The sequence below is a fragment of the Ochotona curzoniae genome, unplaced genomic scaffold, assembly GCF_017591425.1.
Source record: "Ochotona curzoniae isolate NIBS_2020 unplaced genomic scaffold, NIBS_Ocur_1.0 contig_430, whole genome shotgun sequence".
NCBI lineage: Eukaryota > Metazoa > Chordata > Mammalia > Lagomorpha > Ochotonidae > Ochotona > Ochotona curzoniae.
In genome coordinates, this window is record NW_024466219.1 from 9,632,023 (window position 1) to 9,702,972 (window position 70,950).

The window sequence follows — 70,950 nt, forward strand, 5'->3', positions numbered from 1 at the left end:
GCCCGGGAAAGCAGTCGAGGCCTGCCCAACGCTTTGGGACCCTGCACCCGCGTGGGAGACCCTGAAGAGGCTCCTGGCTTCAGATTGGCTCAGCTCCAGCCGTGGCGGCCACCTGGGGAGCGAATCATCGGACGGAAGATCTTCCTCTCTGTCTCTCCTCTCTGTATATCCGCCTTTCCAATAAAATAATAATAATAATAAAAATAAATCTTAAAAAAGAATAAGTAAGTCTTGAAAAAAAGTTCAGCAAAAATCAATGTCATTTTTTTCACTGTGTGTGCTTGCTTTTGTGTCTACTTCTCAAGAAAAAAAAGAAGAAAAAGCTTATTTTAAAAGAGAACATGTAGCAGTTGTCCTGAAAACTTCCTTGCACTCTTCTCATTGCTCATTTCTCAGTGCATCCATCACTTTTTCAATGAAAGATGCCAATCCCATCGCACGTTGCTGTCAAGCACTAAACTGATTCAGAACTAAATGTTAAGCACACCTCCCTAAGCCTAACTTCAAAACTAATGAATAGTTTTTTTGATGATTATGTTTTTGGGTTTTTTCCCATTTCTTATTTTCAATAAGAAATTTTATTCAGCATTTACAAAAATTTTATTCTACATTTTAAAGTAGCAAACTGTTAATTAATCATTTCAAAAACCCTGTCATTGGTTTGCTCTGAACTTGACTGCAATTATTAACTGAAGAAATGGAAGAAAATTCAGTCAGATACTATCATTTTGGAAGTTTTATATTTAATGTTCTAAATTTATGTGAATTAGATGAGCTTTTTTAAAATATGGGCTTTAACAAAAATTAATACATATGTTTGAAACTTCTTGACAACTATACTACAGATAATTATTGAAGTACATATTTCTTTTTTTTGAAGTACATATTTCATAATAATGAATTTTCCTATAACATATTTGGACAACTGCTAGCTTGAGACATCTTAAATATACCTATAAAATGACTTCTTCCCTCTTTCAATTAGAATTTTTAGTTAGAGACACTTAACACTTTCAGAAGTTGCTCTGTGCATATTGATTATCTGATACATTTTGTGAAGGGATCTGTCCTTTTGACTGTTTTTTAAGTGGCATCTCATTTAATGCTTTGTAGGAGGTTTTTTATTGGAAAGTGAGATATACAGAGAGGAGGACAGATAGAGAGGAAGATCTTTCGCCCTCTGTTCACTCCCCAAGCGGCTGCAATAGCTGGAGCTGCACCTATCTGAAGTCAGGAGCCAGGAGCTTCTTCCAGGTCTCCCATGTGGATGCAGGATCCCAAGGCTTTGAGCTGTCTTTGACTGCTTTCCCAGACCACAAGTGGGGAACTAGATATGTGAGGCATCAGGGATAGAACTGTTGCCCATATGGGATTCACCCTGCATGTGCAAGGTGAGGACTTTAGCCGCTAGGCTACCATGCCGGGTCCAAAATGATCCCATATTGTTTTTTTAAAGATTTATTTTTATTATTTTCTCATTGGAAAGGCGGATATACAGAGAGGAGAGACAGAGAGGAAGATCTTGCATCCGATGATTCACTCCCCAAGTGAGTGCAACGGGCCGATGCTATGTCGCTCCGAAGCCAGGAGCCTCTTCCGGGTCTCCCACGCGGGTGCAGGGTCCCAAAGCCTTTGGGCCGTCCTCGACTGCTTTCCCAGGCCACAGGCAGGGAGCTGGAAGGGAAGCGGGGCTGCTGGGATTAGAACCGGCGCCCATATGGGATCCCGGGCGTGCAAGGTGAGGACCTTAACCACTTGCGCCACTGCTCTGGGCCCCAAAATGATCCCATCTTAACAAGCTTTTCAAGTTCAGTAAAGTTGGTTTTTAATGTTAACTGTGAACTCCATTATCACTGCAAACGTTCTTATTATTTCTAACAAAATAACTAAATTGTGTGTTCATGCCATATATTTGTGACATATTATATCTATAGTTCCAAAGCATATACTTTTTTTTTTTTAAAGATTTTTATTTTATTTTTATTGGAAAGGCGGATATACAGAGAGGAGAGACAGAGAGGAAGATCTTCCGTCCGTCCAATGATTCACTCCCCAAGTGAGCGCAACGGCCGATACTATGCCGATCCGAACCCAGGAGCCTCTTCCGGGTCTCCCACGTGGGTGCAGGGTCCCAAAGCTTTGGGCCGTCCTCGACTGCTTTCCCGGGCCACAGGCAGGGAGCTGGAAGGGAAGCGGGGCTGCCGGGATTAGAACCAGCGCCCATATTGGATCCCGGGCGTAGGACCTTAACCACTTGCGCCACCGTGCTGGGCCCCAAAGCATATACTTTTAAATTTATCTTTCATGTCATATTGCTGGTGAGGGCTTTGGTATATTGCTGAGTTTAAAATAGATGCCATCTTACTACTGCACATTTTAAGGGAATGAATCCTAAAATCCCACCACCTAGTAAGATGACTATTACAGATGTTTTATATCTAACTAGTCTGAGCCCAGCAGAGTAGCCTAGTGGCTAAAGTCCTCGCCTTGCACACCCAAGATCCCATATGGGCGCCAGCACATGTCCTGGTGGCCCCGCTTCCCATCCAGCTCTCTGCTTGTGGCCTGAGAAAACAGTTGAGGACGGTCCAAAGCCTGGGACCCTGCCCCCACGTAGGAAACCCAGAAGAAGCTCGTAGCTCTTGGCATCAGATTGGCTCAGCACAGACCATTGCCACTACTTGGGAGTGAACCAGCAAATGGAAAATCTTCCTCTCTGTCTCTCTTTCACTCTGTAAACCTGACTTTCCAATAAAAATAAATAAATCTTAAAAAAAAAAAAAAAGAAAAATGTGATAGCTTGAAAATATTTTTAAAAACACAAAATACATATAATTTTAAGAAGTTTCTTTTTTACGTTATTTTCCAGTTTTTAACAGACTCAATAGTTCCTATGTACAATTCTAAGACTATAAAGATGCCCCCTCCTACTTTCTTCCCTTTCTCTCTTTTGCTTTTGAAATAACATATTTTTTTCACTTCCAAACAACATAAGTTCTTTTTTATCAATACTACTCATCTCTCTGTAGGCTGATATTCTAGTTTGATCGTTACTTTAGCTCTATTTAATGGTGGTTTTTTTTTTGGGGGGGCACTAGTAATTAGACATTAGGACCATAATTTCAAATTATCAGTCTTTGTTTAGTTATACTCAAAGACGTTTGGTTATCCTTGCTTATCTTTCCTTCTCACATCTCAGCCCTTTTTGCAGTGTATTTTTAGAAGTTCTATTACTTTCTGCTAATGGTACATATGTTTATATCTGAAAAAATATTTTCTCACCCTTATTCTCAAAAGGTAGCATACCTTGATATCCAACTCAAGGTTGACTTCAATTTTAGTCACACCATTTTGAGAATATTGTACTATTATTGCCTTTTATCTTCTGTTGCTTCTGCTTTCAAGTTGGCTGTGTGTTTAATGCAATTTCTGAGTAATCAGAATTTGCTTCTTCTCTATGGGTTTTTTTTCCCTAAGATTTCTTTGTTTTCATGTTCTGCACACTCAGTACAAGGATCTATTTCTTTCAATTTATCCTGATATTTTTCTGGATCTGAGATTCTGTTTTTTCTGTCAGTTGCAGAGAAGTTTTCTTACTTCTCATTCCAGCTACTTCTGTTACATCCTGTGGGACTCTATTCTATATCCAACAGCCTTATAATTCTGCCTGCCATGTGTCTTTTGTGTCTCCTTGCCCTTATTTCATATCTCTCACCTTTGGTTCAATCTGAGTTTCACTCTGAATTTCTTTATGTTTTTGATATTTTCTAATTTTAAAATTCTAAGTTTTGCATCAACTGTGTTTAATGCGCTCTTAAACCAACTCTTAATTTAAAATGCTAGTTACTCTGTTTTTCACTTGAGAATGTTCACTTGGTTTTCATTTAAATCTAGCCTTTTAATTGAAAGAAAATTATTATTCTTATTAATACAATGTTATGTACGCAGACTATAGATGTTAGGTACTATCCATTTGCCTCAATTAAGGAGCCCAGCCTAAGAAGCAAACATGAACACAGCAGCAACTTTAAACCGAAACCCATATCCACAGCAAGTCTCCTGTACACCTACTTGATGACTCACCTGTGAAATCCTTCACCTTGTTTCTTTCCCATATTTTCAATTCTTACTTTATTTTCTCTAAAATTTCAAGGAATTATTTTTATAATTTCAACCCATCTGTTTCATTATTAGAAGTTTAAGTTGCAAATTCTACTGTTTGGTATTAATGTCTGCTGTTGCCATGACACCTGGAGTCTTCCTGTGTTTTGTAATTTTGGGTCACAAGATCATGTCCATCAATGCTCTACCTCTAGGAATCTTATGGGGCAAAAATTGAAGCTTATTTGTTTATAAACTCTTCAGGAAGAACCTATTTCTCTCTTTTTTGCTTCTATTAGGCAGTCAGCATTCTACCAAACTAGGATGAGTTCATATAATCATCCTGAGTTGTATTGTACCAGATTAGGCACCAAATATATAGCATTTAACCCAAAACTCATGTGTAACCAGATTGCTGTTGATAGATCTTCATGAGAGTTTAGGTGAATACAGATATGTATTGTGCTTGCTTTCTGTACTAATAGGTAGATACACATTTTATGGTCCACCTACCCACTTAGGGCAATGCTACATAAAGAAAGGGTATGTACCTTCCTCACTTCACCCTAATCTCAGCCCTATGGGAGGAGAGAGCCCTTTTGGGGCCTAAGCATTATGCTGGGATCATGGCCCATACTGCTCGTCTGAAAACAAGCTAAAGCTCTATCTTCTGGCTGCACCAGACACTAACCCCCTAAAATCATTGTTTATCAAGATTGACAAATTCCTCCAGGGCAATATTAGTGCCAGACACAAATGACCAGTCTGCTACTTAACACGGTTTTCAGGCTGTAGTACCTAGACCTCCCCTTCTTTTGGAAGGCTCAGCTATGCATTTAACAAGTACAGTTCCACTTCCCTACTGCAGATCTTTCCTGAGAGGACATTTTAAGTCCCTCTACTATATCATACTCTGGGAAACAGCAATTCCCATTTTCTCATTATGAAGAATAAGATTTCTGCAAGATTTTTCCCTTGGGTGCCATCGGCAACACACTTGCATTGAATCAATCAATAGCAAGAAAAGTGGAATTTCCAAAACTGAATTAAGACTGGTTAGGATTTACCCCAGGGACACATGGGGGAGTACTGGACAGTGAAACAAAACTGAGACGTAAGGAGATCTGTTGAGGAGACAGAGTAGCAAGTCTGCCATATGGATAATTTAGGAGAGACTAGGCAGATTAGTTTGACTAGAACAGAGTGCTTGAACCAGCAAGTAACAGGACACAAGATGGAGAAGGTATTTTACGGGTCAAAGCATGGGAGTACTACAGATGCCTAGCTTATGAGTTCATATTATACTCTGCATGCAAAGTTGTGACAATGAGAAGTTTTATACTGGAAAAACACAATAAAAATGGTGCAGACTATTATTTCGAAAAAAAACTGTGAAAAATTAATTAAGGGGAAGAAACTAAAAGCAGTAATTATAATTTGAGAAGCGTTTGTAGTATATTAGTCATGAAATGAGAAAATGAACTAAATCGCTTTGGACTACAGCAGAATTCAAAGGGAGGGAGACATGAGAAAAGAAGAAATTGTAATTTGATGACTCAATTGGATATGTTCAGCAAAAAAACATTTGATAGTATAATCAACAACAGAGCAGCCAGATTCAGTCATAGAAAAATTAAATTCCGTCTGCAACAAAATGGTTGCAACTGGAAACCACTTAGCTTAGGAAATAAGCCAGTCCCAAAGAGACAAATACCATGTTATCTTTGATATGCGATCATTAATACAGAACTTTTAAAATATGTAATAATGAAACTGGCATCTTTTGATTGTTGTTTTTAATCCTTTCCTTCACTATTCTGGAACAGTGATTGTTCTTCCTTTTATTTGTTCTCACTTTCACAATGCAGATAAAAGTGTATTCACTGCCTATCTCAACATGTTACTACATTATACGATATAGAGCTTTTGAGCCTAATATTTATTGGGACATCTCTACCACATACAAGGATTTTGTTTGGGTATGGCAGCAGAATAAGTGGATTTGGCTCTGTTGTTTAAGGCTGATGTAATTCAGTGAAGCGTTGTTGCTGACAAAGGGACATAACAGTTGTTCATGTCTTTAGACAGGTATGAAGAACAAAGGGTAACAAGAGTAGAACAGGTATGGAGAGTAAGAGTTAGGATACATTCCCCGGCTACCTTGCATGAGAGGTGAAGGAATGTGATACCTTGCAAGCTGTCGTTAAGTATCTTTCAGTAAACTTAGATGTTACAGGCCAAAAAAGAGCTGCACAGAAAAATTAGAGGAGCCTAAATACACTTATCCCTATTCAAAAGACAACCGACAAGGAGAGTCCACTTACTCCAAACATCCCTTCATCACAACCTTCAACAATGATTTTGTATGAGTGAAAAAAGCTCCTACCTGTAGGAGACCCAGCTGGAGTCCTGGCCTCAATCTGGCCATGCCTTGGTTGCTGTAGGTCTTTATATTAAACCAGCTGACAGAATATCTCGCTTTGTCCTCTACCTTTCAAATAAATAAAAATAAATCTTTTTAAAAAGCTTTGTTTCCAACCCTATATTTAATAAGGTAAAATTGACAAATATCACTTCATACATTATGGTGTGCAGTGTGATGTTTTCATCTATATACGCAAACAGAGACGATTAAATAAGCCCAATTCACATAGCCATCACTTTGTATCCTGTCTTTCTGTGGTAAAAATATTTAAAATCTACTCTTTTAGCAGTTTTTAAGCATACAAGACGTTAGTGCCAACACGCACCATGCTGTGCAGGAAGTCTCCAGCACTTGGACTCATCTTTCACCCCAGAGAACATACCTCTCCACAGGCCCCTTCTTTCAGTTCCTGGAAGTCACAATTCTACTTTGCTCAGAGGAGTTGGATAACTTGTATCTTCCTGCATTTGCCTTCCTGTGGCAGGTTTTGCTTAGCATGTAGTTCATCCATGTAGTCATGTGATGGAGGAATGTACAATGCCCTTCTTATCGTGGTCTTTGTGTAAATGCACCACATTTTCTTTCTTCCTCTGCAGATGGACATGTGGGCTGTTTTCATTTCTTGACTGTTGTGAATAATGCTGCAATGAGTATGGGAATTAAGTTGCCTCTTCCAGACTCTAACTTCAAGTACTTTGGATAAATATTCAGTAATATAATTTCTGTATTATATAGAAACTCTATCACTCATTTAGAGGGTTATCTAAACTATTTCCCATAGAAGTTACCCTATTAAATAATTCCCAAAACTACTGTAAGAGTTCTTTTTCTTCAGTTTCTCATCAATATTTAAACTTTTACTATTTTTAATTTTTTTTTTTTTTGGAAAGTCAGATATACAGAGGAGGAGGAGAAACAGAGAGGAAGATCTTCTCTCTACTGGTTCACTCCCTAAGTGACCACAATGGCCAGAGCTGAGCCAATCCAAAGCCAGGAGTCAGGAGCTTCTTCTGGGTCTCCCATGTGGGTACAGGGTTCCAAGACTTTGGACCATTCTCGACTGTTTTCCTAGGCCACAAGCAGGGAGCTGGATGGGAAGTAGGGCCACCAGGACACGAACTGGTGCCCATAGGGGATCCTGGCATGTGCAAGGGGAGGACTTTAGCCACTAGGCTACCACTCTGGGCCTTAACCTTTTATTTTATACACTAGCTATCCACATAATATGGGGTGATAGATACGTCATTATAGTTTAGATTTGTACTTCCTTAATGAGTAGTGATACTGCTTTCTTTGAAGAACAGTTATAAAACAGAATCCTCCATGTAATGTAAATGAGTGTTCTACAGTTACTAGAATTAATGTAGATGTCTCCCAAAATGTTAGTGGATAAAAACAACTTGTGTACTATTTTAACAGAGAATGTGACATATTATTGAGAGAGATATATATAGTGAATATCTAAAGGCATACATGAGTGTTGGTTGTTTCTGAAGCTAGAACAAAATACCTGAGACTGAGTAATTTATAAAGAGCATTGAACATTCTGTCTTTTCACAGTTGAGGCAATGAGAGGGCAAAATATCCTAGCTAGAAGTATATTAACCGCACGAATGAGGGTCGAGCTTTCCTAAGCATTTCCCAGAGGCCAACTTTTTATACTGTCTCCTTGTTGATTATTTTTCAATACATTAATTTTGAAAGGACACATACATTTGAAACATAACACATGGAAACAGTAACTACAGACACGGGTATGGTGGGGGTTGAGGGGTCCCTAGTCTCAGTCCTAGCTACTCGGCTTCTAATTCATATCCCACATAACATGTTCCCGGAAAGGAGGCAGAGGATGGCTCAACTATGTGGGTTCTGGCCACCCATGTGGGAGGCCCAGATGCTTAGCCCTGGTTGTTGCAAAAACTGGAGGAGTGAACCAGCAGAAGGAAGCTCTCTCACCCCCTCTCTCTTTCTCTTATTTACAAGTGAAATGAAAATACATAAATTTAAAATTTTTTTTTTTAATTTTCAAAAACCGTGTTAAGGCAATGGAGTTAGCATTTGCAGTCCTTTCCAGCCAACAGCATACAAACATCAGCCACAAAAGTTTTCTTTCAATTTTCCTGATGCCAGGAATAAGAGTTCATTCGTGGCTCTTATTGAAGTTTGATAAAATATTCTCTATTTTGATTCTGTCATGAAAATTTTCCTCACCAAGAAGTTTACAAAGTTATCTCCATGTTTTGAGTATATTTTATCACTTACTACCTATTTACGGAAATTCAATAAGCACATATTTAAACTTTTACAGTCAAATTGCATTGAAAATATGGTTACTGAAATGTTAAACTGTAGTTTTGGCTCACTGCGTAAAAGTTTTCAAGTAAAGGAAAATGCACCAATTACATACATATCATACCTATCTAGCTAGATCTTGTCTTGCCATTTACTAAAAATCAGTATCATTCAACCAAACTAAATAATTCAGCATGAAGGAAACAAAAGCTGACTTCCTAGTTCAGTAACAACACTCATTGTAAGTGCCAGGGATTAGGAAAGATGTTTTGTATGTAACTATTTAACTTTCATAGTAATTAAGCCCTGAAATACTACTTATATTCCACAAAGGAGGAAACCCAGGCTTAGAAATCTCAAAAATCTTAATGTCACAGAACGGGAGAGTGGATAGGTTAAGAGTCAATTCCATACTTCAAATCTGACACTCTTCCCACCTGGTAAGCTCCCATTCTGGAATTTATTTGTTCACTGAGTTATGGAGCAGTCACTGTACTTAACAGTGAGAGGAAATGGTGGATACAGCACACATGTTTCCGGTATCCTGAACCTTAGACAGGTAGCTGAATTACTCGATACACCCCAAAGGAATCACTGCCCATTTCAGAAATCACAATATGAGCATAAAACTTATATTTGTCAACACTTCATCAAGTGTGCATCTTTGTTCTGTTACTATCAGTCTTATGATGTAAAGCAAGCAAATTAAGCTCACAATAAGGTTGCCTGAAATGTGTTATCAAAAATATCATCAGACAGAACAACTGTTGATGAATTCTTGCCAGAATTATATGAATACGACAACTCGCACAGCAATAACACAATCTAACTGCACGTAGAAGAACTGCATTGCACTGGATTTCCAGACGCATCAATTTTACACCTGTAGAAAGCCTAGAGGGGTTGTGCGTCCCGTGGCAATCACCGAGGCGTATCAGGCGTACCCGCCACTGGGAAGACATTAACATGCATCATACTCAGTGGACTAGTCAAACACGTCAATGTCATGGATATTTGACCTAACACTCAGTGTGCCTTTCACTCCAGTCATGGAACAGTGGACATGATTTTCTCCCAGCAGCGTCAAGAGTGCGGCAAACAACATTCTCGTTGTATGTTGTATTTATGGCCTTAACCAAGTTCTGTTACAAATGTCTGCAATCCTACAAAAAAAGTGGCTGCCCATGTAAGCTTAAAATGTATAATACATTTATTTTAATAATAGAAAAATTCTTGCTGTTTCTGGAGTCTGCATTGTTAATACTGAATGTGCACAAGAGTAGGCTTCATTTCCAGTGCTTGCATAACAAAAGGCTTAGAAGCAATTAGCCTAGATATTTTATGTGACAGTGATTGTGCGTATGTAGTTCATAATTGGAATGATTGTTCAGGGTTAACAGGGCTGCACTTCACTGTCAACATATACTTGCTTCATTTGGACTGCGGCCCATACACTGTACTTACCATTAATTCAATCACTGTTTCGGGGAACTTACTAGATAGATTGCCAGATAAAATCACAATTACCTTGTTATGTTAGTTTAGTGTATCTCAGAACAATAGCTTGAAAACAACATATATTGGTTAAACCCAATGCTGCTTTTTAACCATAAACTATCAGGGAAAAAAGTGAGTTTGTATCATCTCTTAAGTTTCTATGCAATTTAAATACAGGATTTTTGCTCCCATTATTCATTCATCCATTTAAATAAGCTTTAAAATCTTGTTTAGGATTTCCATTGCAATTGTGCTACTGTCTATTGCAATATCTCTGTGGCAAAGGTACACAAGACAATTCTTATTCTTGAAAACCTCAAGCTTTGGGCTAGCACTAGGTGTGATGCATTACACTACTGTCTTCCATGCGGTATCCCACACCAGTTCAAGTCCCAACTGTTCCACTTCCTGTCCAACTCCCTGATAATGCGCCTGGGACAGCAGTGGGAGACGGCCAAAGCTCCTAGCTCCTGGCTTCAGCTGGGCCTAGTCCCAGTGCTGTGGCCATTGGGGAGCGAACCAACAGAGAGAAGATATCTAGTTATCTCTGTATCTCCCTCTCTGTCTGTAGCCCTTCCTTTCAAATAAAATAAATATTAATATCTTAAAACAGATCTCATACTTTAGCAGGAACAAAAAGGCCATAAACCTAAAATTATATCATAAGAAAGTGCTACTGTGGAGTCGTGCTGTGGAGATGGTGGGAGGAGGTGTGAACAGCCTGGAAACAGAACACTGAGCCTAGCAAACAGAGCAAGCTCGAGGTGTCCCAGGAGCTGAGGCTGCAAAGACAGAAGCAACTCCCCCCACTCAAGTAAATGGGCCAAGTGGCTGCAGCAGAAGGGACAGGATATTTTCTGTCACAATAGACAGTATATGCTCAGCGTGAACAGTAGATCTCAGGCTCTAAGCAGAGGGTCCTGAATCATAACTAGAGCATCATGTAGCTTTGACACTAATGGGCAGTAGTGGGGTGGACAAAGGATAATGGACTGCGCTAGAATAACACTTCTAGCAAAAGAGAGGATCAGGTTGAGGTATGTGGAAAAGGCTGACACTTTGTCTACAAGTAAGCCTGGCAGGATCTGATGACGACCTAGGAGGGGAACACAGAAAAGAGTTCAGAATCTCTCCAAGATCTTCAGACTAGAGGAACAGCTGGGCACATGTGCCTCCAAAACAAAATATACAGGGAAGGAAAAGTCTAAAGATAATGACTCCAGCCATGATGAGCTTCAGAGCATTGCATTCATTTTTAATTTTTTTTAGACTTCTATTTATTTTAATTGGAAAGGCAGACATATAGAGAGAAGAAGATAAAAAAGGGAAAGATTTTTTATCCTCTGGTTCATTCCCCAAGTGGCTGCAACAGCCAGAGCTGAGTTGATTCAAAGCCAGGAGCCAGGAGCTTCTTCTAGGTCTCCTATGTGGGTGCAGAGGCCCAAGGCTCTGGGCCATCCTCGACTGCTTTCCCAGGCCACAAGCAGGGAGCTGGATGGGAAGTAGGGCTGCCGAGGTTAGATACCGATGGGATCCCAATGTGTGTAAGGTGAGGACTTTAGCCACTAGGCTACTGCGCCAAGCCCCAGAGGCATTTTAAAACATGAATGTCTTAGAGGCAGATAGAGCAGTGTCTGGGATCCCAATGTGTGTAAGGTGAGGACTTTAGCCACTAGGCTACTGCGCCAAGCCCCAGAGGCATTTTAAAACATGAATGTCTTAGAGGCAGATAGAGCAGTGTCTGGCAGCCCTTGATCTTGATCCAGAGATCTGCAAGTCATCAACATACAGTAACTGATTAAAAAACTTAGATGAAGTCATTCAGGGACCTATCAGTACAGTAACCAATGGCCTGAAGACTGCAGGACTCTGAGAACAATTAATAGTTAAGAAAGTTGAAGGAGAAGCTGTTAAAGAAGTCAGAAAAAAATAGTCGTACATATAACAAGTGAATTTGGGAGTGCAAGAAGTCCAGAGCACAGCTTCGAAGGGCAGATGATCAACACTTCAACAGCAGCACACAGCTATAGTCTGCTGAGTACCGCATGAGCGCACTGGCTGTAGCAAGCACATCATCTCTGATGCTTTACGTTGACAGTGGGTGTTGAAGGCAGACTAGGGTTCATTAAAGAATGAGAGAGTGGATGAGGCCGACACATGGCTACACTGCTACAGGTTACACAGCCCTTCCACACTTGCCCAAGACAACAAAAACAAAAAAGAAAGAGCCAAACACAACAGCCCTGTTGGCCTGTAACACTGGCAAGGTAACACCGTGAAGTCAGCAGAGATTTGCTAGGCTTGCAAACAGAAGGGCTAAAATTCCCAAAAGAATTTCCTAAGACCAAGTCTGTGAAACAAAGTATGCTCTCGGATGTCCGATGAAATGAAACAAAGATTCCCCATAGGCAACCTTAAGGGCATGTAACATTTGCTCTCAATCATAAGAATTGAGAGTGAAAATGCACTCTTCATGGAGCATGGCATGTCAGAACACACCATTCAGCGATTTGAAAAACATCAAATAGCTAGAGTCTAAAAGCCACTGTAGAAAACGGGCAGTCTGTGAACATATAATCTGTTGGTGTCGCAGTGGCTCCAGCACGAACAGCTCAATATGTCCCTAAGTCATTAAAAGATAGCACATAAAGTCAATTAGAGGCAGCACTCCGAGGGCTCAGACCACAGCATCTGACAATGCATGTATGTGTCTTGTTTGTCAGTTAAATAGCCCACTGTTTTTCAGTAACTCAACATTTCAGCTGTAATATCTTTTCCCCTTATTTATCTGCACTGTTTTCAGATACACATTGTATACTGGAAATTATTTTTTAAACTTCACGTGGCATGTCTTACCAGTTGTTAAGAGTATCTGTATTTGAGAATGAAGAACCACTGATTAATGCATCCACTCAAAATTGCTATCCTCATGTACCTACAGGCCTACGTACAGAACGAGGAGTGTGGGTACACAGATGAAAACCAAAAGGTCCCTGCTGCCAGTTTTATAGTTTGTGCGGGAAAAACAAGGGGGAAAAAGTACATTTAAAAATTAAAATGACACAAATGATTATGGAAGATGAAAGTAGCACTTCCGGGAACAGGTGTTAGCACAGTGGGTTAAGCCACCATGTGGGAATGCTCACATCTCTGCTCCCTGCTGCTCTGCTTCCAGCCAACGCCCCTGCGAAGGCAGCACAGGGCCAAGTGCTTACTCCCGTGCCACCAAAGGTGGAGACCAGAATGCAATTCCAGTTGACTGGCTCAGGCAAAAGCTAGACCTGGCAGTTGCTGCTTTTTCTGGAGGAAACTGCAGATACAAGGTCTGTATTTCACCTTGTATCGTTTCAAGAAAATAAACTTTTAAAAACATATAAATAAGTAACACTCACCCTAGTTACCAAATGGCTCTAACTGGGACTGGTGGTGTGGCTCAGTAAGCTAAGACTGTGCCTTTAGCCAGCATCTCATATGGTCACTGGCTCAAGTTCCAGCTACTCCACTTTTTTTTTTAAGATTTATTTTATTATTTTAATTGGAAAGTCAGATTTACAGAGAAGGAGATACAGAGAGAAAGATCTTCAGCTGGTTCAATCCCCCAATGTCCGTAATGGCCAGAGCTGAGATAATCCAAAGCCAGGAGCCAGGAGCCAGGAGCCTCTTCCAGGTCTCCCACACGGGTGCAGGGTCCCAAGGCTTTGGGCCGTTCTCGACTGCTTTCCCAGGCCACAAGCAGGGAGCTGGGTGGAAAGTGAGGCAGCTGGGATATGAACCAGACTCATACAGGACGTGTGCAAAGTGATGATTTAGCCACTAGGCTACTGCAATGGGTCCCACTGCTCCACTTCTGATCCAGCTTCCTACCTATTGAAGGTGTGGAAAAGCAGCAGAGGATGGCTCATGCCCATGGTTCCCCAGTACCCACAGGAGAACTCAGAGAGAGAGCTTCTGGCTCTTGGCTTGGGATCTGCTCAGCTCTGGTCATTGGGGGAGTGAACTAGCGGGCAAAGATCTGTCTTCCTCCTGTGTGACTCTGCTTTTCAAATAAAAAGAATAATTTAAAACATGGCCCTATTGTTTTCTATTTTTAGCTTGTCTTATATGTTTCATTTCTGTAAAACACTGTCCACAATATTAGAATCAATGCCATGACCAATTAGTAGGTCCTAATCCTCAAATTTAAAAACAACACAATAAAATTTAACTTCCAGTTATTTGAGATCTTGATGGAAAAGTGGGGAGTGATCCTGACTGCGGGCAAATTCTTTTTTCAATTGTACTTGCTCCTGTTTTGTAATTTCAAGTTTGGTCCGTCTTTGCACAGCTTTCCCTAGGGTCCTTCCTTGGTCTTCCAGGTTGTACAGACCCTAACTGATGTACTATTCCAACACAGAGTCGACAGACTTACAAAATAGGATGCCAAGCTCTAATTTACTGGGCTTTATCACAGACCAATAAAGTTGTTCAGATCCTTCTAAGAAACTCAACATGAATACAGGGCTACACGTTAAATGTTGGTGCTCTATAGTTGCTTAGACCAGTTTAACTAAGAGGGCTTGCTTTTTCTTTCAAGGTCCAACTCTTGCACTTATTTCCTCAGCACCAAAGAACACAAACAAAACTCTCTCTTTACCTCTCCTTAAAAATGTACTTATTTGGGTCTGATGCTATGGCTCAGTAGCTTAATTCTCGCCTTGTACGCACCAGGATCCAACATGGACGCTGGTTTGTATGCCGCTTCTCCACTTCCCATTCAGTTCCGTTTGTGGCCTGGGAAAGCAGTCGAGGACGGCCCAAAGCCTTTGGACCCTGCACCCACGTTGGAGACCCAGAAGAAGCTCCTGGCTCCTGCGTTAGGATCACCTGAGCTCTGGCCGTGGTAGCCACTTAGGGAGTGAACCAGTGGATGGAAGATCTTTATCTATTTCCTATTTGTAAATCTGTCTTTCCAATAAATATAAATTAAGATGTATTTATTCTAAAGTCAGAATTAGGAAGAGGGAGCAACAAGCGTAAGAGATTGTCAACCTGCTGCTTCACTCCCCAAGTAGCAGCAATTGCCAGTGCTGAGGTAAGCGAGGCGGCACTTCCACAATGTCTCCCAGCTGGGTGCGAGGGCCCTTCCACAGGGTCTCCCAGCTGGGTGCGAGGGCCCTTCCACAGGGTCTCCCAGCTGGGTGCGAGGGCCCTTCCACAGGGTCTCCCAGCTGGGTGCGAGGGGCCGAGCTCTGCTGCTCTCCCTGGACCACCAGCGGGGAGCTGCATCGGCAATGATGCTTCCAGCGGGATGCTGGTATAGCAGGCAGTGGTCCCACTTGCTCTGCCGCTCTGCCGGCCAATTCTTCCCTTGAATGCAAGGCTGGAGGTAAGGGGTACCTGCAGTGCTAAGTTCATTCTAACACCTGAAATGACCTCCTGGGCTTGCGCTAATTTTCTCAAATACAATTCTGTGGTTCTATCAGGATAACTTTCATCTCTCAGACAGGAAATATAATTTTACTTTAGATTTTGCAATCCCCGCCCAGATGAAAACCATACCTCACGCTGGGCATGCCTTGGGTGCTCCAAAGAACTCCTGCCCTAGATGGGCCTGCCAGTAGGCCCATGGCGGATGCCGAACACTTCCGAGGACTGACTATGCTCTCCAACCGAGCTTTCACATGAGGAAGAAAGTACACACTTTCCCTCAGGAGAAACCGAAACGGTGTGGGATTTAAGTGCAGAGGTGTGCGGCACGCCCGGAGCCTCCAGCTCCCTGCCAAGCCCTTTTCCCTGTCTTCCGCGGGGCCGGGCCCGCGTTCCCCTTCCTTCACCTCCTGCGCCAGCCCCTCCAGGCCCGACACCCCGGGGCCGGCCGTCAGGAGAGCGGGCCCCGCACGCCCCGCACGCCCCGCACGCCCCGCGCTCCGCCTCCCTCAGGCCGCCGGCGGCCATGGCGGCCAGGCAGCTCCGCGCGCTGGCGGGCGCCGCGCTCGGCCCGCCACGTCCGACGTCCCTGCGGGCCGGAGCCGGGGTCCCGCGGCCGCTCGGCCTCGCCCTCTGCTCCGCGGCCGGCCGCCCCCCGCCGGGCGGGCCTGAGGGAGCCCCGCGGCGCCCGGCCGGCCGAGAGCTAACCCCGGCGGAGCGGCGGATCGCCCAGCTGCACGCGGCCGCCTGCGCGGTGAGCCCCTCGTCCCCGGCCCGGGTCCTGAGGCGCGCCCGCGCCCCCCGGCTTCCCGCGCTTCGCCCCTAGCCCGGCCCCGGCTTGGAGGCCAAGGACAAAGGATTTGCGGGGTGCCGTCCTGGCTGGGAGGCCAGCTCGCGCCTCCGCGGGGGACACACCGGCCCCTTTGCGCGCGCGCGGCCGGCTGTGCGTGCGCGCGGCTGGCGGGCTGCGCGCGCTCGGGTGCGGGAACGGGGTGTCTAGGCCTGAGAGGAGGCGGTGGTGGGGAATCAGGAAGTCTCAACGTAAATACAGATGCGCTGTACTCACTTAACGCTTCACCGGTCAGGCGTTTTAATACCGACAAGGATGGATAATGTGGTTTCTGTTTTTGCTTTCACTGCTGCTCTCTTGTCCTCTCCCTGCTCCTCACTAAAGGGGTCCACGCTCCCTCCATAGACTCTGTTGGGGTGTTTTCTTTGAGTTTCAGGATCACAAGGCCGCTCCTTAAGCAAATCTAAATTTAGCCCAGTTTCTGACACCTGAGACTGCGTGTGTTTAATGGTAACATTGTTTCTTGATTATTCATTTTCATTATTAGTATTTTTGTTACCTTGACCAAAGAAATTATGCGGTTTGAACACCCTTGAGTGTTCCGGGAGGCACTCTGTGGTGACCGCATCACATTTAGGAGCGCCACGGGAGTCCCTGCTACTCGGCCTCCCACTCAGCTGCCGGCCAGTGTACCCCGCGTGGATGGACAGGATGGTGTCCTGGCCCAGCCCGGGTCTCCTCCCCATTAGGGAGTGAATCCCCGATGGATGGTCTGCCCGCCCTCCCTCTGTCACACAGCCGTGGCCTCAGGCCCACTTTCCCGCGTGCCCAGTCAGGTGCCCTCGTAAAGGGCTGGCAGTGTTAAATGGAAACTCCAAGCCCAGTTCTAAGTTGCTGCTGCTTTTTTGGAACAAATCACCACACCTCAAGGCAGATGGTCCTCCCTGCGCCGAGGGCGGCCACTGTCCATCCTGCTCAGCTACTCCAGACACAGGCTTTGTACGAGAAGTTCTGACTCTGGTTTTGGAGCGGTGTTTAGGGCCCCCAGATGTGTGTGATGGGCTTCTGGATGGGGCCCCGAAGCCTGGCCTAGCTTTGCTGGAGTGCCCTGAACTTCTACTTCCTGTGTCATGGAAAAACTTCAATCACAGTAAAATATTCTATTGCTAAATAAGACATTGAGGAAGATGGCCGAGGCTCATTCAAAAGTGATGCTAGAAGACAGGCAAGTTCTGCATGTGTTTCAATGAAAAGGGTTTCTAGAGAGTCACCGCAATGTAAAAAGGTTATAAAAAGTCCATGAGGAAGTTCTACTGCAAACTCAGGTGTGAGAAATATCACCCAGAAGACCCATATCGTCAGAGGAGACTGTGCTATTTGTACCTTCACCAAAAGTAAACTGTGTGTGTGCCTTGCTCAGATGTAGCCGTAGAGTATGCTTCCTTGGAATATTTCAAAGGATATAATAAAAAGTTGCTTTTGATCAAACCTGTGCAAGCAGCGAGTGCCAATATGTTGAAATAATACTTTTTTCATTTAAAAATAGAACATTCTAAAAAAAAAAAAAAAAGGCCGTAGTATAAAATGTGCAATAGAATAACACGTCATGAAAGCAAAGAAGTGTTCCATAATAGCAAAGGTAGTACTTCTCCGTAAGCACGGTTGGTTTTCATTAGCACCCTTTCTGTACATTTAAATCATTATCCACATATTTTAAGTACTGAAATTACAACTGCAACTTCTGAGTTCATTTTCAGCCTCTTAAAATCTTAAAATCATTTAAATCACCTGTTATTAAGCTTGTTACCTAGAAACCAAATGAAAAATATCAGAGGAGTGGCTGCACAGTTATTGGGTATAAGGGACTTCTTGTTTTTCCATCAACTTCTCATTTTTCTCAAACTGTATATTTTCTCCTTTAGTCACATAAAGTTGGATTGTGTACAATGTCAGATTGCATTCAGGCTTTAATTGCGAGTGCCACTATAATTGTGGGGAAGAAGGTTAATATTGCTTAAAATATTCTTTTACGGTATTTTATGAGCAGACATTATAGTGAGGAGATATGATGAATACAGAAATGAATGAATTGTTTTATTGCTCTTTAGGCTGGCCAGCTAAATTATGTGGATCCAGCTACTGGCTATGTGGTGCTCACAGAGCTCGCCCACTTGCAGAGAGGTGAATGCTGTGGCTCTGCGTGCAGACACGTGAGTACCAATTCTCGCATTACAGCTGCAGTCTGTGGTGCTTCTGAAACTTCATAAATACCTATTATTTGAACAACAAGTCAAATAAAAAAGCAAAATAGACCTGGAGTGCAGTTTTCACAAGCTGCTTTAGCCAAGGGTGATGAAGTCCTTAATGCCAACACAGGACCTTTAAAGTTAATGGAATTTTGTAACGTTTCGCTGTGAACATCAGTTCCTTAAACTCTATGATTTAAACTTCATGGGAGCTCTTTATTAGAAGGAAACTTTTCATGAGGTTTACAATACGTTGTGTTCACTAGGCAGATGCAGAGGGGCAGGGCAAGAAATCTAGAAGGTTGCAGACTGGATCCTAGAGAGAATTTTCTTCATTATTAGCTGAAAGCATTGAAACTTGCCCAGGACTAACAGATAGTGACCTGTTTCCTCCCTCCCTCTTTCCCTTCCTTCATCCTTTCATTCCTTTCTTCCCACTCAGTCTCTTCCCTCCCTCCTTCTGTCCTTTCCTCCCTGTCACTTCTTCCTCTCTATCCCTTTTCTTTCTCTGTCTCCTTCTGTGATTCTTCTCAAGTTTCTGTTTAAAATTATGGGGAAGCTGAATGACCCAAATTTAGTTAATGCTGAATATTTCTTACAGGGTTCCTTTCAGTGGATACTCTGCTTGTTAATGTAAATGCTATTTGCTCCTTCCTTTATTTGAACAAAGAATAAATGGAAATGCATTCTTCCCTATTTTTATTCTATTTTCAATGGAATGGTAGTAAGGTAAATGCTATGAAGTTAAGATCATAAGCACAAGTAAGTTCTGTTTACAAAACACCTTGTATGTGTGATGAAATAAGTTGCTACACTACACTAACTACATGTAAGTTTTAGCCATTGTTGAAAAATTAAAATCTAATGGCACCAGTACCTGTGCCATTAGCTATTTCTAATCAAACATATAAGCTTTTTGCATAAATTGAGGACTTGAGGGTTTTTAAGAGTGCATTTTTGACAGTAAAATTCTTAAAGTTGGAAGGATGCATTTAGGAAATGGTTCGTGAACCTTAATTAGGACCACTTGCCTGAGGATGCCATTATTCTCTTCTAAATCTGCAGGACCCGATAGATCAAATGTTCTATATAACCTTGTTAACAGTCTCCTTTGTTCATGAGAAGTGTGCTCACACAGAATGATGATTAAATAATTCAATCATAATGTCTTTTTTTTTTCTGCAGTGTCCATATGGTCAAGTCAATGTTAAAGATCCATCTAAAAAGAAGCAATTCAATTCATATTTTTATGTTTGACAACAATTTCATACTCTGTTCTCTATTTAATTGGAGCTGTATTTAAAAAAGAAGAAAGTCCTAATCCAGAATTGCTCCCTGTGCTGCTGGGATTCTAGCACCAAGTTAAACTTAAATACTGACATTAAAAGAGCATCAATAAAATTAGAAAAAAAAAAGCTAACAAATGTTTTTGTGTTTTTAAAGTGACATAGTGATAGTTATTTTCCTTTCTTTTGCTTCATGATCAGACACATATGTTGAAGAAAGAAAATAATGACTGCTCAAGAAAAAAAAGCAGCAGTCAGGTCACGTTGGAAGCTCTGGGCTTCTCTTAGCCTCGGTTGTCCGGTTCTCCTCGTGGGTTGGGGATCCCAGGAAGGTTGCTGGCACGTAGGAGTGCATTGCCCCTTTTATTTCTGCCTTGAGCTTTAAGGGTGTTGATATGATGTTATCATGTGCAGCCTGAGTACACAGGAAGTACCATCGTGCTTCAAGAAACGCTCTCGTCTCCCATCTGTTCCTTTCAATGAAAACTTTACATCATCTTGACTTAGGGTTCAGGCCACTGCAGAAGCCTGGCTGGGACCCTGGTCCTCCCTTCCCTCCCCCACCCGTTCTTATTCCATTCTCTTGGGGCTTCCAGGGCAAAACTAGTTTTGAATGCCTCCTCAGTTTCCCAGCCTTCTCTTGACTGTACTGATGTACTGGGTGTCAGTCTCTTAGCTGTATGAGCCGCTTTTCCTCCACCTCTGCTCCGCAAGGGGGGCAGCCACTGCCCCCTCCCCATGCACCCCACCCTCCCCCCACCCCCAGCCCTTTCTTAGCCAGTGGAAGTTGTTCATAAAAGTGGAAGGCCGGCTTTGTCTGGCTCTGACCTCAGCTTTTCCTGGGGCCTATCAGAAAGCCCCCCTCCCCACCCCCCAGCACCTTAGGGAGCTGCGTCAGACTCCGCCTCTGGCCAGAATAAACTTAAGCCACCAAAGGTTCTGCTTTGTTATTTATTCAGAATAAAAGTCAACTGTGAAACAACTGAAAAGACCAGTAAGGTTCAGGTTTTCGCCTGGGTTATGCCTTCAGCTATTGTTTGTTTAAAGAGGAATACCGAATTGTCTCTAAAAGTTGTTGGCGTTCAGGCACCCCAGTTGTTCTAGTGGGAAAAACTAAGCAACATCCCCAGGGATCTCTTCAGGTGTCAGCAGTGTTCTAGAATGCCAAAGAGCAGTGCTTGTGGCCTAGGACTGTCCAATTCAGAAATTACTTTGAGGGAGGGAGTGAGAGAAGGGGATTGTAACCAGGAAGCAGTAATTCCCAGCAAGAAGAATGGGTGGGGGGCAGGGTTCCGTTTCATTAAGTCAGGGAGTCACCACCTAGGCGGTTGTTTTTCACTAAATTTGGTAATTGACAAGACGACTTTGGGGTGCTGGATGTTAAGTGCTTCCTGGAGGGAGGAGAGAAGGAAAGTGGATCTTAAAAAGAGGTAATTCTGGAGCTACAAAGACAAGGAAAAGAAGTTCATTTGTGGGTTGAAAAAGCTTAGGGCGGGTGGAAGGAACTGGCAGCAGGCGTGCTTGGAGTTTCCTTTACTCCTGACAGGGCATTGCTCGCAGTCGGGAACTGGATCGGCAAGTAAGGAAAACGTCCAAGTCCATCGCTTAGGACCCTTAGGCAAGAGGCTGCGGGTTCCTCGCGGCAAAACCTCAAACCTTACCGGCAACCACGGCAAGGGAGCCAATGGGGGTTTGGGGGTGGGGAGCTGGAGGACAGACAGATCTGGGGGCGCTCTTGTTCCTTACTGTGCCTGGAGCACCAGCGGAGGTGTGCAATCGGCTCTGCGGAGGAACGTGCAAGGCGCAGTCAGGGGTGGCAGCAGGGCGGGTGTTCCCACAAGAAATGCACCGTGGCCACATAAAGGGACCTCGCTGCCAGGGCTTTGACGCACCATTCAGGTTTCTTACTGGGTGTATGTGCACAAACGCCTGTGGCTACTGAAACAAGCAGACATCCCAGCGTGAGTCACCCTGGGGCCGCTCCGTTTTCATGGTTTCTGGAGACCCTCTTCTCCACCAGTGTAAAATCAAGAGAGATTTCTTGATTCTTTCCAACACTGAAGACTCATCCCAAGGGAAACAACGGGACCTAGTTGAGTGGGTTCCCGGGCGCTGGTGCTTCGTGGGGTCCTGAGTCCTCTTGGCAGGTGTATCTCTGCCCACAGTCCTCTCCCACCAGGAGCCACACTGCACCCCCACCCCGTGCCCCCACTGTGCTAAGCAAGGAAAAGAGGGGCTTTCATTCCCCCTCCCCAGTAAAATATAGAGCTCCCAAAAAGGGTGTGTTGGGAACACGGGCCTGGAGAAGCAGACGCACGGCCTGGGTATCAATCATTGTTCGGACCCAGCGACCCTCTGCATGGGGCTCGCAGTCTGTTCCACGCCAGATCCCCAGGGGGCTTAGATCCTGAGGATGGTGGAGAATGAAGTGGCTACCAGCCATGTGGACAAAGGCCGTGTAGCTTCCTCCCTTGAGCACGCTGATCCCACGCACGCACTCACCCCGTCAGCCTGGAATGCGACATTCCCTGCCCACAGCTGCCATTTGGAGCGAGGGTTTGAGTCTGAGGCCTGGACTCGTTATCTTTTGCTGAAGGATTCAAACCCTTCAAACCTCACTGCTATTTTTTTTTTTTTTTTACCTCCTCGAAACAATTAAAAGCGTAGGGCAAACCACCCTCTCCTGGGGAGGGGGAGATAAAAGAAAAAAAAAGATGTTTAAGTGTGTGTTGGGGGTGGGGAGGCATGTCCCTGTGTAGAGTCTAATGGGTTGGGGGAGGCTGTGGAGAAGCCGAAGCTGTCCTTAGGACTGGTGGATTCCTCGACGCCCGGCCTGCCTAGAGACCCTTGGATGCCGCCAGGCTACTCCCAATGCTGACTTGTCCCTTGTCCCCAAACCTGTCAGATGCGCAGCCTTGCTCCCTGGGACCGGGGCGTGAAAGTGTGAACACTGAGAATCGCGGGTTCTTGGAGGAATGGAAGTTCCGTGCCCACCGAGATTGAGGCGGGCGAAAACGCAAGCGCGCCCGGTTGGGTTAGGGTTAGGGTCGCTGTGGTTTTCAAACAACCGGCACAGCCAGTGGCACCCACCGAAAGGTTAGAACCAGCAGCCTGGAACCTGGATGAGTCAAGGGCACCCACACAAGCGCGCTTTCGGCTGGCTCAGCTGTCTGTCCACGCCGTGTCCTCGCCTAAGAGCTGAACAACTGAAAGCTGGCGCTGTCCGTTTCAGGCTGCGAGAACTGACCCAGAACGGGTGGCGGATGCGGAGTTGGAAGCCTGGGTGGCGGGGAGGGGGCACAGTTGGGAAAGGGTCCTAACAGGTAAACCGGGGGTGGGAGCTGATGGTTGCTGGGACCTGTCGGGGTGGCCGAGTGTGCGACCAGGACGAGGGACTCCCAGTCTGGGTGCCCAAAGAGAATTACCAAAATTGGGATGGAAAGGGAAAGCCAGGGATTTGGGATTCACTGCTCCGGGTTTGTCCCTTATCGCTCCCTCCCCCGACCCCCACGTGTGCTGAGGAGCTGGGGCCGCTGTCAGCGTGGCAGCGGCCACCAGCGCCGGGCCCCACGTGCCGCTGCCAATCCCACGCGCCTTTCGCCGGGCGGGGAGGTGCGCAGGCGCCCCCAGGCCGCCGCTCCCCGGGCCCACGCACGGCGACGAGCCGCGATGGTGGCACAGGGGGAGGGGCGGAGAAGAGGGGAAGGCGGCACCGTGGCAGGGACCCGCATCCCGGTGCGGCCAATCTCGCGGCTCACGCCCCCTCCCCGCCGACTCCGGAGCCTGGCAGGAATCCTCCCCCTCTCGGACTGTGAGGGGCACATTGGGTGGGGGGTGGGTAAAGCACCGACCAGAGGCCCGGCTGCCCGCTTCTCTGTCCACTTTCCAGCGGTCCCTCGGGCACCTGAGACCAGGTAACAGGGCTCTCGCCCCGTCCCGGGTCTGGCTCCGACCCGGCGAGTATGGGTCGGCCAGGGTTGGAGTGCAGGGTTCCTCCCCGAAGGTTAACTGCCACCCCAGCTCCTAGCTCAGGCCAGAAGAGGAGAAACGCCCCGGGCCCCACGCCGCCACCGACCCAGTGGCAAAGGCTTTCCAAAGTGCAGCGCTCCAGCCACCCAGCTCTGGAGCGCAGAGAGCAAGGGCAAGATAAGGAGGAGGAGGTGGGGAGGCAGTGGGTGCGCCATCAATGCCGGGTTTTCCCGCAGCAGCTACAGGCACCAGCTGGCGGCAGCATCTTTCAGGTGCAAGCTCTAGGAAGGTAAAGGCTGGCTGGGGGCCGGCAGCCCAGGGGCGCCGCGGGGCTCCGGCTCCACAGCCTCCCCCACCCTCCCGCCTGCTGCGCCCCAGCCTCCAGAGGCTCCCGGCTTTACGAGGTTCGGTTGCCGCCGAGTCCTCCATTAACACCTCCTCCGCTTGTTGGGAGACTGGAAAGGCTGCTGGCAGCCCGAGAGCCTGTCTGCGGGTACCGACCGGCCCGGGGGGCCTCTGCCCACTGGTTTTTTCTCCCCGACTCCTCCCCCATCAGGAAGCATAAACAGAAAATAAAAGACAGGTGGAGGTAGGTGAGGGGTCAGAGGTGAGGGATTCAGGTCAATGGGGGTGGGTAGAGGATTCATTTTAGTGAAATGGTTTATTTTATTTACTGGGATTAACAGCGGAACCCTCGGCAAGAAAGCGGGGACTGATTGGCCCGAACCCCTGGCCGCTGCCTACAGCCGTCCGTCGCGGAAAACCAAATTCTTGGGACACCTGACATCTGGACCTCAAGGTAAGGTCCCTCTGCGGGGAGGTGGAGGGGAGGGGGACAGAGGATGTGCCTGGTCACAGCAGCCCTGTGCCCTTCCCGTGTGCCAGTACGGTCAGGAGCCCCGGGGGAGTCCCCGAGGAAGGCTCGGTTCTGCCGGAGGAGGTGTCCACGGAACCCCCGAGTTGGACGCTCCGCGTTGGATGGGAGGAGGCGCCTGGGGAGCCCGGCCACACACCCGGCTGACGCGCGCACGGCTTCTCTCCACCAGCGCCACCAGCACCAAGGCGCAAGCGGCCCCTCGGTTCTGAGAATGCTGAACGGCACCGCTCTCGAGGCAGGTGAGTGAGACGCCGACCGCCTTCTCCTTCCCTCTCTGCCTCTTACTGGGGCCGAGGCGCGCGTGTATCTCTACACGCATGTGCCTGCCTCGGTGAGCCGTACTGAAGGGGTGCGTGTGTGTGTCTGTGTTTATCTTAAAAAGGAAGCTGTTCTTCGTAGGCTCGGGAGTACAGTCTCGTTCAGGGTCTCATGACAGGCAGGATTCCTGAACCTTGCGCTTCGCCTGGTTTGACTTTACTCTCCAGAGTCTTTGACTTTGCTCGGGATGTTAGGTCCCCGACGCAGGGCGGAGGTCTCGGTGTCACAGCACCTCGGAGCGTGAGGGGCGCACTCCTGACCGTCGGAGGGAGAACCGGGCTGCCAGCGATGGAAGAGAGCCCGGGAAAACCCCGTTTCTCCTTCTGGCAACCAGGGCTTACCTGGAAACTGGCGTTCCCCGCATTGTTTTGTGGCTGCTATTTAGTCCTATTCCAGTGCAGCCGTTTACGCGTGTGATCTCCAAGAATGCCGCCTGGACCTGTCCCTTGGCTTGGGGGGTGGGGGGCGCATCCCTTCTCGGGCACTGAGCCTTCAGATCTTAGAAGCGCCCAGTTCTCCCATCGGCTGCCCCGAGCTAGAAGAACTCAGGTGCCAAGGAGGACGGGAGTTTGTCCGGGTGAGCAGCCAGCTGGAGGCTTTGCGGGTGCTGACGCCTAAAGCGCGCTTGAGCTTAGGGCCACTGCGGGAGATTACCAGCGGGACTGGTGGGTGGACAGCAGCCAGCCGCTTTTTCCAGGCAATTAATACCCGCCCTACCCCTCCGGCCGCAGCTCCCATCTGTTTTAAAGCAGGCAATGGTACTTGAGAATGGATGGGTCACTCCCCGGCGGCAGCACCAGTCCGACCCGCCAACTTGGGGTTTTGTTCCCGAAGAATGTTCTGTCTCCCTAAACCTCGGTCCTTCCCGACTGGCCAAATTGGCGCCTTCAGCGCAGTGAGGGCATCCGGGGGCCAGGGCTGGGTTCCCAGTGTCAGGGCCACGCCACTGACTTTCCCTGGGTCACAGCGTGCTCCCCAAAGTGCCAAAAGGCCGAACTCCGTTCCAAGAGTTGTGCGTTTGGGTCCAGAGGGGCCCTTGGGCCTGCTTAATAGTGACTAGAGGAAAGGGCAACCTCAGGGCCTCCAGGTGACTCGGCTGTTGCGGGGTGATTTCCCCCGCCCAACTCCAAAAGCTCTGTCACCTTGTGCACTTGGCGAGACACAGCTACCCTCCTCTTCACTCTGGAGATGATACTGGTCTGGGCCCCCTGTCCAAGTGGGCGCTCGTTACAAGGATGACACCTTCTACTGTATCCTCATGGAGCTTCCAGGATCCCAAACCCTCTCCACCCTCCGGTCCTCTGCCCCTTGGGCTTCAGCCCTCAGTTATCCCAAAGCCTGACAGTGCTGGCAGAGCTGATGGGTTTTCTATACTCAGCTGTGAGAGAGGACAGTTCAGAGGAAGGAACCTACCTCCACTGCTCCTAGGAAAAACTCTAGATTCAAGATAGCATGAGGCACTATCCTGGGAGAGACTCCACAGAGCTCAATGCACCTGTCCCAGTGATGGTGTGTGTGTGTGTGTGTGTGTGTGTGTGTGTGCGTGTGTGTGTGTGTGAGAGAGAGAGAGAGAGAGAGAGAGAGAGAGAGAGAAGTTAGTACTCTGACTTTTATGAAACACTTGCTGGCCATTCAGCCAGAGAGCTGGGAGATGGAGGGCTTCCTGTCCCCAGTGCCTGGCCACGGCCCCTCCTGGGGAACTGCCAGGCATCTGTAGAAAGGCAGCTACCAAGATCTCACTTTATTTAAAAATGTTTGTCTCTGGAGAGCAGGGAGGAGTTGGGGCAAAGAGAAACTCCTGGCCCATCTCCCAGGGCTCTGGAACCTCAGTGCTTAGGACACCCATGCCTCTGCTCCTCCAGCTTCCTCCAGCAAAACTGCTGAGAGAGAGGCTGAACAAATGGGAAACTGCTTCCACAGGAGTAACAGCACCTCCCAACCCCAGCAGCCCCCTTCATCCCCACCAGCCCCCCAGCTTTCTGTAAGCTTCCTGCATTTGCTGGGAAGCAGGAATCCTGGCAGTTTGCTTCTTTGGGGGAAGTAGCAAGACTCCCTGGGTGGGGGAAGTTAGAACTAACTTGAGTTTTACAAGAAAGAACAGTCCTGGCTGGGATTCTACTTGGGGAACTGAGTGCCCTGCCGGCACGCACCTGACAGATGGTGAAAGAACTCTGTGTGGGGGCACAGGAAGGAATGAATGAGTGGATGAATGAATGTAGGTCTGTAGGTGCCTCCTGTTCCCACACTCCCGCTTCTTCCTGGACTTTGGTAACTTTTGCTCTACAAAGTCATCTGTTGCAAGAATGGAGAACGTGTGCCTGGGTCCCCCCCCCCCCCCGCCTTTTTAAAAATTTTTCCTGTGGAGCAGTACCCAAATCCAACCACTACCAAACCTGACTGCATTGAAGGGAGAAGGGAGGGTTTGGTTCAGAAACTTAACCATGTGGTATGGAGGTGCGGGGTTTTGAGGTGCCTAAGATTAACCGACTGCGTTTTTCTCCCAGCGCCTCCCAGAGCTCCTGGGCTGGGTGGCTCAGCGGCTGTTCCTCGGGCTGTTCCATTGTGCAGGTGGCTCTGAAGTGGCCCAGCCCGGCTTGGCCGCGCCCTGGCGATGCGCACGTGGGTCTGAGAAGTGCATTCACTTCCATCCAAAATGGGCTAATTACATTACTCTCAGTAAATAGTTGCTCCGCTGTCTGGTGGGGCCGCCCGTGTGGGGAGGGGGCTTTCTTCAGCTTAGTTCACTTGATTGGCTTCATTTTTGTGTGAAATTGTGTTTTATGAGCTGCGTTCTGGCACCCGGAGGACCTTCACAGCGCCCAGTCTGCAAATAACATTACTTTTTTACCCTGAGGGAGGTGGGGGCTGAGGAAGGGAGTGGGTGGAGGACTAGGGTAGGTTTGGACTTGCTGGAAGAGCAGCCAAAGTGGAGCACAGGCCGAGGCTTCGGAACGGAGGCGCCCCGTTGCACCCCGTGCTCCCGCCTGTCCTCGCGGCTCCCCCCTCCCCCTGGCTCTCGCTCCCCTTTTGCTTCCATTCTTTTCCTTCTCTCTCCTCCCCCTCCTTCATCTTTCCAGAGTTTGGCCGCAACTCCTGGTCGGGCTCCCCCGGGTGGAGGCTACCGGGTCTGCGGCCACACTGCCAGGACCTGCCAGGGCCCGCCAGGACCGGCTTCCTGCAGTTCCCCGGGCAGGCGGCGAGGAGCAGCTATAGGCGCGCTGGACCGCGAGCTGGGGTAGAGGCGGGTGGGCTCCGGCCGCCGCATCTCGCTGCAGGGCCCCGCAGGGGTGGGGGAGCACGGCGGGTCGTTTGAATGAATAGACAATATCAGAGTATTGTGGCCACTTTAATGGGGCCGGGGAGTGGCTGCGGCTCGCCGGAATGCACGGCCACTGAACAAGCCAGGCTCTTGTGAGGAGAGGGTCTGCCGTGGGGGGCTCGTCACTTCTCACCTTCCTCTCCTCCTCCTCCTTGCACGCCGCCCGAAGTGCGCCGTGCGCCCAGCTTTACAAGTCCCCACTGGGGCCCGGCCCGAGAACAGCTCCCTGGAGTCCACGCAGGCGAATCTCCAAAGGAGGGAGGGCGGGAGGACAGTAGGACCCCCTGCACTGCCCCACCCCAAGCCTGAACTGGGTCAGAGGGGACAAACCACCAGAGATTAGGGTCCAGGAGTTTGAGAGGCCACGTCCAGTTCCCCACAATGTAACTTTTAAAAAGAAAGTCTTTTCTTTCTTTCTTCTTCTTTTTTTTCCTCGCAAAACCAACCTCCCAACACACGGGCTCTGCCAACGGGCCCTTTTGGCTTTGGGGAACGCTGCAGCTCCTGGTAGGGTCCTGAGTCCCGGAGGGGTGCGGGGGAGGGGGAGGGAGGGAAATGGACTGTCAGACATCCGCTTTTGACAACCGACTTGGGAAGGCTGGGAGGACTGGCACGGCAGTATCCCCAGAGCAGCACGGAGCTTCGCTGCCTGCCCCGGCGGGTGGATTTTGGGTAGTGGTCTGCACGAGGACTGGGGCTGAAGAGGTCGACCCGGGGCTGAGGCTGGGCGGGGCGGGGATGGGGGTAGGACGGGAACACGAAGTTTGCGCTGGTTGTTCTGCGTGCCTCAACTGGGGTCCAATCTAGAACTGGGATCAAACAGGCCTCCTTAGCTGGGCGGGGACAATAGGGGTTCTTTCCCCCCACCCACCCTTTTCAGACGCGAAGACTGAGAACTCTTGGAAGCGTGGTGTTGTGTGTACGAGTGCGCGCTCGCGATGCCGGGAAGTAGATGCCCCCTCCCCCCTCTATCCCCCACCCCTTTGTAATGTTTGTCCCCGCTTGCCCATCACCAGGGGGTTGAGAGGAGTATGACAGGTCTTTGTTGTCTGAATAAAAATCCGTGGCAGCTCCAGGGAGAGAACTCCTCCTACTAAATTATCAAAAATGGGCTGGCTTTAGTCTCTTAACAAATTGGACACAGCTCCGGTAGGAGCAGTCCCCAACCCAACCTACCGTCACCGGGAACTTGCAAGCAGCCGGGAATCCGCTGAAAATAGCTCGCTCAATCTCTCTCTCTCTCTCTCTCTCTCTCTCTCTCTCTCTCTCTCTCTCTCTTTCTCAACTATTTTCTTACTCAACTAGATATTTTGTTTTCCTGCCCCCGCCCCTCAGTTGTTTCCCCATCAGTAACTCGATCTCCACGAGGCGAAAGATTCGCTGTTTTAGCCCGCTTTTCCTCCGCCGCCCGTATTTGTTTGTTTTCTGCACAACTCCTTTTGGGAGCCGCCGGGGCTCCTTCCCCTCCCTCTTTTGGGGGTTCTTTCCCCCACCAATTTCTACTCTGTCTGCCTCTTTTCTTCTTCCCTGTCTCCCTCGAGCCCTCCGTGCCCGGGCACCTCTGCCCTCCTTCAGCGCGCGCGCAGCGCTCTGCGGTCCCGGCCGCTGCTTTCCTTCGGATGAGCTGAGAGCCGCAGGCGTGTGTGTATATGGAAATAGTGGGCTGCCGAGCGGAAGACAACTCGTGTCCCTTTCGCCCCCCAGCCATGCTCTTCCACGGGATCTCCGGAGGTCACATCCAAGGCATCATGGAGGAGATGGAACGCAGATCCAAGACCGAGGCCCGCCTGGCCAAAGGCGCCCAACTCAACGGCCGCGACGCGGTAAGCACCGGTCCGGGGCGCAGCGCAGCGCGCAGCCAAGCGTACAGGTCTGGCCCATGGAGATGGGGACTGCAGGTTGTAGGGTCGTCTGTCCCTTTGGGCTGGCGCGTGAGTTTCCTGCAGCCCGCCTGGGTTTGCAGGGTAAAAAATGGTAGCCTTGCTGACTTGAAAAGTCTCCATTACTGAGACACCCCTCCACTCCCCACCCCGCAGCTCGCTGCCATCTGTCCCGGTGCTTCCTGAGCGTGCGGACAAGTCGGAGGCGGGAACAGGACGGTGGCCTGTGCTACAGACCCCACAGCACAGCCCCGAACTCTAGCTGGGCCCGGGAATACTGCGCGCCATCGAGGCAATCGGGCGAGTGGGGCCGAACTCCAGCGGTTCTTAGTCTCAGAGCCCGTCAGCCCAACCTTTGCAGTGGCCTCGGGCGCGGCTGGGCCACCTCCAGCTCTGCACATACTCGGGACTCTGCACCCCGGAGATTTTTCTTTTCCAGGCTCTTCCGTTTCCTAACGAATTCCCCTGTCAAGGCTGCGTGGGGTGTCCTGTGTACCAGGAAATCAAACAAAAAATGCGGATGAGCGCGGCGTGCGCTCCAAACGCAAAACAGAAAAACAAAACCTTTCTAACCCTGAACCAAGGTAATGAACCCACTAACGCTGCTCCATAGCGCAGCCACAAACGTCACATCCCTTGAAGGAAAATTACTCGATAGTCTTTCATGCGCGCCCCCTAAATGCTTAGGAACTGGAAGGCAAGGACCACTCAGGTCTCCGCACAAGATTCGGCCAGACGGAGCTGAGTAGATTTTTTTTTTTTTTTTTTTTTTTTTTGGTCGCTCGGCGGGGAACTGAAGCTCTTACTACGCCTGGAGCCTATTCTATCCTGGTGAACCCTGTGCTGGGTCCCGCCAAGTACGCGTAGGCGGTGGAAGCACATTTATGCTGGCAATAAAGATTTAGGGTCCTTGGTCTGGAGTAAGAGGCAAAACTCGATTTTTCTCGGTCTATCTGAGTTTCCTGCTCAGCACATCATTGTTAGTCTCCCCACCTTCCCCCGGAGGAAGGGCCAGAGAATAAATTTGGTTTCCCTGTGGTGGTCATCCTGTTTACAAACAACAACAAAAACCAAAAGGGCGCCAACCCAACCAAACCCGAATTTCTCGGAGGGCCTGGCTTTCAAGATGAGTTTACCATCCTTGATTTGTCAGTGAGGAACCAGGTGTAAGTTCAACTGAAGGGATTTTCTAAGCCAAAGATATCCCAGCATGCTGATGCCAAGGAACAGAGCAGTCAGGCAAAGGGGATGCGACCATGGCACTTGGCTAGAAGCAGTTATTTTGCCCCTTAACTGTGAACAGAACCGAGGGTTTTGAAAGTTCGGGAGCGCCCAGATATACTTGATGCCGCTCTATCTCAGCCAGAACAGCAAACAACGTCTTCCTTTGCTTTTGAGTTCAGGGTTGCCCATAGGAATTTGGAAAAATGTAATTGTGATACTGTGTTTGGTTCTGGGTAAAAGACAATCTGAGCTAGTCCAAATTTATTTTTTTTCTCTCTCCAATCACATTTTTCCAGCAGTGGAAAGCTACTTTACTATTATTTTTTAAGCTTGTAATTATTCAAATCCGAGAACATCCACCAAACTGTGGACAATTCGCCGCAGATCTTCTGTAAACGATATTCAGGATGGCATGTATGTCTTTGGGTGCCTAGTCTGCGCAGACAGCGAGGAACAGGCCCAACCGGGAGAGAAGGCCAGCGTCTTCGCTGACACCAGTCTCTGCTCTGTGGCACAGGACCCCGCGGCGGGCGCTCCGAGTGCGCCGGGCCTGGCGACCCCGGGTGGAGGAATCCCGCGTGCTGCACCCGCGCGCCCCGAGGCTCAGTCTTGAGCCTCAGTCTTGAGCTCAGTCTTGAGCAAGACTCTGTGCTTGCCTTACAGGGCATGCCCCCGCTCAGCCCGGAGAAACCCGCTCTGTGCGCCGGTTGTGGGGGCAAGATCTCCGACAGGTACTATCTGCTGGCAGTGGACAAACAGTGGCACCTGCGGTGCCTGAAGTGCTGCGAATGTAAGCTGGCCCTGGAGTCGGAGCTCACCTGCTTCGCCAAGGATGGCAGCATTTATTGCAAGGAGGATTACTACAGGTACCCCCTCCCGCCAACCCCATGCGCCCTCCCCCCGCCCCTTTTTTGGCACACCTGGAGAGGGCCACGTGCCTGAGCACGGATTACCTGCTCCATCCTCCATCTTCGTCCCTTCGAGTTGTGATTGCCAGCCCCAAGTCTGGGGAAAGCCGCTGTGCCGCTGTGTCTCCGGGAAGAGGGTGGGGAGCAGCGGGAGAGGGGAATCTCCCGCTCTCGAGACGGGTGCTTGTGCTGCGGACGCTACGGCGCGCGGCTGCAGGCATCTGTAAAAAAGGAAGTGGACTTGTCTGCGTCCGCCCAGTCCAGAGCGTCTTTTTGTTTGATTTTTTTTTTCCGCTTACTACGAACTGAGAAAGTTGTGCGCCTTGGGTTTGAACCTGGGTCGCGGGCAGAGGCGCCGATGTTAGGTTTTAACTCCGGTGGCAGCTGGCAGCAACCTCAGCCGCGGGCGAGTCGGTGGCTTCTCCCTTTTGGCAAAGGCCAGATCATCCGCAGGCGACCCAGTTCCACTCCTGGCTGAGACACCAGAGGTGGTTTAAATCAAAATTGAAGGTTCCTCTGCCAAACCTTGCGTCTGCGTAGGCACAAGGCGAAGTGAAGGCACTACTTTACTTTACCCTGGCAATATTTTGCAATTGATGTGGCGTGTTCATGTGGCATTGTAACTTAATATTCTTTCGGTAGGGCCATGGGGAAGATTGCTCGGGCTTTTGTTTTAAGCATACACACACAGAGAGGCACAAAATCTCCACTTTACACGAAAGGAAGATGGGGCTGCAGCCCAATTATTCTTCTGATCTTAATGTAAGGATTCTTTGGCTTATTCTTATTCTTTGTCTTACTCACCAGGAAATTGAGCTAAACCAAGTGGCCCGCCAGACACCCACCTGCCTTCCAAGTCTCGGGCTTGGATCACTCCATGAACCCAGGCATCCAGGGCGGGAGACACCTGCCTCTAGTCACCCAGATCCCTGACTTATTTGTTTCCTTCCAGAAGGTTCTCTGTGCAGAGATGTGCCCGCTGCCACCTTGGCATCTCTGCTTCTGAGATGGTCATGCGCGCCCGAGATTCTGTCTACCACCTGAGCTGTTTCACCTGCTCCACCTGCAACAAGACTCTGACCACGGGCGACCATTTCGGCATGAAGGACAGCCTGGTATACTGCCGCGCCCACTTCGAGACCCTCTTACAAGGGGAGTACCCGCCGCAGCTGAGCTACACGGAGCTGGCGGCCAAGAGTGGTGGCTTGGCCCTGCCCTACTTCAATGGCACTGGTACGGTGCAGAAGGGGCGACCCCGGAAGCGGAAGAGCCCGGCGCTGGGAGTGGACATTGTCAGTTACAACTCAGGTGAGCCCAAACCAGAGCCCCGGGCACCCCTGTCCCCTCACCACTTCAGCTGCCCAGGCCCGAAGGAGAGCTCCTTCCAGGCCAAGGTCTGGTTACCTCCTAGGCCACGCGCTGTTGCACCCTCTCCTTCTGTGAAAGGTAGAGGAGGAAAGGGGAGAAGTGTGGGGGGTCGGGCCAGCACGGGCAGCGCACTCACTGGGGGTTGTGGTGATTTCCCCCAAAGACGCAGAGCCAAATCCTGGTTGCCCATTAGTTAATGAGCCCATTAGTTTCTGGCTCCCAGTTGGAGCAAAACAGCCTCAGGGCAATTCCTTTGTGGGAGCCAAATTATAGATCCTGGAGGAGGTTTCCTAAATCCTCAAGGGGAACAAAAAACCTTCAGAACCCAATCCCGGTCTGTGAAAGGGGGCAGAGGCTGTGGTCCCCAGCCCAAACTTAATCAGGAACGCAGTTGGCAAAGAGTGTTGAACCATCCAAGCCCTGGTCTTGGAAAACAACAGCTGCAGGGGAGGGAGTACTGGTCCCTCTCCACCGTCTTCCTAGTCATCCGGAGTGGAGCTTGGCTGGCTGAACGGTCCCAGGTCAGGCCCGCTGGGGACCTGAGCCTAGCTGCTCCTTTGTCTCTGGTCATTGAAAACAAACACAGGGAATGGAATGAGAGTACACTTTTCCACTTATTTCCAGAACATGCCCAGCATTTGACAGTCAGTTTCTCCCAGGTGAGGATGCTGAAGAACCTCCTTGACTGTACTCTTCTTGTGAGTCTTGGCTACTGTGAATGTGGGGACCCCAGAAAGTCCTGGCTGGCTTTTGACAGTCAGGTGGACCTTAGCTGCATTCAGAAAACAAGAGACTCAGGTCAGGGAAGATCTCCCTGGTGGATGGGATCTGGGAAAACTTGTGTGGTCAGGCTTGTTTCTCAAGAAGCACCCAGACTACCCAGCCAAAGCACGCTCACTCTCAGCAGATGTAGCTTCCTTCCACTTGCAGTCCCTGCTGAATGGTGTCTGGCATTACTACTAACAGAGAGGCACAAGTCAAGTGATTTGCCCAGGGTCACAAAGCTGGTGGTGGGAATAAGGAATCAAGAGTCCTGGATTTCAACTGAAAGCTAAGCAGGATGAGGGGTTCTGTCTTGGGTTTCTGCTTCTTGTTCTACCTGCAGAGGACAGATCATTGCTAAATAACTTTATCCCATGATTGTAGAGAGAATGGGTGCTAGGATGCTCAGCAGTGTCTACAGTTGCACCCAGGGAATTCCCGCCAGGGTTGCTGGAGAAAGGTAAAGGGTTGGGCTTCACCGCTTACACTCCACCAGGGTTGACTTGTGTGAGCACAGCAGTGCAGTCCAGGGCTTTGCCAGCCCTGAGCAGCCGCCAGTCCTCTTGCTTGCTCCTGCTGTGCTGGGCCAGGGCTGTGGTTAGGGGCCACTGTGCCCAGCAGGCTTACTTCATCTCCTTTGATGCATGGTCCCCTGGCAGGGCAAGACAGGACACTAATTGTTCTTTATTAATAGAAGATGACATTGGAATCTTGAACCACTCACCAAGGATCTAATGCTCTAATTAGAGAGGAAAGGAGAGGAGAGGAGAGGAAAGGAGAGGAGAGGAGAGGAGAGGAGAGGAGAGGAGAGGAGAGCAGAGGAGAGGAGGAAGAGGAGACCAGAAAGGAAGCAACGAGAGCACCTTAAGATCTACTTGGATTCAAGTGTAAAGTCCTTCCTTTGGGGAAATGGAGTCTCAGGCCCAGTAAAGTGCAGAAAGGTGAGGTTTTTCTAACCAAACAGCAGGGAGCCTGGTTTTCACTTGTTTACTTAATCTAATTAGCAAGATTTGTCTTTGCCTGGGATTTCACTTTATGTTGGAGAGGCGAGAGAACCTTTAGGAACAGTAAAATTTAGCTCCTCTTCTCTGAAGAAAACTATAGATTTATTTCTTACCAAGAATGACAATTTCCTGCTGAGCCATTTAGGTCTTAAATTTGCAAACTAGTACTACTACAGATTGTTGAGAAAGTCGGTGTCCTGCTCAGGATAGAAAGAACATTTGCTGAGACGTTTCTTCTGTGAGTTTCTACATCACCTCACCACAGACAGGAGGAGACTCTGCCCCCTTAATTAAAATCCACAACTTCCTTTGTGGACTTGTCCTCCAAGTCTGAGTAAGTGTTTGGTAGATCGTCAAGATCAGAGGAAATAATCTAGAGGAAGTGGATTCAAGGTGCCCAAGAAGAAATCAACCCAGGGTTTTTAAAGAGAAGGACTTAACTGGAATGCCAGCTTGTGATGAAATCAGGAAAAGAAATCCTTTGGCCAATTAAAAACATGTGGAATGTAGAAAATAAAATGGATCCAGAGTTTTAAGTCATTGTTTTAGCTTTCTTTGGCTTGTGCATTGCCATTTCTGCTTAAATGTCAACCAGTCTCCTAAAGGCTAATGTTGACACTAGACAAGATGTAGTTTGCACGGGTGATGTGTTTTCAGAAACATACACATGAAGCATGTTTATGGATTCGAGACTCAGAGAAGATGTGAAACTTGGCAAATGTTGGTTAGTGCTTGACGTAAAGCAAACGCTCTTTAATGAAAATGTTTCTAATTTAGCTTATTCCTTTGTTCACATTAATTGGGCAGATGTTTTAAAAAGAGACATGGGGAATTTCCTCTGGAATGCTGGATTGAACTAAAACCCTTCGGGGTGAGAAGATATTAGTGAAGGCTAGGCACTGCCCACTTGGATAACTTAGCATTTGCAGAGGAATTGAATTTTGGGAACTTGTCAAAATCTTGCCTTAGGTTGCTTTTTCCTTTGCAAACTTCTAGGGTTCCTGATGGTTGTTAAGTTAGCCTGGTACTGACCCCTAGTGGTCTCCCATGGATCGGTTAATTCTCACAAAGTTACACACGTTCACCACACACTCTCCTTTTAGGAGAGAAGACTGGGAAGAATACAGTGTTATCAAAACAGCAACAACAAAGAAGCTATTCAGATAGTCTCATTAATTTCATAGCATAGGCTAGGCAGTGCCCTTAGAAGTGTGTGTCTAAAGTGGCTTTAAGGCAGTTGTCGTCTCTTATTTGAGGTGATGAGAGGAAGCTGTGACGTTTTAGAAATAATTCATGGGGAAACACAATTATTTGTAAACTTCCATAATGCATTTGTGGCTACATAAGGTACATAATTTAAGATAATGGGTTATTCCATTGAAGAAGTCTATTTCTGTCATAAGTTGCATGACATCAATAACAATAGTCACAGGAAAGTCATGTAGAGTAATATCTGCTCAATAAAGACCTGATTACATCTTAACTCAATTATACATTTTATTTTGAGACAGCTCTTTAAAAGTATCCAATGCACTACATTTCTTGACTGAATTTTAAAATCAGCAATAAAATAAGAGTGCATATTCAGGAAGGTAATTTCATCAACTCTTGCTACAGTTATTTTCACAAACTTCATCTCAAAGATGCATGCTTTTATGGTTACGTTGAGGGTCATATTCATTTCTGACTCTTAGAAGAGGGTGGGAATTCTGAGGGCATTGTTTAAACACTATGTTAAATCTTTTATCCCATTGTAGTACTCAATTTGATGTAGTGTTCAAGAAAAGTTGTGTGTTACTCACAATGGGAATGGAATCTGATTTGAAGTTTCCAGAATCTAGCAAGTACCTCTTTGGTCATTCTATTGTGGGGAAGTTTATTACCTAGGTGTGAAATGTGGCTGAGCTTACTGGAGATAAGCACAGTGTGATAGTAGGTCCAGGGATGATGCTTTCATCCATTTGAGGATAGGAAAGCACAGTTCTGCAGAGTATTTGAGCTTGATGGGGCTGGGTACAGGTGTCACCATTTCTGCTGGATGTGCGAGGCCTGTGTTCAACATCTGGATGCATATGTCTGACTTGGCTTCTCCTTAGAGATGATTTGCTTTGTATCAATAGTCATCTGTGATTTTGCTGATGAGTAAATGTTTCACAGTCGTGATTGAAGGCTGTGGAGATCCTGGTTCCATGTTTGGCTCAGGTGAGTAGCATCTAGGCATTTCCTGAGCAAACTCACCTGCTCCCTTCTCAGGTGTCTTCCAACTTGTGTATCCCATAGAAACACAAAACAAGGAGACCTTCATTTGTGCTTAGTGTTGTTACACTGGGCAGAGTTTACTGTTAAGTGAGTTTTGTATGCAGCTGACCTCTGGTCTCATCAAACTTCTGGGTTCTGTATACGTGCTGACTTACTGAATACATATGCATATTTGCTGATACTATTAAAATGATCATTCTATTAAGAGAATGGAAGAAGACATGATAAGACATGCTTAATTTTTCTCAAAATTCAGGTTTCTTTTCCCACTGAGTAGGCATAATCAGGCTAGTTTTAGATAATGCACTGTAATACTGGGTGATTGGATATGAATAAACATCAGCTTTATATCTGAAGTAAGGATTTAATTGGAGAGGTTGTCTGAATCTGTAAATAGTGAGCAAAATATTTCCACTTTGTAACCATATTTCCTATGCAGAGCCAGTAGTTTGTTGGAAATGCCCTTTTGAATGCACAGCTTTGCATCCTGGGGAGAAGGGCTTTCCAGTGAATTCTGAAGGCTGACTTGTTTCCCTGTTGGTGCAGAGTAGGGCTCTGCCAGGAAGAAGCAGAAGTTGTCCGTGGTCTCTAACATACCCAGAGCAACAGGAACCAAGAGCTGAGCCTGCAAGTCAGCACTGTCAGTGTCTCTCAGCTGGGAGCAAGACGGTGGGAAGGGAGCTAGAGGTGGGAGGTGGTAGCTGGAAGTTGGGAGTAGAGAAGTGGGAGTAGGGAGCAGAGAAATGGGAGTAAGGAGGTGGGAGATGGGAGCAGGAAGGTGGAAAATGGGGACAGGGAGCACAGGGAAGTGGGAGGTGGGAGCTGGAAGTTGGGAGGTGGGAGCAAGGAGGTGGGGGCAGACAGTCACAGTCCAAGCAAAGCCAAGCGTATGTGCAATCTCTCAGAAACATTTATGAGAATAACTCCACGGAGGGATGTCTACTTCATGGTACACCTTTACGTTAACCAATGATAGTTATGGGCCCTCAGAAATATTCCTGTGATTATACAAGATACTTGCACAGTTTTAGTTTCTGACTTGGTCCCTCTTCCAGCCACATTGTAACTTCTTTCCTGACTGACAGACCTTTGGGAATATGTGGAAAGTCAAGAAACTCGAATGGATTTCCCCCAACCCTCTTAGTTGGTGATCTCTCAGAAACTTCTAGACTTGGGTAAGCCTGCCATATGGCTCCTGACAGGAAGTTGCGTCTTCAGCAGATAGTAGATCTGTTCTCAGAAGTACAAGGCAAAATGTGGGGGTCTCAGGATATTCTGCAGAGCTGGCAGGGTTGCTGAGAGAGGGCTTCTTCATCTCATTCTTAGGGATCTCTGCCAGGTTCATTTCCACCATTTAGGGTTCAGTTCATTTCCCCAAGTGTTTTTCTGGAATAAGAGAGGCTTTATTCAATAATGCTTCCATTACATAAACTTCAGTTATATGCACAGTAACAGCCTTGCTCCACTGGCTTTGGCCATGAACTTCCTTCTTTTCATCTGTGTACCAACCAAGATTGGGTCCACAGCCTTTGTCATGGTCACTCTGTTGTAGCAATCTCAGTTTCCTCTGAGCTCTGGTTTCTTGGCTGTTCCCATGACAGGTTGTAATGAGAACGAGGCTGACCACTTGGACCGGGATCAGCAGCCTTATCCGCCCTCCCAGAAGACCAAGCGCATGCGGACTTCCTTCAAGCACCACCAGCTCCGGACCATGAAATCCTACTTTGCCATCAACCACAACCCAGATGCCAAGGACCTCAAACAGCTTGCTCAGAAAACAGGCCTCACCAAAAGAGTTTTGCAGGTAAGATTCCTCCATCACTGGCTGATTTCGTAGAGCCATCTCCCTCACATGAATAGTTCACTTCCCTGTTTAGTGGAAGGCAGAGGTTTCCTGCACTGCTTCTTGCTAGTTTGTATTAGTTATCTCCCTCTAACCTGCTCAGGGATCTTGAAGGAGTTCCTGGAGGGTTCTCAAAGAGAGACCCAGGGTTGCTTTTTCTTTTTTAAAAATGTAGCCACATTCTGTATACACAGATGGGGAGGTGGGTCCCCCACAGCCAGCACAGCTTACTCCACTGCTGTGCAAGTGCAACTGGTGGTCTTTGCACAGCCGTGGCTCCAGAAATTTCCATTTGCTTTAAGCTCAGTGCACACGCTTGTGAGGGACCTGCTAGTCCTGTCTTCAGCAAAATCTTGGCAGTCTCACTCACATGCTGTGGTCTTCCAGATTCAGGCAGACTTTTTATTTTCCCCCTTCATATATCTAAAAGTTAAGAGTTGATCAGTGTCTCTGACTCCAATGAGAGTAAGTGTTTTCACACACTGTGATTAGAAAATAATGCTGGGAGTGAGTTCTGCTGTTTGGTTGCTTCGCTGAGCTCATTATGCTAGGGAAATACAACCTAAGGGAGTTACACAGCATATTGCAGTGAGTCAGCTATGACCTCCCTTACTGTTTGGTGGCAATCAGCAGGTATGTCTGCCTGCCCTGGCTGTTTGGGACAGGGGTATTCATTCCATATGAGGGATTTGTACTCCGTGGTACTTTAAGGGCTTTGCCCCTCCCAGTTCTTAAAGAGAACAGGTAAAGAATCAGGGCTATTTTCTCCCCCTTTCTCCCCATACCTCCTTCTCCATGCTATCTCCACTTAAAGCCAAATGAACCAAGTAGCACCCGTTAATGCTTGGGTGGGGGGACAGGAGAGTAAAAAAATCGATTTGTAGTTTTCCTTGACTTTGTCTTAAGAAAAAGGGAAAAAAATATTCCTTTCAGTCCCCAGAAAAAGAAACGTTTCTATTTAAATGGAAACACATATTTAAAAGAATTTTTTTTAAAGCGAAAGAAGGGAGAAAGAGAAAAATAAATAAATAAACATCGGTAAAGAAATCAATTGGGATTGGTTTGCAGGTTTGGTTCCAAAACGCAAGAGCCAAATTCAGAAGGAACCTTTTGCGGCAGGAGAATGGGGGTGTTGATAAAGCTGATGGCCCATCGCTTCCGGCCCCGCCCTCAGCAGACAGCGGCGCTCTCAGTCCACCCGGCACTGCGACCACTTTAACAGACCTGACCAATCCCACAATCACTGTAGTGACATCCGTGACCTCTAACTTGGACAGCCACGAGTCTGGAAGCCCCTCACAAACTACCTTAACGAACCTTTTCTAACATTGGTTTTTTTTTTCTTCAATTCTTCTTTTTTTTAATTATTATTCTAATTATTATTTTATTATTTACAAGAATTTTTGTTTTCCTTCTTCTAACCCACAAGATATTTGGGTAATAAAAACAACAGCTTGGCGTGTAGCATCTGTAGCCGCTTGGCAAATGAGTTTACAGTATTGTCTCCGTTAAGTGAACATATTTTGTCTACAAAGTGTATTTGGATATATTTTTTTTCTCTGATTAATTAGGTCTTTCAGTCGGTAAGGAGAGTTTTTGAATCATTCTAAGAAGTGCCTCTTAAAATTGTATGTTACTTATTTCCAGAATCTCAAAGAAAAAAAAATGAAAATGGTATTATGATGAGCAAATTATTGTCTTGCTACTTGAATGGTTATGGTCATAGTGACTTAGAGAATGAAATCTTATTTCGAAATTTTGCAGTTGTGTATATGATTGTGGAGTTTTGAAAACTTTACATTTAAAAAAATTTCAACCGAAAAATTATGTCGGATTTTCTACTTCCTGTCTGAATTGGTTCAAGTCAGGACTATGTTTAAACAAAAACATCACCTATACAATTTTAAATAGTAATTAGGTGAGAAAATCATCCAGAGTGATTTTTCTTTTCAGGAGTATATAACCCAAAATATCTGTTACCTCGTTATTTGTTTTCAACATGTGAAAAGTACTTCAACACCCTAGAAGTCTGTGGAAATTCTGCATTAAAGTTGAAATTCTATACTTTTATCTTCCTAAATTAAACAAACAAAAACCTGTGAAACCTCTACTTCTAAATTATTTTTTTTCTGTGAGAAATGGAAATAAGCAAAATATAATTTAAGAAGTCAAAAATTGGTGAACTTAATCAAAAGCTCTATTAGTTGGCTTCAGCTGTACCGTGATATTGTCTCTTGCATTCTCTATGAATTATGTTTCTTTTTTTCTAAAAAACAAAAAACCCCAAAAAATCTTAGTGGACTAACATCAACAATGAGAATTTTTTGGTTTTGTTTTGCTTTATTTCATTTAGGCATAGGTTGACTTATATGTTGAGAACAACTCTTCTGACATTAGAGATTTAAAGTTATGTGTCTTAAAGAAGATAAACTCAGAAGCCTAGTGGATGCTGATCTGAATAGATTTCCTAGTTTACAGTAACATTTTATTTTCTTTTAATTTAAACTAAAATCTTAATGGTCTGGGCAGTGGTGAATGTTCATCCATATGCGTCTGTTCTAGTTAAATACCAATTAGATGTGGATTTCCTAAAAAATATATATATAAAATAAAATAAAAAAGAAGTCAAGATACATGTGTTGCTTTAGTGGATTGTTCAGAATAACTTTGCACATGTTGTCCACTCCTTGGACCCCTTAAACCTTCTCTGGCGGTCTAAGTGGCTATTTATTAGACTTTCAAGGTGTCCTTCTGGCTGTATAAATGTGTGGTTACATATTGACAGTTCACTGCCCACATTAAAGTGCATTATTGTAACTTTTGCTCAGGGTCTTTAGAAAATTAGCACAGAAAGTAGCTTATTTTTTAAAAAATAAAAGATGATGGAAGAGAAGTTAACACTGTAACAGAAGAGAAGGTGTGATTGCCATTATATATTTAGCAAGTGTGGTTATCATCTTCTATGGAGCTTAAATCTTGACTTTTCATATTTCTATTACATTTTGGGCATTTACCACTAACCAGACCAAACAACCTTGGTAAAGCTGAGATCTTATTGATACACTTTTACAGGTAAAATATTGATACTTATAAATTTTGTTCTTTGACAGAACAATAAATGGTACTATAGATCTACTTTATTAAGTAGACTAATTATAACTCAGTTCTCCTATGTGCCTTATGATATAACTTTGGAAGTAAGTTTGTGGAAAATCAGGATATATGTGTTGTTTGTTAAATTAACTGTTTTAAGCCCTTTTGACACCTCACTAGTTTTGTACTGTTTTACCTCTTATTTCTGAAACTCTTTTTATGGTGTATCCTGTTAGAGGGGGCAAACATGTCATAGAAAGCAGTTGTGCACTCTTTCAAATATAGTGGATAAATTCAGTAATCTTATATATTGACCTTCGTGTTTATAGTACAGTAAGTGGTCTAGCAAAATTGTCCATGTTTCTTTGTTTATTGATAAATGCATTGTATAGAAACTATTTCCCCTAAATATTTATGGACCAAACAATTGTGATATATCCTATTAAATTTGTGTGAATAAACCATTTTGAATCTAAGGAGTTTTATTTCCCATCAGTTTTGAGTTTTACCTGTACTAGCGTGTGTCCAGTCTGTGTATGTGAAAGCTATAAAAATGGTGGAGCAAAAATTATTTCAAATATTCAAACATACGAGCAGGTTTTAGATGTCCAAGCTTCTAATTCATACTAAATGCACACACTGTTGCATATACAGTATAATTCAACCTGGAATTACCTTGAGATATATTTGATAAAAGTAATGCCCCACTGATTTGATTCAGTTCCATCTTTAGATTAAAAAAAATAAATTAGAGAAAGTAATTGCATGAAAAGAAAACTTAAATATGATTAATATTCAATGCTAGGTCTATTCAGCACAAATGGATATTTGTAAATCTAAATAGAATTGCAGACCCCTAAAAGCCAAGTTGCTCTGTAGTTAATAAATTGTCACTATGATTTTTTTCAGGGAGAACAAATCTTGGGGCATTACAGCCAAACATCCCGACGTTTGAAAATTCCCTAAAGTATAAAAAGAAGGGGAAAGTTTGATCGGAAATCCACTGCAGTGAAGACAAAGACACTATTAGGTTATGATAATCATACATTTAAAAATTTATTGAGCCAAAACCAGAGAGAGACAGAGACTTAAATGTCATTTGCTGAATGTTAACAAAACTTTTGTTCTTTATGGTATCTTAACACAATGAAGGCTTAAAATTAAGTGGTTTAAAATGAAACCAGATAAGCCAGGTGCAAACCAGAACAACCTGGCAGGAATATGTCCACCCCATATTTGGAGAAAACTATTACTGAAAAAAAAAACCCCCACACATTTGTCAAGCATAAATAGTTGTAAAATAAAGTCCCCCAAACATTCATTTCACTTGCTTGCTAATGTGTACCGGTACTAACTGTTCATGGCATTTAACAATTGTAAATTCAAAGAAGAGCTTCCACTCATTTGAGAGTATAGGGATCAGACCCCAGTAATTTTAGTCTTATTGTTTATCACTTCCTTTTGAAACAGAAATCTCTGCATGCACTTTTACATCTGTCACCTCTAGTGTACATCTCTGTATGATGACTTATCTTTGCTGTTTCTTGTATGATAAATAGCTCTCATTAATAAACATTTTATTTGATGCAAACATAGTTAACTTTATGTTAAATATACACTGTTGAAGTTAATTTTGAACACTGTCCTATAGAGGCAGCACAGCACACATACAACTTGTTATATATTTAGGAAAAAATCCAAACAGTATAATGAGGTTCAGTCCTGGTAGTTTAGAGTAATATTGTTACTTAATTCTTATCTTTTCATGACTTACTTTCTTTTGTTTTATTCAGTTAACATATTAAAAATGAAGATGAAGTAAACTTAAATTGTAGCAAAAATAAATCTCAGAATAAGATACTGTGTAGAATTTCAACAACCTTTTCAGACTATTAGGGTAATATTCATGGGTTTTCTGAGTTTTCATGTTTGCTATGCAATGAGCAAGGTTATTGAAGTGTACAAATATAGGCTGAGCTATGAAGAATCCAGTCTGTGTAGTTCGTAGTTACATACTACGAACAAAAGAGAAATAAGGTTTTTAATTATTAAAGGGAATATTTGAAGAAAGAATTTTTAAACTATTCCTATAAGCTGTTTATCCAAAACATATTAAACAGATTAACATAAAATACTTTCCAGAGAAATTTTCGTATCAATGAATTCTTTTTTGTTATGAACAAATGAACCGTATGTAAATTATGTAACTTTTATGAGTGGCAGACATTAAATATTTCACTTCTTCATAGTCTCACAAGGTTGAATGTTTTCTTAAATTCTTTTATAGCCTAAATACTAAAATGGAAAAAATTTAAAAGAGGTAACAGCTTACTAAGAGTAGTAACAACGACAATAAGAAGCAATACACACGACAAACGGGCTGTTCTGATAGGTGAGACGTGTTGATTTTGCCAGTAACTTGAATGTTTATGCCTCTTAAAAACTCCACGGTCATTGCAATCTAAGTAGGTTTTTCAATACATTCCAAGCCAGTTGATTGAATCTGTATCGTCCGGCCTTGTCCCCTTTTTCCTATTCTGTCACTTATGGCAATTTCATTTAGAAATACTTTGAGACCTTGCCTGGTTTTTCAGACTTTTAAACAGTTGTCTGGTATGTGAAATGTGGGAAGAGACCAAAGAGGGCAAGAACATAACTGAAATTAGATACCTGAAAAAAATATACAAATTTGAAACAGGCACTTAAAAAAAAAAGAAAAAAAGAAAGCAGTACTAATTATGTGAGTGGAGAGAGAAAAAAGCGTGTGGTGGGGTTCGAGGTTTCATCAGGCTTCTGGTGCTGTGTTGCAGGCTCAGCTGGTGTAACTGCACATGTACTGTTGAGCATGGACTAGAAGGATGCAAGGAGCAGGGCGCCAGGCTTCTGTAGCTGCTACCTCTCTATGCCTAGGTTAGTTTAACTCGTGGCAGATCAATTTGGGGGCACAAAAACTTTTCTCAGAGTGCCTATGAGCTGTGGTTCAGTGGCCATCCTCATGTTGCTTCCATAGTGGGCAGGTTTCTGATTGCTCAAAGAAGGATGCAACTCTTTAGATAAAAAGACCCAAAGCAAACACTTATAAAATCATGGTGATTTTTCATTGCCTGGAAAATAAATTGCTTTATTTAACAAAATTCCAGTGGAATCTATTGTGTATAATTTAAAGTCAAAGCATTTTTTTTTTTTGGTTATCCACATATCTAAATATGCATTCGTGGGAAGTTCAAGGTGGTGGAAAGCCTTAGAAATTAGAAGCTTTGGAATGGATATTTGGTCCTTAAAGAGAACATTAAGGATAGTCCTGCTGGTCTCAAAAAGAAATACAAACACATAATTTTGTATAGAGCTTTGCTGTTTACTTCTTAACTGTTGTAAACAAGACCAAGTTTACTTATAGAGAGACTGTACCTTTTACATTTTATGGTCTTTAGACATCACAGTAAAATAAAGACACTAGGGCTTGGTAGAAATTGAGGAATTGTCATTGTATTTCTTTAAAGCCATACATACAGACAAACTCTGGAATGGCCTTTTGGATTTGTTGTCTATTTCTAGTGGTTGGGAACTAACTCTGAATGTTGAAATAAATGCAAATCCTCCAGGTAAAGCCTCAGGCCTTCGCTTTACAGCCAATGCCAAAAATACAAAGTTATTTTCTTTATGATTTGCTTTATTGATTTTAAGCACTTTCAAGATCTTTATTCTGCATTTACAACATTCTTTCAGAACATTATTATGATTTACTTTATCTCTAAAACAAATTATTAACCTAATGTATTATTTTGAAGATCCTCTGGGAAGATTCCTGCTTTATTTTAGCTGGTTCCAAAGCAAAAACAAAACAAGAGGTCAGAACTGTCCATGATATGCAAGGAAAAGTCTCAGAAGATGCTATTAATGCAATATTATTGCCACAACTAAATTTCTTTTTAACTATGTTGCAAAATACATATCATTGCATACCATTCTTCACATACAACATAGCCCTGTGAATATTAATATAGTTAGTCCCTTCTTATAATGCATAATACATCCACAAGTTTATCTTCCCTTGGATTAGTCTTTGCTTCTTTGCGTTGCATTCTATCTTGTGATGAAAAGACTGAAAGCAGGCAAGAACGAAGATCCAGGTCCTAGCCATACGTAGAAGGCTGCTGGTGAGCATTACTGTGTATGTTGCCCGCAAACCTTAGAACTGTCAGGAACATTTTCCTCCCCTTTGGAATTCCTGTTTACATCGTGCATGATCTTATAAATTATATCTAAAGAGTAACTGGATACCTTTTATGGTTATTTGAAAATAAAATTTGCTACAAATAAGACCTTCCAGTCTCTGTTGCCTCGTCTTATGCATGAATATATTAGCTTTTTCTACACTTTCACATTGAACCAGAAAATATTAACCTCAGAGGATATTTAAGTTATTTATGACAAATGCACAGGGATTATTCAAAGGTGGGATTGCCTTTATAATCACCCTCATTCTGCTGCTTTTCTAAGCGTCATAAAAGACAACCAGTCTTAACTTTGACATTCAAGGATTTTGACAGCTTGCATCATTTTTAGTACTGTTTATTATTCAGTAAACTTTAATTCTATGGAATAAAGTGCCCTTTAGAACATTGGATGTTATTCAGAAGCACAAAGGTATTTCAGGATTTCAAGCAGCTGAAGCTGTTTGGATTTTGCAAGCAAATAGTTTTTCACATAAAATAGGGTGGACAATTATTTAAACATAATATTTATAGCATTTGGCCTGATGACCTAGATGCTGTATAGGAGTTTTCAAGAACTATAGAAACCTCCTGAATGTTATGGTATCGATAATGTCGTGGTGGCATTTTCTGTAATATAATTGAGACAGCTTATTTAAGAGATACACTGGTTACTTTATTGCTTGATTGGAATCAAGCAATTGTGGTGTCCTCTTGGCTATTTTGATTCCAGTCTGATAAAATCAGCATCTTAAAGTTGTGTGCATTGCTTGTACTTTCTCTGATATTTGCAAAATGATTTAAACTGTTAGAAACGAAGACCTTTGTCTTCTAAAATTAGTTTTAAATTAAAAGCAAAACAGACAAAATAATGGTCACTTGTCCTCAGTTGAGATGTTGTCACAGGTCTGTTTCCCCATGAGGCTGTGTTCCCCAAAGCTTCCCTATATATGTGTAACCTTCCTCGACTCCAGGTTGCTGTCATCATGCAACTTGTCCATAACAACGTCTCTACTTGCCAACACACATACACACACACTGGAATTTTGCCATTTAGAACTTTTCTGTTTGACAAGGACTAAAGCTTACCTTTCAACATAAACAACCACAACCAAAAAGGCACTTTTTGTTGAAATGTGTAGCATGAGATGCATCAACTAGTAGAAGGGGCATATTAGAAAGAAAATATATTTTTTTTTGCATTTGAGTGAGGGGGAAGAGTGAGGGACACAGGAAATGAGAAAGCGAGAAGGAGGAAGGAAGGAAGGAAGGAAGGAAAAAGGAAGGAAGGAAGGAAGGAAGGAAGGGAGGGAGGGAGGAAGGAAGGAAGGAAGGATCTTATCACTGAATCCTTCCTGAGGAACAGAAGTCTCTCACGTGGGCCACAGAACTTAATTATTTGAAGTCTGTGTTTTCTGGACGCCAGAGTTAGGCACTGAAGCTGGGAATTGACATCCTCATTACTAGGATAAAGGTTGGCTTCCTAGGCCTTTTCGTTTCTGTTGGCCTGTGACTCAAGTTTCTCCCAATCACCTGCACAGACTCATCCATTGGTCAGTTATTCTCCTTTAAGAAAAATAGTCTCGTTTCCTTGTGTCACCAGATCCTGTTGATTCCCTGCTTAATCTATGCCTTTGGCCTAGGTCTAAATCCACGTGCCCCCACCTCCCCTCATTTGTTTTCGTGCTTTCCGTTTCGTCTACACTCACTGGAGCTGTTTTCTCAACTTGTGGGAGGATAAACTCTGCAGCAAGAGTGGGAGTTGTTTGAGATTCTGCCCTCCTTCTTCCCTTCTTTCCCTCCCCATCCTCTGCTTCTCCAGAAGGGTAGAAACAATGGTTAGAAATCTTTAAAAGATTCATTCATTCATTTTTACTTGAAAGATTTATTTTTATTTGAAAGGCAGATTTTCAGAGGGAAGGAGAAACCAAAAAAAAAATCATCTTTTGTCTGCTGGTTCACTCCCCAAGCTGAGGATGGTAACAGCTGGAGCTGAGCTGATCTGAGGCCAGGAGCCTCTTCCAGGTCTTCCACGTGGGTGGAGGGTCTCAAGGCTTTTGGCCATCCTCTACTGCTTTCTCAGGCCAAAAGCAGAGAGGTGGATGGGAGGTGGAGCCTCCGGGACACAAACTGGTTCCCATATGGGATCTCAGCACATACAAGTCGAGGATTTAGCCGCTGAGTCATAGTGCCAAGCACACAGATTTAAATAAACAGCGTATGAGGTCGCTTTCCCAGGGAAGCGAAATCATGTGATCGAGTCTGCTCAATATTCTCCATGTGGATTTTAAACAATAAATAATGATGACCACACGGGCAGCGGTCAAGGGTTGTGACACTTTTCCCTGCAGACGAAGACATTTTGGTGTTGCCCTGATCAGCTGGCTGGTTTTCCAGCCTCAGTCTTGGCTTGAGCACGATTGTGGACTGCCCCAGGCTGACTTCTCCATACATGCAGAAGGCACAAGCTCACATTTCAGTAAGTATAAATATTTCTTTGGTGCCAGATTAGTGTTGAGATACATTTTCTTCTCCCGCTGGCAGCAAGTGCAAACTGACTCCATGCAACCTCAAACCAGCAGCATTACTTTTACCAGGATATAATAAACTCAGAGCAAAAATAAATTTGACACGTCGATCAAAATTTGGCATCAAACTACTGAGGTGTTCACAGCCTCACTGTGAAGCATTCGCACAGTGTCTGTAGGAAGCTTCGTCCTGGTTGAGAACCGTTGTGTTGCAGAAGGTACACGCTGTGTTCCCCCTGAGAGGCGATAGCTTGGTGGTGTTTATAGATCCTCTTAGCTCCTGCGCATGGCAGTTGATTTTGTACTCTGCACATTTGAATGATATTAATTTCCTCCAGAATATCATTGCTAATAGTCCTTAATAAGCATACACGGAGATGTATGGTGACCACTAATTGGCCATCTATGCATTCATACAATAGATATAACCTTTAGAGAAACATGTGTAAATGTTGCTAGTGGTGGAAACGAGTCGGCATGACATGAACTTTGAAATAAAAATGCTCTGATGCAATTTTTATTTTTAAAACAGGAACTTGTGTGATATGATTTGGTTTGCAGGTGGGAATGTTTTGCTTCACTTGCTCTTGGTGTCTTCTTTATTTTTAAGGAGGAAATTTATTATTTATTTACTTATTATTTTATCCGAGAAGCAGAGGGACAAGTGGCACACAGAGGAAGTATGCTGTAAGCAGATGGCTCATTCCCGAGATACCTGCCTTGGGCCTGCACCGGCGGCTGAAGCTGGGAAGAAACTATCCATGTCGTGCACGTGGTGGGTGGAGTCCACCTGCTCTAGCCAGGGTGCCAGAGGAAAGCAGACCCCTCATGTGGAATGCGGGCATCTTAACCTGCCATCTTCATTGCTAGGACAACATCGGTCCCTCAGATTCTCATTTTAAATATCTACTTTGATTTGTTCGAAAGACAGCAGCTTTACAGAGAGAGGGAGAGAGGGAGAAGGAAGGTGGGGGAGAGAGAAAAAGAGTGAGAGGGAAATAGGAAGATTTCATTCACTGGTTCACTTTCCACAAGGTTGCAGCCACCAGGAGGTGACCAGAACGTCTGAGTCTGCCATGTGGATGCAGGGCCCAAGGGCCTGAGTCATCTTCTGATCTCCTAGTCACATTACCAGGCAGCTTGGCCACAAATAGAGCAGCTGAAACTTGAACTGGTTCATGTGAGATGCCAGCACGGTAGGCTGCAGTTTAGCCTGTCATGCCACAGTGCCACTCTCCTCTGCCCAAATCTTTCAGGTAACAAGTCTTGCTCCATTTTCAAAAAGCTGAATACAGAAAACAAATGTGAATATGGCTCTTCTGGTTGATAGAAGAGGCTGTGGAGAAAAGAAAGTTGTAACTGTCCTTTACCCGTTGCTTTGGAGTCAGCGGACTTCTGGGTTCTCACTTCGCAAACTTCAACTTTGGATCCCATCCTGAGCTCCTGTTAAGAATTCTGATAAAATGTGGGCCGGCATGGTGGCCTAGTGGCTAAAGTCCTTGCCTTAAATGCACCAGGATCCCATATAGCACTGACTCTAATCCTGGAAACTCCATTTTCCATCCAGCTCCCTGCTTGTGGGCCTGGGAAAGCAGTTGAGGACGGCCCAAAGCCTTGGGACCCTGCACCCACTTGGGAAGCCTGGGAGAGGCTTCTGGCTTCAAATTGGCTCAGCTCTGGCTGTTGTGGCCACATGGGGAGTGAACCATCAGACAGAAGATCTTCCTCTCTGTTTCTCCTCCTCTCTGTTTATCTGGCTTCACAACAATAATAATAATAAAAAAAAACTTGAAAAATTTAAAAAAAGTGACACTCTATAGAGACAGCTGGTTTAATAAGGAGGCTGCTGAAGTGATAACCTGGAGCTGAGAGCTTGAGTGACTCCCATGCATAGTGCTGGTCTTGGCTTCATCCTCTGACAGCCAGCCAGCCACCCTAAACCCGTGAACTTGTAATTGGCCCACAAGGTTTGTCTGGAAGGCTTGTGCTGTGCTTTGGATATGGCTTTCTGATCCCCTGAGACATCATGCGTCAGAATGCAAGCAGAGTGTGCAGTGGAGCTTTAGGAGGTATGAGGCTCAGAGAAAGTCACTAGGGTGGGGATGTTAACAGGAAAAGGGCCACACTGACAGGCACACTCTCTTTTCTACCATGTGAATGCTCTGCCCACCTTGGGACAGAGAAGGTCACCAGCAGGAGGCCCTTCGACCTTCCACCTCTGCGACTGTGAGCCAAAATGACCTCTTTATAAAGTTTTCTGCCTTTGATTTTTTTTTTTTCAGTATGGTGTTGGAAAACTGGCTAATACAGATGGCTAAATTATGGGGTTCTGGTCCTATCCCCTGTGTAAGAAACCCCATTTTTTGGCAATTATATCCCAGTTGCTCAGGAAAGTTTGGGAAAACACTAGTTTAGAAAGACAGAAAGAAAGATCTTCTGTCTGCTGGTTCACTCTCCAAGTGGCCACAACAGCCAGAGCCTAGCTAATCTGAAGCTAAAAGCCAGCAGCTTCTTCCAGGTTTCCCACTCGATACAAGGTCCCCAAGGCTTTGACTCATCCTCTAGTGCTTTCCCAGTAGGGAGCTGGATACAAAGTGGAGCAGCTGGGATATGAACCGGCATCCATACAGGAGCCAAGTGTATGCAAAGTGTGAGTTTAGCCATTGAGCCATTGTGCTGGGTCCAGCGCTAATTTTTTATCATCCATCATTTATCCCCTAATCTCTGGGGTGGGAACTTTCTTCGGATTGGCCAGGGTAGTGCAATTCTGAAAAACAGGAATGTAAATATGAACAGTTATACAATGGGATTTCAACTCATGGGAAATTCATCCAAATGATTATCAGGAAGCTTCTAGAAAGCAGCCAGCACTAGACTTGTACCTTAGAAGATTGTATTTGATCTTCAGCAAGCCAAGTGGGGATTGTATAACATCATCGCGGGGGAAATGTGTGCTGAGTAGAACTCATATCTCTGGTACCCGTCCAGTCGGTAGGTATAGACCACATCACGTGGCTTCAAACATACAAGTCTCTTGTCTCAGCACAGTCCCCCTTTGGGCTTTGAAGAACTTTGCCATTCTCTTACACCTACGAGAATAGTGTTGGGATATCTAGGGGTGTTTCAGACATCCCTCTGCATCCACATATTGGGACCCTCACTGGAGGAGGCCTCCTGTTCTCCATTCAGCTCTGAACTGTCCTGGATATGGGCAGGATCCCCAGCTGAGATGGAAACAGGTGCCACAGGTGGTGAAGTTAATTCTCTCAGAGAAAGAATAACTCCTCCATTGCTCACTGTTGCCCTTTGCAGGTCACCGGGGTCCTGAGCAGCCCTTGTTCCAGAATCCTTGCCTCAACCTTCTTTGCCTGTCCCATCCCATACCTTGATCCCAACTTACGGCACCAGTGTGAGTGCTATGTCCTTTCTACCTCCACTCCCCCAGTAGCTGCATGCAACCCTTGTCTTCCTTCAGCCCCATTCAGGTGTCCTAAGGCAACCAACTCCACCATGTGGTTGGATCTCAGTTTGGATTCAAGGTGGGAGAGCCACTATATGTTATCATATAGATGATATAGATGGAAAACTGTACCCCAGAGGCACTGCTCAACAATTAATATGTCCTGGGTGGGGGTGGGGAGCATCCAGAATCTTGCCCAAACGTATAATGTTCCACCATTTTTACTGCAACATAAGTTGATGACAGAGCTGCCAGCAGATCACGCTTGCAGATGGCACAAAGCTGGGGGGCGAAGGACAGAGAAGGAGGAGGAGTGGGTGGAAAAATCAGAACGGAAACAATTCTAAGAGGCTAGACTACTGGTCTGCTCCAAAGAGATGACGTTTCATAGGAGGCACAGAGCAAGCTGCAGGGAAATCCTAAAGCCATGGTGGTGATATTTAAATTGATTTTACCATTGAGTGCTTTCATCAACTTACCAAGTTTCTTATGGAAGCATAATCTGTTTTGCTTGAAATTGGTGTGGCTTGATTGCAGGCCTCCTCATCACTCCTCTTCACTCCTTTCCTTGATCTCAGAGAAGGTTCTGGGAAATAACTGGAAAACTGCTGGGCTCTGACTCAGCAGAGGGAAGGTGGGCGTGAGAAGGCGGGAGGGCCCGACATGGCCAGGTGGCAGCACCTGTGAATGATGCTCCTTAGGTTCAACGCAAGGCCGACTTGCTGGGAGCCAGCGGCCGCGTGATGTTCTTAGCCCAGACACGCTGATTTACCCAGGCAGGGTTGGAAGAACACAGTTGTAAGATTGGAGACTATGTTTCCGCAGGAGAAACCACACAGGGACATTATTCTTTCTTTTCTTTTAAAATGTATACATATAAGCTCATTTTCTTGGAAGTTTATTTTTATTTGTCTGAAATGCAGAGCAACAGAGAAAGAGAGGAGGCAGAAAAAGATTTTCCACTTGATGGCTGATTCCCCAAATGCCTGCAATAGCTAGACCGAAGCCAGAAGCCAGGCATTGCATCTGGGTCTCTTACATGGGTAGCAGGAACCGAAGTACTTGAGTCATCATCTGCTGTTAGCCAGACAGATTAGCAAGAAGCTGGATCAGAAGTGGAGCACTTGGGACTTAAACCAACACTCTGAGATGAGATGCCAGTGTCATAAGCAGGGATGTAATTGGATGCACCACAACTCTGGGGCCTCAGGGTGTGTTCTTTCAAAGTCAGACAGCAAGTGAATGTGGCTGAAAATTCCTATGAATCAGAAAAAGACTTGTTTGTTCTCCCAGTACTTAAGGAATTCTAGTAGTATTGGGCATGATGTTTTCTCAATGAGGTATGTAGTAAGAATACCTGAGTCAGTAAAAGTACTGCACAGAGTCTAGGTTTCTGGTATTATCTCTACAGTTAACCAATGAGATGAACTGTGAGTTTGACTTTGCCTAACTTGGAGTGTGGCTTCAGGTTTCTCACTTAATAGCTGTGAGTTCAGTTCTCGGTATAGGACCCAGTGTCTTCATGGGAAAAAAATGATCTAGACAGGATAATGTCAGTGTGCCTTCCAATTTCAATGTTTCTCAATTCTATTATAGCTTATAGTCAGATAATAATCTTAGCTCTTATATAGGTAGGGATGATAATATCTAGTGCTTTGTCTTACAATCAAATCCATCCTTCACCTGTCAGAATCCCACAAGCTCTTTATGGAGATTTTATAGCAACTGTGCTCCAGGGGTGGTCCTTTCAGGGTCAGCATTGTGACACACTGGGTTAAGAAGCTGCCTGAGACAGCACCACGTCACTTCTGGTCCAGCACTATGCTAACGCTCCTGGGAAAGGAGCAGGTGGCCCAGTGCATGTGTCCTTGCACCCGTATTGGAGACCTGTATGGAGCTCCTGGCTCCTGAATTCAGCCTGGACCAGTTCGAGCTCTTATGTCCATTTGGGAAGTGAACCAGCAGATGGAAGGTTAATCTCCTGCATCCCATCTTTCTCTCTGTAACTCTGTCTTTCAAAAAATTACACTTTCGAAAAAAAAATTGTGTTCCTCTCTTTTGTAAACGCATAACCATGTGATGTTCAGTTATCTTTAGACATTTGAACCAAGTAATGTAACATGACAGCTTGAAAGCAGAATCAGTTTTAATTTCTGACACAATAAACATGACTATTGACATAAATATCCTGCAAATACTAAGCCCTTTGGAGTCCTTCATAACCATTATGGGCGTCAAGGAATCTTAAGATGACACTGTTTGGGCCCGGTGGCGTAGCCTAGCAGCTAAAGTCCTCGCCTTGAATGCCTCAGGATCCCATATGGGTGCCGGTTCTAATCCCAGCAGCTCCACTTCCACTCTAGCTCTCTGCTTGTGGCCTGGGAAAGCAGGACGGCCCAATCCTGCACCTGTGTGGGAGACCTAGAGGAGGCTCCTGGCTCCTGGCTTTAGATTGGCACAGCACAGGCCGTTGTGCTCACTTGGGGAGTGAATGGACGAAAGATCTTCCTCTCTGTCTCTCCAGCTCTCTGTATATCTGACTTTGTAATAAAAAGAAACAAATCTTTAAACAAAAAGATGACACTGTTTGAGAGCAGGTGTTCACACAAGAAGGTGAGCCGCCATGTGATTCTCTTAGCTGCCTCACTTCTCACTGGTTTATGTGGAGGATGTTGGGAAGAGTCAGTAACTGAATCATGATCATGTCATAACACATTCTGAACTTTTGGGGTTTTATTTATTTGGAGCTGAGACACCATTCCCTTTGTTTGAATTTTGCTTCCATGAAATTCATTCTTTAGGAATGGACACAAGAGCACAGTGCTGGAATAGTTGTTTGACCTCAAGTGAATAATCTCTAGAGAAAGCAGGAGCTAGAGAAGAGAATTGCAGGCTGAGACGATGGTGTCAGGCACAGTGGGAGATTGAAGAAGATTCGGGGGTTGGCATGGTGGCACAGTGAATTAAAGCAACATGCGTGATGCCCACATCCCAGAGTGCCTCTTTGGGTTCCGGGGGCACTATTTCTGATTCAGATCCCTGCTAATGCACCTGAGAAAGTAACGGATGATGGCCCATGTTCCTGGATCCCTGCTACCCATTGTGAAAAATCTGCATAGAGATCCAGGCTCCTGGTGTCAGCCTAGACAAGCCCTGGTCATTGCAACCATTTGGGGAGAGAGCTAGCAGATGGAAGCTCTTTCTCTCTCTGTCACTCTGCCTTTCAAACAGCAAATACAACTGAGAAAGCATATTCAAGCAAAAGGATTACATGTATCATGGTTTCGGATTTCTCAAATGAGGTCTCAAGAAATGTAGGTGTCACACAGTATTTGTGGCTATGAGAATGCCACAGAAAAGAATGGCAGTTTTTCTCGGGGTGACTATAGGATGTGCTGCCTTTGATTCTCAAAAACGAACCAGGAGGGCTGATGCTGATCTGCAAAGATGCCCTCAAATGAAAGATAAGCAGTGCTGGTTGCTGTGGAGCCCAAAATAGGAGGTGAAGGCTGAACATCCCCAGGACCTCAACTTGGCTCTCAACTTGGAAACGATGCAACAGTCAGGCTATCCCTCTCTCCTCTCTCAAAACTCTTTATTTATTTGGATAATCATAATGCAGGAATCAGAAAAGAAGGGAAGGGACAGAAGGACCCAGCATTCAAGGGGTGAGAACTTTTGTTCGCGTTGTAACTTCCTAATGAGCTTTGCAGGGGGATTCCTGATCTGCTATACTCTATACTTCTGTTTGCTTCTTCTCTTAAACTCTTTTCTGGGGTCATATCTGCATTTCTATCTGACTCAGGATGGAGCTACGTATCACCTAAGTAAAACAGAGGCTGGTTTTGGCCCCTTCTAGACAGGAGGCAGCATTAGAAGGGACACGGAAGCTTCTATCAATGCCACAGGCGTAACTCAGGCCCTTTCATTCCCAATCAGGTCACCAGTAATGAGATCCTGGATCTTTCCCCAAGGTCAGCCCCGACATGAGAGTCCAGTTCACTGCAATTTGGGCTCATCAGATGGAATATATGAACAGGGGAGATGACAGCCAAAATTCAAAGCAAATACGGTGATAGTCACGTGAGGGCTGCCTTAAAGCAAGGTTAGAAGTAGAGTAAGGTTGCTGTGGTGTATGATTGTATGTAAAATGGCTTTTGCAAGGATGATTTTCATCCACGAAAAGACATTAAGTAGAATGAACAAAGTAAAACATTAAAGAACCGGTTTCATTCATCATTTCTTCACTCATCTGCATACGTTTGCTATATTCCAAGCTTACTCACTTTATTTTTTCTAACATTTGAATGAGAACAATCCAAACTTGGCTGAGCCAAATTGTGCACCAATAAACACTTGAGCTTTTCCAGAGAATTTGAGCTGCAAGTCAGAAATGTATCATGGTACTATGATATTTGCATCAGTATTTCTATGATTTCTCTAATCAAAGCAATCTCAGACCTTTCCCACAATTCTCAGACTTGCATGCCATTTCTTTCTCAACATCTCCAAGCCTGAAATCCCACTCTTTTTAAAGCAATTGACATCAATTGTTTTTCAGGAACTTTAGTTATTGAAAAAAATGGGATTAAAGGGTGAGCTTATTTAGGTGGACAGGGGACAAACGCTTGAGTCATCTCCTGCTGCTTTTCCCAGGCCATTATCAGGGAACTGGATCAAAAGCAGAGCAGCTGGGACTCAAACTGGTAGCAGTGTGGGAGTAAGTGGCGATTTATCCTTTATGCCTTTTCAAATAAATAATCTATTTATTTGGGTGGGGGGAGAGAGATAAAGAGAGAGACAAAGAGAGACACAAAGAGAGAGAGGGAGAGGTCTCCCATCTACCAATTCACTGTCTCAATGAAAGTAAGGCCAAAACCAGGAGCCAGAAACATCACCCTAGTCTTCTACATGGGAGACAGCAGCTCAAGCATGAGGGCCATTATCTGCTGCTTTCCCAGGCACATCAGCAAAGTTGGATTGGAAGCAGAACAGCTGTGAGTAGAACCGCCAAACCTATAGGGCTTGCTGCCTTGCAGCTGTCTGGTTAGCTTGCTGCAGCACAATGCCAGGCCCTGGAAAGCCTAGAGTTGTCAACTTGGGGTGGAGGGTACATGTTTTGTTATGCTCCTGCTTACTCTCCCTGGTCGAGTCAACCAGGCTCACCTTCTCCCTCAGGGCACACCTTTGCCCATGCTGATCCCTCAGCCAGCGATGCACATTGGTCTCTCTTTACCTACTAAACTTGTTCATCGCTTCTGTCCAGCTTAAGTTGCCCTCTTCTAGAAGTGCATCCCAGATAAGACCAATTCCCCACTGCAAGGTTTCATAGCTTCAAGTGCCTTTCTTTTTGTACAGCTTATGACAGCTGCCGTTTTCCATTTATTCACGAGATTACTTAATCATGTCTGTCCTCCTCACTAGCCCGTGAGCTCAGGGGAGCAGGGACCGTTTCTGTTTTGCACTTTATCCCTAGCATAATGCCAGGCATGGAGCAGGCAATCCATAAATATTTATTGAAAGAATGTGGATTGAATAAATGTTCAGAGAACTGCTTTAAACGCTCGAGGGCATGGGTTCTCAAACTTCAGCATCATAACAACCTGAAAGCTTGTTACAGCACAGACCGCTGGGCCTCAACCCTGGAATTTCTGATTCGGTAGGGCTTGGTTGGCAGGAAAGAATCTATGTTTCTAACCAATTCCAAGGTGAAGCCGATATTGCTGGTCCTTAGACCACACGTGGAGAACCCTTGCTCCAGGGGATTAAATACTTACTTGGAATGTGGTCACTGTCTTCAATAACTGTTCAATTGTGTTCAGGGTAAAAATAGTAGAGAAGAAACATCGGAGTAAAAAAAAAATACATTACATATTTAAATGTTATGGAGACCAGAAATAGAAACGATCTGGTCTATCGCTGATGCATGCAATTGATGGCTATATCAGTTTTATGGCCAGTAATTGGTATCGGTGCTTATGGAAAAAAAAAAGATTATTTCAGATTGAAATGATTATAGGTGTAGTTGAGAAAATGTAAAGTAACTCTTAAAGGAAATTTAAGAAGGACTGAAGGGTTGAATTTTTCAGAGTGGAGTATGAAGAGTAATGTACAAAAGAGGAAAGTTACAGCAACAGCACACAGGGGAGGAAATGAGCACTGTGCATGGAAATGAAGGGAATAAATTAATTCAGCTGCAATGCAGGGACCACATAAAGAAGGTAGAACTAGGAAGGAAGTGGAGAAAAGAGATGGAGATGTTGAGCTGAGTGAGCAGTAATTTAGAAAAGGTGGACACATGTGTGACCAAATCACATCTGTATTGACTTTTTGTTCTCTGTCTTCTCTTTGACCCACCTACAGAGGCACAGTTTTTCTGAAAAGCACCAGCGAAGCTTGCTGTTGGGCAGCAGGCATTCCAAATTAACATGGGCTCCCTTCCACAGCCTTGAGTACAATGTTGAGTGACATCAGAGAGGTGAACTGAGAGTGTCAACATTTTTGTAATGCTTCATTTTGTGGTGATAAAAGCAGGTACTGGTGCAATTTATTACAGCTCATTAAAATTCTACTTGTTATGGAAGGTGCTAAAAGCATCACTCATGTCTGAATAGGTTTAGCTGTCATTGCATGAAGCCATTTTCAGATAAATTGCAAAACACAACGCCATAAGGACTTAGGCTGTAGAGGAGTACTGTACCTTGGGAATGACACACTTTTGCTCATACACCAGCTGATTGTTCAATACGATGCAGTACAGTTGTTACCAATATCCATTCGCCACCAAAACCCACACGGGAATATACATGGACTTCAACATAGAGGAAATTTTTTATTTTAGAACTTGTCACTTTTGTTAATCTCATTAACAACAGAGGGAGAGATTCTGTAAAGATAATGAGCTTAGCTGAGAATAAGCATTACAAATTATGGGCGAATTTGGAAAGACAATCGGGGTAAGAGCTCTTGTAAAGGTAAAACAAGAATTGGCATATACTTTTTATTTATTTATTTTAAAGATTTATTTAGTTTTATTGCAAAGTCAGATATATATAGAGAGGAGGAGAGACAGAGAGGAAGATCTTCCGTCCAGTGATTCACTCCCCAAGTGACCGCAATGGCTAGTGCTGTGCCGATCTGAAGCCAGGAGCCTCTTCTGGGTCTCCCACAAGGGTGCAGGGTCCTAAGGTTTTGGGCCATGCTCGGCTGCTTTCCCAGGCCACAAACTGGAAGCTGGATGGGAAGTGGAGCTGCCGGGATTAGAACAGGTGCCCATATGGGATCCTTGCGTATTCAAAGCGAGGACTTTAGCCACTAGGCCATTGTGCCAGGCCCGGTACATACTTTTAAAGAGATGTATTTACATTGGAAAGGTAGAGTTACAGAGAGAGAGCGAGATCTTCCGTCCCTCAGTTCATTCCCCAAATGATCACGAAGGCCAGGCTGGGCCAGGTAGATATACTGGATCTTTTCACAGAGATGATGAGTAAGCCCTGAGTCAGCATCAACTAAGATGGCATAGCCGACAGAATGTGAGCTCACTGGCAGGAAAGATATTGCTGAGATGGGAAAGCTGACAGCAGCAATGGAGAAGGGGCCTGTGCTGGGTTGTGCTTTTCAGCAGGCCAGTGAGGGTGAAGCTGGTGTCCAAAGGTCAGCTGGGCAGTTTTTTTTTTCGCATTAACAGGGAAAGAAAGCAGTGTGAGGCACAGATGCTGGGGGTGGGTAAGTGTCACATGGGAGCTTGTGGAAACTTCACTGACAACTTCAGTTTCCTCAGTGCAAAAGGAGGCAAGGTGGCAATCAAGAGAATAAGTACGGAGGTGTTGGTGGTCTGATGAAAGAGAAGATATGAAACACTGGTTTCCATTAGAGAGCCAGAGTAGGGACCTGGAAATGATAGCATAATTGCCCGTTAGCCGGAAGGGTCCCCTTCAAGGTTCCGGCTGTGAATTTAAACAGCGAGTAGCCTGTCTCCAGCAACAATCCGCTGAACAGGTGCAGGTGAGGATTAGTGAAGAGGACTGGAGCTTTGCCAAGCCAGGAAGACACAGTGAGGGAGGGCCCCGGGAGTGAGGGTCTCCCAGGGAGTAATGATCTTGACGGAGGCTGAGCTGCTCCAGCAGAAGCGTGATGACAGGAGGGGCCCTGTGGGACTTCGAAAAGGTGGAGGGATCCATGGATTGAGATTTCCTAAACTGGTAGGGCTAGCCAGAGTTGTGACACCTGGTGGAGAGCAGGCGGAGGCCAGAAGGGGAGAATCTTGAAATGAGAGATTGTGTCTATACTGTTCTGCGTCCTCAAGTCTAGTTTGCACAAGGGCCTTTGATGAACAGGTACATAATTTCCCTTTAACAGGAGCTTTAAATCCAGTCTAAAAGCCATCCGGAGTCATGTGTTTGTGATGGCTTTTCCAGAGGGCACATTCAGAAATGCAGTAAAGTGCTCCTACAAGAAACGCTCAAACCTCCTTGTCTCAGGTTATCTCACCTGCTTGACCAGTTCTCAACACCTTCTAGAACGCTCTGCCTCCACCCACCCCAGCCAGGCGGGAGCTCTGGGTCAGCTTGTGGGTTTTGGGAAACATTTCAAAAAATTGATTTAAAACTGTATACTTATTTTTTTTTCCCTTCCTGGAAGAAAGAGGGGAAGCGGGGAGGGGAAGCGGGGAGGGGAGGCAGGGAGGCCGGGAGGAGAGGCGAGGAGTGGGGGAGAAGAGGAGGGGAGAGGGAGAGGAGAGGGGAGGTTCTATCTTTTTAAATTATAAATTCTGAGGGCAGTTTTCAGCTAAGACATGGAGCACAGAAAATGTCACCTGGCAGGAAATGTTTTCTGGCAGAGAGGCCCAGAAAGACCTCTGATGGGAAGAAACAGAAAATTCCAGACAGCACCGGGAGACGGAACTGTCCCAATCCAATACAAAAAACAAAATGACCTCAATGACTAAGTACAATGACAGTGTGAAATCTCAGAAAAGTTGGGAGTCCCACACCTGGAACAAAAGGTAAGATTCAAATTTTCAAAAGCGTAGAGTGAATGTATTTTGGAAACAAATCCGTGTGTGTCTAAGGCGCAGCTGTCTTCTTGCAGATTCTCGGGCCACGTGCGCTGGACCTTCTCTGGCAGTCTGTGCTAGGCCACGATTCTCCTCTCTGCCTCTGCGGAGACCTGGGGCAGAAGAGCTTGTTAGGGGCTGTCACGTAGGGAAGCAGCTGACCCAGGTGCTCATGAGGGCAAGTTTGCTCACAGGAGAAACTTATTATAAGGCCTTGTTAGGGGTTTTCAGCTTTGGGCCTTTGGGTGGGTCAGTGTGAAAAACCGTTAAAAATAGGGAAAGGCTGAGAGAAAGGCATTTCTTTGTATTTTTAAAGGCTGGAAAGAGGCACTCCAGACAGACCAACCAGAAATCAAAGTGAAGGGAAAAACAACAGCTTCTTAAGCAGTCGTTGGCTGCTCTCGTTACTGCAAACTATTGACTGAGCCTCTGGTTCTGATTAAAGGTAAGTTTAAAAGGAAATGTTTGTAATCATAGAGTCTACAAGCCCCCAGATTCCAGAAGGAAGGGGAACAAGGATTGATTATTTCAAGGCTGCTGGTTTACCGCAGCAATGGACACCTATGGAAACCTCGTCCAAGGGAGAGAGAGGTGGGGGAAAGGGTGAGGTCCCTCGTTTCATGGCTGAACTTCACATGCTTGAGAGCTGCAGGTGAGGGGGTGCAGTAAAGAGCTGTACTGGACCAAGTTGCAGAACTCATTCAGACTGGCTTAGGGAAATGGAATGGGAGGGACAAGAGCAGGCACTGGGTCACTTTTTCCCCTGCCTGCCATCCCCAGCCGCGTGGCCTTTTCCTTCTGCCCCCGCTTCCACTCTACCCCACCCTCTCTGCTACCCTACCAGTGATGGATATGATTGTCCCTTAGGCAGTGGGTGCATGCGGGCTGAAATCAAGCACCTCCGTAGCCAACCGAGCAGCCTCTCTTACACTTCCAAATGCCTGGGAGAAAAATTGACAGGTCCCATTGTGGTCAGGGCCCTGCCAGTGAAGCAAAATCATACTGTCCAAATGCAAAGGCCAAGTTTGTCCCTGCAGGTGAGTGAGCAATCAAGAGCTCTCAGAAACCTGGGCGCTGCTGGGGTGAATTCCCAGGGATGGCAACGTCATGGGCTGTTATCAGTAGGCTGATCTCAGCAGGACTTTGGCAATCTCTTTCCTGAGACTTAAGAGGATTTCAGAATCAACATGAGCTGTGAATCCAGGCTGGCTCTGTCAACATGCCTTGTCATTCTTCCATATTTACAAGCCTTTTGGCTAACGCTGTGTGGATGCATAAATCTCACTGCCAACAAGCAAGAGGCTTGTTGATTTCTGGGTTTCTCTCTCTCAGGCAAGGAATTGGAGAGATGGGTTGAATGCATTTTCCCATCTTTGAACACACTGACGCTAATATGATAAATATGTATCTAAATATATCCCTTATATTTTAAAGCACATGAAGAAACTATAGTGTGTATCTATGCTAGGATCCTTATAAACTGGAAGGAAATTCATTTTTTAACTGGGAGATTTGCAAATTTCATAAGTAGAAGCTTCATGGAGCGAGTGGCTATATTTTCTTGCATCTATTTGGACTCCTTTAGTGAGCAAGGTATGAAACCGCATCACCTGCTGTGAGTAAAACATTGCTCTCCAGGGGCTGCGGTGCTTTGTGCATCTTCCTCTGTGAGTGAGGAGGAAGGGGGAAGCGGCTTACTCCTTCCTTTAGTAGAATACATGTTTTTCCTTGAGTAGATTTGGGACATCAAACTTAGGGTTCATTTTTCTTTTCCAAGTTTTGCATACCTCTTGGCTCATGTATTTGTCTTGCTAAGCAGCTTTTTAAAACAGAACGGTCCATATTTTGGGACACTCTTCCACCAAGAAGTGAACTGTGAAATTCTAAGTAGTTTTTTTTTTTTTTAATTTAAAATCCCTGGAAGGCATTTGCTTGTGTTTGCTGGTGCGTGTGGTGTGATTCTGTTTTCCAAATAAAGTGACATGTTCCATTTTTTATTTAAAGAACTTTAAAGCATCTCTTGTAGATGCATCGTCAGAACATCTGTGAGGGTAGGTAGCTCATCTTCAATTTTGTAGCCAATGTATATCCATTAGGCATTGACCTGTTAGAAATAGCAAATAGGGCCTGGTGCAGTGGCCTCGTGGCTAAAGTCCTCGCCTTGAATGCACAAGGATCCCATATGGGCGCCAGTTCTAATCCCAGCAGCTCCACTTCCCATCCAGCTTCCTGCTTGTGGTCTGGGAGAGCAGCCGAGCATGGCCCAAAGCCTTGGGACCCTGCACCCGTGAGGGAGACCTGGAGAAAGTTCCTGGCTCCTGAGTTCAGATCGGCGCAGCACAGGCTGTTGCACTCAGTTGGGGAGTGAATCACTGGACGGAAGATCTTCCTCTCTGTATCTCCTCTCTGTATATCTGACTTTCCGGTGAAACTAAATAAATCTTTAAAAAAATAAATAGCAAATAATATTTTATAGGAGAAATGATAATAAATGTGAAAGTAGATTTGACATAAGGTCAGGGTCTAGGGTGACACTAAGGATTTTAATCCTTGCTCTGTTAACATCTTAATGTGTAGATTTCAGCAAGGAACCATTCATTTGTTATGTTGGGGTTCATCTCTTCTCATGTTTGAAGAAGAGAATGGCATCTGTTGGTTGATCTTTTCAGTCTGTAATCCACTCTAGTGTTATAGTGCGATGTCGTGGAGGCAGATGGGCCAGCTATGTAGACAGATTTTTTCAGGGAAGTGATAGCTTGATGAGTTGCTGTGGCCTGGGGCCTGTCCTCTGTTTGGAAGTAAAGTATCTTGTTTTTCGTTAACATGTTTTCTAGACCTTATCAACCATTTTGACTCTGGCGCATGTTAGCAAAAGTAACTGCAGTAGTAATTAACATGGGCATCATCATGGTGCAGGGTGTTGAGCGTATACCGCCAGAATCCCTCACCAGGATGGTGGTCCTGAATGCACTACTTCTAACTGAGCTTGCTTTAATGCTTCTAGCAAAGAAGTAGATAATGCCCCAAGTACTTGGATCGCTGTCAACCATGTGAGAGAGCCAGATGGATTTCCAGGCTCGTGGCTGACATGGCCAACTCCCAGATATTATAGCCTTTGAGGAATGAAGCCCTGTACAAAAAACCACTCTCTGTCCCCTTCTCCTTCCTCTCTGTCCTTGTCCCTCCACCTTCAGATAATTAACTAGCTAGCTAACTAAATCATAAAGAAAATCACAATAAATATCTGATTTTATTAAAAGGGACAGTTTATTAATTTTCAGAGAATATACTTTTCTACTTGTTTCCATCATTCAGGAGTTCCAATTTTGTGATTAAATCACCAGGAAGGACATATTGGAAACTGGCCTTGATGATGTCACATGGCAGCAGGGGCCCAGGCACTTGAGCCATCAACTGCTGCCTTCTAAGCTGCAGTACCAGAAAGCTGCATCAGAGGCAGAATGATGCGGCTTAAACTGGTACAATCCCAACCAATGATGTCACACGATGTCTACCTCATCTGTGTTTTGTTTTATTTATTCATTTTTGCCTGTTTACGAGTCAAGAAGACAGAGGTTGCATCTGTCGGTTTGTTCTCCAAATTCCTACAGTGGTCTGAGGATAGGACAAGGTAAATCTGAAAACCAGGAATCCAATCCCCTTGAGTTACATGGACCCAACTGCTGGGCTGACACCTGCTGCCTTCCAGTGTTCTCTTCAGAAAGCGGGAGTGATGCGATATCTCATTAGGCTTTTGACTTGCATTTTCCCTGAAGGCTAGTGATGTTCAGCATTTTCCCTGCATTTGTTGGTCATGTATACATCTTATTTTAAGAAATGTCTGTTTGGATCCTTTGGACTGATATTTTTTGATACTACAATTTTTGAGTTCCTGACATTTTCTAGATGTTAGTCCTATGTCAGATAAGTAGTTTGTAAATATTTTCTCTCATTCTGCTTGGTGTCTTCCCTCTATGATTAGTTCCTTTGCTGTGCAGAAGCTTCTTAGTGTGGCAGAATGCTATTGGTCTCAGTTTGCTTTTGCTGACTATGTTTTTGGGGTCTTATAAAAAAAAAATCTTTACCTAGACCAATGTCTGGAAGTGTTTCTCCATATTTTTTCCTAGTAATTTTATTTTTTCATCTTACAGTTAGGTCTTTCATATAGTTAGAGGTAGGATTCTAATTTCATCCTTCTACATATAGGTGTATCTAATTTTGTCAGTGTTATTTATTGAAAAGATTATTTTTTCTTTAATGTAAGTTCTTGGCACCTTTATCAAACATCAGCTAACTCTGTGTCCATGGATTAATTGCTGGATTCTCTGTCTTATGCCATGGATCATTATGTCACCTTATTTCCCAATGTTATGCTGTTTTAATTGTTACAACTTTAGAGTGTACTTTGAAGTCAGGCATCGTGATACTTTCAGCCTTATTTAATTAATTAATTAATTTATTTTTGCTCAAGATCACTGTGACTATTTTGGTTCCATGTTGTTTTTTCTATTTCCATAAAGAATGTTATTGGTAATTTGATAAGGATTACATTAAATCTGTACATTGCTTCGGATAGCACAGACATTAATAATATAGTTTTTCCATCTATGAACATGGAATTATTTCCTACTTTTTGTGTCCTGTATGAATTATTTCATTGGTGCTTCAAAATTTTTGTTGTATAAATCTTTCCCTGCCTTAGTTAACTCTATTTCTAAATTTTTTGGCAACTATTGTGAATATCATGTATTTTATCTCTTTTCAAAAAGATTTGCTTATTTGAAAGGTAGCATCACGGAGAGAGAGGGAGAGACAGAAAAAGAATGAGAGATATGTTACATCCACTGGTTCACTACTCAAATAGTGCCAGTGGTCAGGATTGGGCCAGGCTGAAACCAGAAAGCTGAAACTCCATCTACCTGTTCCATGCAGGTGGTGGGGCCTAAGCATATGGGCCATCTTCTGCTGCTTTGTCAGGAGCGTTAGCAGGAAGCAGGATGGGAAATAGAAGAGCAGGGCTCCAAACTCACATTCATATGGAATGCCAGCATCACAGGGAGTGGGTTATCCCACTGCCCACAATTCCAGCCCCTGCACAGTGATTTTTCTTAACAAATATTGGCAACTTAAAATGAGAATTATTTTGGTACTGGTATTTTATGGTTTGTCTTTGATATAATGATTTTCAAGTATCTCTTGAAAATTCCCAAGTTTCTACAGTAAATTTTAATTAAATTTTAGTTCCTCCTGATGTAATTATTATTACTAAGTGAAATGCTTTCAGAAACTTACGGTGCAGTTAACCAGACTTTTACTGAATATATTGTATGAACCAGACACATTAGAACTTCAGCGACTTCCTCAATCTTAAGATGAGACACAGACAGGTGTTGCCTTTGGAAATTCTCAGTGAATCTGGTCAACTCAGGATAATTAAACAAGTAATAGAAATTACTTGTTTAATTATAAGAGTTTGTTTCTCACAGGAAATAAATGGAGCACAATTTTTATAAAACTGCTTTCTTTAAGTCAACACGTACTATGTGTCAGATTTTTAAAGATCCAAATTGATGAAGTACAAGTATTAATGTCATTTCACTTTTTAGCAAATCATGATTAAATATTTCAAGCTTTACTCAAGTGCCACTGTCAAGGGCTACTAAGGTGCCTTAGATGAGAGAGCCGTGACCCCCTAGTAGCTGCCCAGTGCGGGCAGCTGGGGCAGACTGTCTTCATCTTGTATGTGTTCCCCAAGCGAGCACGAGGCTACGTTCACGGCTAGCAGCGAGAAAAGGAGTCACAGGGTAAGAAGGGAAGCGTGGGGTGATGCCAAGCAACCTTTAGCAGCCCGTTAGTTCTCGCTGACTGCTGCCTGTTAGAATTTTTAAAATATACGTGGGGAAAATGCACATCAAGAAAAAAAGTGGTCCTGAGACAAGTGCTGTTCAGAGCGGACCACCTGTGATGAACCTTGAACCAGAGAGCAGTGTTTCAGCAGGGTGAATGAGGCCTTCCTCTGCTAAACAGTGTGTGGACTCAGAGCCAGGCTGGCTGCGCTCAAAGGCCGAGAAGGCTCCGCTGGGAGGAACCATGGGGTTCTCTCTCCGTGCCGCTTGTTACGGATAAGTCATTGCTTCAGTAATGTCATCAAATCAGTTAGACGCTTGCATCAGGCCATCCTACTTAGAATCCTGGCTGTATATGTCCTTCAGAGAAATTGGAAGGTTCTCTTTTCCTAAAGTGTTGAAGTTCTTGGTTGCTTGCCTGATGTAGATATTTTTTATGACGTCAATAATGTACATTTGGTTGGCTTAAAAATAAAAAGTCTTAATAAGTACTTAATTAAAATCACATTATATTTCTTTATTTCTAAGCTTATGTAAAATGCTACGTCCATGATGAAAATAATAAGAGATGCATATTTGAAGTGTTCAAGTGCAGATTTAAGATGACAATAGCAAACCAGGGGCATTTTCTGAAAATGATTTTGCCATGTCCATATGTGTTGCTCAGAGCGCTCTGATGGATGGTTTTTCTAATTACAATGACCGTGAAAGAGAAAAAGTAGTGAAAACACTGACTCTCTCCTGGTTAAAAAAAACAAACTTTTTTCTCCAGTTAAAGGAGAGACACTTTAGATTTTAGGACCCTCTTGGCTCCTAAACTTGAGTGCTGCTTGAAAAATGGCCCTTTCAGCCTGTAGCCAGCAGCCCCAGTTTAAATCCACAGGAGAGAGGCCTGACAACAGCGCTGTAAGTGGCAGTCTGCCATTTCGGGAAATTGCAGCCTTTTGAAAGCAGAAAAAAACTGTAAGCCATTTAATTCACTCGCTTGGAACTGGACACAAGTTAAGGGAAAAAAAAATAACTAGAGTGAGAAAAAAAAGTTCTAATTCCTACTCTAAAACTCTTCCAACACTTGACAGGAGTCTCTAGTCATAGCCCCCAGAATGGCAGTCAACTAGACCAACTTGTAAAATCTCAGCTCCTGTTAAACTGAGGAATATAGATGCCATCTCGCCCTTGGACACACCGAGAGTTAGCAGGCAGCTAAGGAATGGGCCACTATTTGTAAGCTTCGGGGAGAAATAGTTGACATTGAATCCCACATTTCTCTGAGGTGACCTATACTACATAAATGTTCAGTCTTTTGCATAAATGTGTTCCTGCATAACTGATTGTGAAACTGAGGCTTCCATGGCTGACAGCACACTTAAGTCTCTTTTGGAGTTCTTAGAGGAGAAAAAAGGAATCTTGTTTTAGATTCCAGTCCAAGTTTAAGTCTATTTGCAAGTGTATCAGTTCTTAGAATGTCAACAGGCAACACATATTCACTGGATACTTCCTATAGGAGGTCTTAGTAAGTATAGGTGCTTAGGCACTGGTGATGCAAGATAAACAAAACCAAGCACTTTTTTTCCTTGCAAGATGTATAGCTTGTAGCAGTAAGCATCCAACAACAGATCTGGCTCCAAAATTTCCTTTCCCTCTTATAAGAATCAGTGCTCTGTACAGGAATCTGAGGCTGGGAAAAGGAGAAGGTGGGCCTGGAGCATTTACTTTTTTCCAGAAGCACAATAATACCCAAAGCTGATGGTGACATGTTAAAAGAACACAGTAACTGCCCTAAAGAAGAGCCAACCAACGAATCAGAGCAGTTCAAGCACCCAGAAAATGAAAGATCGTGCATTTTAAGTATGAGCAATGAAGGATGTGTGAATGCACAGGAATACTAAACAGCAGGTTGTGGGATGAGGGGGAAGGTGCCATGATATAGTGGGTTAAGCCTCTGCCTGCAATGTTAGCATCCCATGTGGGGGCCAGTTCAAGTCTCAGCTGCTCTATTTTCAACCCACTTCCTTAATAATATGCTTGGAAGAGCAGCAGAGAATAGCTCAATCCTCGGGTCCCTGTACCCATGTGGAGGACTCAAGGAAAGCTCGGGGGGACTGAATTTGGAGTGGCCCAGCTCCTACAGTTGTGGCCATTTTGGGAGTGAGCCAATGGATGGAAGATCTGTCTCTCGTTCTTTCTCTGTATATATGTCTTTCAAATATAATTTTTTTTTTAAAAGGAGGTATGGTCAGAGGAGCTCTTCTTACAAGGATGTTTGTAAATGTAACAGAGTTGATGGACTTTTAAAGATCATCCATTCTTTAATCATGTATATAACTGATTCTGATGGAGTTTACTAGTGGATATTAAACCCAGGTAAAAGTTTGCAGACTGAGACAGTCACACAGTCTAGACATTTCCCACAGATTACAGATTAAAACAAAGAAGGAAAAGCCTTATTTACAATGGATTAATTTAGAATCTATCAGGTTAAAAAGGAAATGAAATTTATGGTTGCATAATTGGGATTAAACTCCCATTATGTGTTCCTGATGCTGTGACATGGAAATTCACCTCATCTTTTATGTAGTATTCCTTCAAAGAATAAGCAATCTGAATATAAATATGAGGTAAGAATCAGAAAACTCCAGATCATGAAATACTCTGCATCTGCTGGACAACTAGCTGGATTCTTTAAAATTATCAGTGTCATGAAAAACAAAGACTGAGGCTTAAAGGAAACCTTGAAAGAAATACAAAGATTGGTGTAGAGGAATAATTGGTGAAGTAACTGCTTGCAATGCTGGCATTCCATATTGAGGTGTTGATTCAAGTTGATTCAAGTGTTGTTTCAGGCTATTCCATTTCTGATCCAGGTTCTGGGTTTTCCTTGGTTCAGCCCTGACTGTTGTGGCTTTTTAGGGAATGAACTGATGGATAGAAACAACTAACTCTTTTCCTGTCTACCATTCTTTCAAATTAATCTAGAAAA

The 70,950-nt window shown here is 44.9% G+C and overlaps 2 protein-coding genes across 6 annotated transcripts; both read left to right on the forward strand.

Annotated features, from left to right (window-relative positions):
* The first annotated feature begins 16,247 nt into the window (after positions 1 to 16,247).
* On the forward strand, positions 16,248 to 20,160 carry CUNH1orf53 (chromosome unknown C1orf53 homolog). The gene is made up of 3 exons (XM_040985780.1): positions 16,248 to 16,475; positions 18,620 to 18,721; positions 19,943 to 20,160. Exons 1-3 carry the CDS (start codon positions 16,248 to 16,250, stop codon positions 20,012 to 20,014), a joined length of 402 nt encoding a protein of 133 aa, XP_040841714.1. The 3' UTR covers positions 20,015 to 20,160.
* Positions 20,161 to 25,100: 4,940 nt separating this feature from the next.
* On the forward strand, positions 25,101 to 44,354 carry LHX9 (LIM homeobox 9). Of its 5 annotated transcripts, none has more exons than XM_040985202.1 (6): positions 25,101 to 25,128; positions 30,231 to 30,349; positions 32,294 to 32,496; positions 33,491 to 33,846; positions 39,533 to 39,735; positions 43,777 to 44,354. In XM_040985202.1, the coding sequence occupies exons 1-6, from the start codon at positions 25,101 to 25,103 to the stop codon at positions 43,831 to 43,833; spliced, it is 966 nt and encodes a 321-aa protein (XP_040841136.1). In that variant the 3' UTR covers positions 43,834 to 44,354. The 5 variants fall into 5 exon arrangements, with proteins under 5 accessions (XP_040841136.1, XP_040841132.1, XP_040841131.1 ...); XM_040985198.1 differs by lacking the exon at positions 43,777 to 44,354 and adding an exon at positions 40,843 to 41,100; XM_040985200.1 differs by lacking the exons at positions 25,101 to 25,128; positions 43,777 to 44,354 and adding exons at positions 36,203 to 36,208; positions 40,843 to 41,100 and having other exon boundaries at positions 30,233 to 30,349.
* The last annotated feature ends 26,596 nt before the right edge of the window (positions 44,355 to 70,950 follow it).

Bases quoted from the DNA above. Each gene is read 5' to 3' on its own strand.
- LHX9 (XM_040985197.1), top strand. From the start codon at position 30,176: ATGGAAATAGTGGGCTGCCGAGCGGAAGACAACTCGTGTCCCTTTCGC. The intron at 30,350-32,293 runs GTAAGCACCGGT...CTTGCCTTACAG, and splicing joins AACTCAACGGCCGCGACGCG to GGCATGCCCCCGCTCAGCCC. The intron at 32,497-33,490 runs GTACCCCCTCCC...GTTTCCTTCCAG, and splicing joins TGCAAGGAGGATTACTACAG to AAGGTTCTCTGTGCAGAGAT.
- CUNH1orf53 (XM_040985780.1), top strand. From the start codon at position 16,248: ATGGCGGCCAGGCAGCTCCGCGCGCTGGCGGGCGCCGCGCTCGGCCCG. The intron at 16,476-18,619 runs GTGAGCCCCTCG...ATTGCTCTTTAG, and splicing joins TGCACGCGGCCGCCTGCGCG to GCTGGCCAGCTAAATTATGT. The intron at 18,722-19,942 runs GTGAGTACCAAT...TTTTTTCTGCAG, and splicing joins GTGGCTCTGCGTGCAGACAC to TGTCCATATGGTCAAGTCAA.